We start from the raw sequence: 60,948 nt of genomic DNA, 5'->3' as shown, positions 1-60,948 counted from the left end.
CTGATTCTACGACCCATTTACCACCCATCCCTACACAGGTACAAATTCAATCTTAACTTCTTGAGTATGATTTTTCAAAGCAAGAAATCATCATCCCTCTCAAGTAGCACGTGCCACACAACATACCAAACCCAAAGATTATCCAATCTCTCACGTGTAACCCCCCAAAACCACATCCAAAATCCCTAAAAAATCCACAATACCTCCCCAAAATTCCACCACCCAAACTCTCACTCACTCCCCTTTCACCCTCACTCAATCAATCCCAGAAAACACAACCATCTTCATCTTCATCTTCTTCTTCTCCCTCATCCACAAAACTCACAATAATGCCAATCATTTTTCTCTCTCCTCTAACCCAAATCTACAAAACCCAATAACCCACCTCACATTTTCTCTCTCCTCCTTCATCAATGGCGCTCCCTCAATTCCTCCATTACTCCACCTCCCTTAAACCCTCCTTAAACCCTTCACCTCCAACTCCCATTTCCCTCCCCTCAACCCCGCTCTGTCTCAGCTATCAACGCCGTAAGCTCCAGCGCGATATTCTCCGTTGTTCTGCCTCGTCGTCCTCCTCCCAACCCCAGAACAACCCGCCATCCCCCAACCCAACCCCACAAAACGACGTCGTTGAGCTCCCTATCTTCCCCCTCCCACTCGTGCTCTTCCCGGGCTCAATCCTCCCACTACAAATCTTCGAGTTCCGATACCGAATCATGATGAACACCCTCCTCCAAACCGACCTCCGATTCGGGGTTATCTTCTCCGACACGCTATCCTCCTCCTCCGCCACCTCCGTCGGTTGCGTCGGCGAAGTTGTCAAACACGAGCGTCTCGCCGACGATCGCTTCTTCCTAATCTGTAAAGGTCAAGAGCGATTTCGAATCAACAAGATAGTACGGTCCAAACCCTACCTCGTGGCAGCCGTTGATTGGCTAGAGGATAAGCCCTCTTCCGATGGGTCCCACGAAGATTTGGAGAGCCTTGCCAAGGACGTGGAGAGTTACATGAGGGATGTGATTCGCTTGAGCAATCGATTGAATGGGAAAGAAGAGAAGGAAATTGGGGATTTGAGGAGGAATTTGTTTCCGACACCGTTTTCGTTCTTCGTTGGGAGCACGTTTGAAGGTGCTCCCCGTGAGCAGCAGGCGTTGCTTGAGCTGGAGGATACCGCGGCGAGGTTGAGGCGAGAGAAGGAGACGTTGAGGAATACGTTGAACTATTTGAGTGCTGCTTCTGCTGTTAAGGATGTGTTTCCATCTTCTTGATTATATTGAGGGAGAAGGAGAATGAGAGAAGGTTTGTGAATAGATAGGTAACTTTTTATATATATTTTTTTTTTTTTTGGTTGGAATGAATGAATGAATGTATTGGTATAAAGGTTGTAAATGATTGTTATTTGTGCTTAATGATAATATATTTTTATGGAGTAGTTAGTTGTTGTGTTGTTTTGTGTTCTTGAATGAGTGACAATGAGCTTGCTTTTTGTGTGATAAAACATGTTTAGTATCCCGGAATCACGGAATAAGTAAATTTTGCAAATGAAGGAGAGTACTTTTCTTTGGTTTGTTCTGCTGGAATTGATGGAATTCCTTTACTTGGTTAGCTAATTGTAGAGAAATTGTAAGGAAATCAGCAAATTAATGTTATATTTACCTTCTCTTAGTTTAAATTCTGCTTATTTTGGGAGATAATGAGAGTATTGTTAGTAATCTTTCCTGCCACATTTGATCCTTATTAGTGTCAAGATAGATATCCAGCCAGAGTGTAGGAAGTAAAATTGCCGTACCAAATCATTTACATTTCATTGCTTTATCATGGATAGTTTGCTGTTGTTTCTGCAACCTCTCTGAATAGAGGTTTAATTAGGCAAATGGACATTCTCAAAATTGTTCTAGTGACAGGAAGCTGTCTATGACCCAGACGTCGAGGGTTGGGGGGAGTTTGGTGGGATTGTGTGTGCATGTGAATAGGTCATGGTAGTGTAGGCGGTGTGGCATTCTGGCAATATTTATAGCAGGCTATAAACTCCGCTGCAGGTTGTTTGCAAGGTTGAGCCTGCATTGCTTTGTGGTGTACTGCAGAAGGAATTATTCCTATCTGCTACCTTCTGCTGATATCAATTTTTAAGTATCCTAAGGGAAGGCTTAGATGGTATTTATTAGTTACCTTCTGCTCATTAACTTGTACTTTTTGTGTCCTTGCTGTTTCGGTAATTGTTTTTTAGAAGTCATTTGCAACAATCCCTTAAAGTTGAAGGGAAAATTCTACAGGACTGCCATAAGACCAGTGTTGCTCTATGGTACAGAATGTTGGGCTTCTAAGAAAGAGCATATTAAAAAGATGGAGGTTACGGAAATGCGCATGTTAAGGTGGATGTGTGGAAACACTTTAAGAGATAGAATCAGAAATGAGGTTATTCGCAAGAAAGTAGGTGTGGCGGGCATTGTAGATAAATTAAGGGAAAATCGTCTGCGTTGGGTTGGACATGTAAGACGGAGACCCGAGGGTGCACCGGTGCGAAGAGTGGAAGAGTGGGACCATGGAGGGATTAAACGAGGAAGAGGGAGACCAAAGATGACTTGGTTGGAAGGAGTGAGGAAGGATATGAAGTGCATGGATTTACGTGAGGATGAAGTTTTGGATCGTAAGGGATGGAGGAGAAAGATTTATGTTGATGACTACACGGAATAATCAAATTTGGTTCATGTTAGCCGACCCCACTTTTGGGATTAAGGCTTTGATTGATTGATTGATTGATTGATTTGCAACAATCCATGTGACCGAAGCAATTGTGAAAATTGTACATGCTTATGGCTAATTTTCAAGAATCCTAATGAAGAGATTTGAGGATGGTTTCCTTCTGTATTTTTTAGACTGTTGTGTAACTTGGATGCTGTGTTCTGTCTGTAAAGGTTGCCCATCCTTTTTTTTTTTTTTTTTTTTTTCCCTTCTGAGTCTGGTGTCCTCTCTGTCATTTCCACCTTCTAGCAATGAGCATGCTTTGAGTGGCATAGTTACCTCAATTTCGATGAAAATATCAATGCAGGTGATGGTTAGATTATATTACTGCTGCATTGCTATAACTTGACAATTAGAAACAGCTTGGTTTCCTGCACATAATCTGATTTACCTAGAAGCCACGGCAGTTCCTCCTATTGTCTGATTTACCTAGAAGCGACGGCAGTTCCTCCTATTTGCGGCATGGGCATGCTGCATGTACGCCTCTGCCTTATCATTGCATATACAATTCAAGAATTGAATAGTCTCACTGAGTCACGGTTTTCTACTTCAGAATCAGTTTACAAGAACTACCACATCTGTGTTTGAACTTTGTAACTGCTCAAGTGCTTTAAGATGTATATAGAGATAAGTGAGTATTTATCGGTTTTGTGGAAATCGGAGATTTGTTGAAAAACATTTTCACTGTTTTGCTATGAATTGAAGTTTATTATTTCATATATCAGTGTATGAGCACTGACGTGACGGGGCTATTTGATAATTTGATATGCATTCAGGCACAGAATTGTTCAAAGTTGAGTTGCACCACAAGACCTTGCTTGATACTGGTTCTTGTTTGCATGGTTTGTGGTCTTTGCTGCTGTGCAATTACTTATGTCAGAGGTTACTGAGATGGCCATTTGCTATAAAAGTCACACACTCTTTAGATTTAGGTGTCTCGACTCTTCATCACTCAAGATAATAAATGAATTTACGTCTAAGGATGCTTAATGATAGTTGTGGTCTATTATGTCATCGCTTGATAACTAAATTTTGTCATGTCAAAGAATTGAATCATAAACTTCAATTACTTCAGGAAATGCGGCAAACAGCTTCATTAACACAAATTTGATGAAGCATGCATTGGCCTTGGTCATGGCCTTTAGAGAACCCAAATCTAAAAGCTTTTGAAGACAAATATTGATTCAAGTTTGGGAACCGTTCTGTTTTAAGACGTGTTGATATAAACCTATAATATTTTTGGGGATCGACACTCAATATTTTCTTAACGCAAGAACTAAGAAAATATTAAATTAATCAAAGCGGAAGCTTGACAAAAATCGACAACCCTCATTATGTTACAGATTTATAGCTGCTTTCCTCATCCAGTCATCCATCATTCAGGGGTCCAATTTTATTAATAAAAAACACACTGTCACCAAGAATATTTGAGCCCTGACCCTGTTTACAACCATAGCAAGGCAAATACCAGTATATTACATGAACTCATGAGAATGTAACTGTCGGACCATAATAACACTGCTGTAAGAGTAGAAAAGCTTCTTCAGCAGAAAACTATGATATTAACAAGGCATATACTGCAAAATCATCACCCTCTACTCTCCTTCAGCATAAACGATATCAAACTGTATCTATTTTCCACCATGTACAACAGTACAAAGATGCGCAATGTCGAATATACTGCATGAATTCCTCTATATAGCATGGGGAGTTTCATCTACCTTGCCCCCCTATTGTCGAATTGTGATAAAGAATACGTACAAGCATCCAAGGATAGTTTCAAACACCAAGTTACTGAATACAAGGGGACTTCAAACTGCCAGATTCTTCACAAGCTGCTCTGTCTGCTGTTAAATGGTTTGGCTAAAGTAATATTTCCTGTTCGCTGCAAGATCAACAATTGTGAGTTTGTATTAGTATTACCAATGTAAACACTTCATCAACCACATCACAGAATCATAAAATTCAAATTCCAACCAATTGCAAAAGAAATTGTAATATAATTTGTTAACAAGTCATAGCACACAACCAAGTCAGCATGATAAAATCACAAAACTCAAAAGGAAAGCCTATTGCAAGAGATAACACAGCATGATATTCAAACAGGTGTTAGAAAACATTCTTAGATATGAAAAACTAAACCCACCAGGCAAAAAGTTGTATCAAACGGTCTCCAAATAACTTATTGGGAGATCGGTGCTTGTTTTTTTAAAAAAAAAAAACCTTTTAGGGATGATCTTTAATGTCTTGGTGTTTGAGAGTTAAAGTGAGACCCTCTTAGTTACTCTTAACACAATTTATTTGAATTTCTTGTCTAACTAAAAAGTGAGAGCCATCGTGTCTCAAACACAATTTTACACACAGCAGTCAGAAATTTAAGCGTATGCACAATGGATGATCTTTTCTTTCCTGCTATTTCAATTACCCCCGAGCTGTCAATTAAAAATTTGCTAAACAGAATGAACTAGGTACTAACCTTGAGACAAAGATTTCTATTTGTATCACATACTGGATAATCATGAGGACAACAGTGGATATGATCTTTGCAGCATACTGCAGAATTTAACTCGCAGCATTTCCAAGTTGTGCATATACCAAGAAAGCTCCGTGCACAACAGCAAGTCTGACCTGCTGGACAAGATGTGAACAAACTACATCTAGTAGGTCCGGGAGGTGGTGGTGGTGGTGGATTAGGGGTTGTTTTTGTCGGATATGATGGCATCACATTGATGCCACAAATTCCACTTTTATCTCCACTGTTCCGCTGCATGTGCACAAAGCCATTCATACCCCAAGAAGTTCCCCATGAATTTTTAACTATCCAGTAATCAACTCCATTCTCTGAACCATAACCAACAATCAGAACAGCATGATCTACAGAGGTGGAACATGGGCCCGAAAAGATTCCCTGTAAGGAAAAAAAAAATTAAACAAGTAAAATCTTCACGTCAAAACACAAAAGCTCTTTGTATCAGAAAAGCCAAGAGGTCCAAGAGTGAAGAAATAAACCTTAGAGTATAACTGGAATGCTCTCTCACTGCCACATATGCCAACACTTACTGGTTGAGCGGCTACAGCTTTTAGGAGTTCTTTCTCATTATTAGGAGGGACATCAGCATAACCATCAATAGTCACCACATGTCTCACAAGCTGTAATATTAAAAACAAAGATTTCTTTGAGTTCTATTGCTCAAAAAGTCAGCAACTACGAGAATATAAGACAAGCTGAAACAGGAAGCATTAGATCAATTAAAGGGTTTGTTTGCTTTCTCTTCTTTTCCACAGTGTTTTTGAATTATGAATGCTACTTCAATTATACTATTTATACCCTTTAGTACCAACTGAGGAGAAAATTTATATCGTCAAACTTGTACGTGTCCCAAGTGTTGAACTTCTTTATTTTGCAAAACACTTCTTTCTTTGCAGTCCAAAATGAAGAGTCTGGTGTCCATACAGCCACACTCATGTCTGAATGTTGAAGATCCATATTGGACTTTCAAGTGCATAAGGCAAAATGAAGTGTACAAGATTGGCAAAATGAAGTGCTGACATGAATTCAAGAAGCAAAGTTCTTGAGTATAGATTATAGAATAATAATTACACCTTGTCACCTATGCAAGCCAGGTTTTTGCATCATGTGGTTATGCCATTAAGAAAAAATGTCTCTGATAGTTTAACAGACGGCATATAGTTGTTGTCCCAAACTGTCAAGTGGGCATACAAGTGGAAAATATAGCGGGACACAGAAATGGATCAGGATGAATTTTTCATAATAGCTGTCATTGCATCAATTATGGAGCAAGAAATTAGTCCTCATTGTGCAGAATGCTCACCAGGCTAATATGTCATTAAACTAAATAAGACACCCACAGATGAGAAAGGAGTTTACTCTCTTAGCTTCATCCACTTTAATTAAGAGAGCAGCACAATCCTACATTGGTTAAAACTTTCAATTTCCACCATCAAATATTGGGGTGGAGCTAAGGATCAGTTGTATTTAGAGCTTAGACAAGAAAGTTCCGTCTCTCGTCCCATAAGACTGTCCTAACAATGCAAGTGACTCAATGAAAACAGCTGTTTTCTGTACTGTTCTGTGTATGAGCTAACCTAAATCAGCCATGATATTTATGTTTATAACAAAGGAAGACTTCTAAGATTTTTCAATTGATCAGGAAAAAAAATCTCGTAACACCTAAGCTCTCCAATACTAAATGTTAGCAGAATTTTTTCTCCATACTTGAGGTGTGGTTAGTACGATAGCGTAAACATAATTATAATCAAAAGATATATAAACCCATGGGAAGGTGTCTTACCTTGTTCCTATCGCAAGATTTTTGTTTAGCCTGGTATGGGTAGTCTTTCTCAGTGTCAATACCATGATTATCTATAACAAACTGGTAAGCATAGTCCATGAGCCCTCCATCACAGCCTTCATTGTAACTTCTATCACAGTCAATTAACTCCTGCTCAGAAAGGCTAACAAGAGAGCCTGTGACAATCTTGTTTACACCTTCAATTGCCCCTGTGGCTGAGAAAGCCCAGCAAGCACCTGAAAAACAAACCAGTACTCATTAAAAGAAAAAAAGGGTTTGTTTCATAAGCATACTTCACTACTTCCTCCAAGAACTTAGAAATAATAATCTTATTAAATAAAATAAAATAAAAAATAGAACCTGAGATGTTTCAAAATATTAGCAATCAACAACATCAGTATTATTTACTAAAAAACAAAAAACATAATCAGTATTGTCTCAATGCTTCTAAAAAGGCTTTCAGCTTATCAGGTATCTGCAACCTTACCCTTACACTTACAGTTAAAAGAAGGTCTTTTACAGTAGGCTGTTGATCTGAAAGTAATGGCAGTAGGGGTAGGCTTCTTCACAATTATATATATGTACATCCAGTTCAATTAGCCATTTTAACTGGGGGTTGTTAAATAGCACCCTCAATTCTCCAGTTAACGCCCGCAAAATAAAAGTTATTTTACGAACATACCCTTAATTGACCAACCTCTCTCTAAACTACTATCACCACCACCACCACCTCCTCCCATTTACATACAAATCACCATCACCATTGTCACAGTTTAAAATGCGGGCATTACCCAGTAAAATAAGGGCATCATTTAGCGCTTCACTTTTAATTTGGTACATTATGATCCAACAAATATTAAATATTTCAGCTCCATTGGAAGTGGAAAGTAATAGGCCATCCGCCATTGCACAGTTTATTTCATTTGACACCTACTATTAGTAGTCTTAAAATTGCAAGAAGGATAACCATGAATTACCCAAGTCATATCTCTTTTCAATTCAAAACAAGATTGGATGTCATTGTCCAAAGCATTATTGGTTCATTATTCTGTTACATTATAATTCAGAAAGATGAAATCCTAAACAAAGCTGAAGACCAATTATCTCCCATTTATCAATCAAATCAACCCAAACTTCTCAATCAATAACCAACAAGGCAACAGCCATAAAAACTTTCTTTAAAATGCTAATTTCCAATGTTCAGTCAACATAACCCACAATTTCTTAAAATAAAAATTAAAATAAAGAACCACAATAACATAAACACAGAACAACCCAATAAACTAGAGGGGAAAAAATCACAATTTGAGAAAAACCCTTAATAATAGCCTAAAAATTCAATTTAATTCACAAAAATACTAAAATCCCCAAAAAATTAATAAAAAAATAAAGAAAACATACCACAATTTCCTTGGTCCTTGACATTAGTAACTGCACCTTGATTCCTCCAATCAACAGAATCAGGAATACCCAAATCAGGCAACTGAACAGGATTTTCACTATGCTTCAACCTGATGAAATCATTAGCAGAACTAGAAAGCCCAAGCTTAGAACTCCTAAATTCATGGTGGGTTAAATCAGCATAAGCATTCAGAGCAAGGGTATAAGTGGAATTTCCCAAGCTGTTATGGTGGTTGACAAATTCCAAATTATCTTCAAAAATTTTGAGCCTGTAATGTCTTTCTTGCTCAGATGGGTATGTTTTGCCATGTTTTTTGCACCATGAATCAAAAAGATCGGAGCTTGATTCAGAAAGATGGTGTGAAAAATGGAGGGTGAATAATAGTAGCAATAGTAGAGAAAGTTTGCTCATTTTTGGATTGGGAAATGATCAAATGATTGAAGAGTAATTATAAGAGTAAATGACCAATATATATTAGGGTGAATTAGATTGGTGTGTTAAGTTTTTAGGTGTTACAATTACAGCCAGAAGGTTGGAGTAGTTGCCCAATTATATGCATGAACCTCGTGGCTCTATCTTGTTCTTTTCTCTTCCTTGTCAATTTGTCATTAGCTTATCACTATGTGGATTTGTTGGGCGCAAATTCGTAATAGCATCGGTTGTTAATTTGTTATTAATGATTTTTATCACCTTTTTTTTTTTTTTTTTTTTTTTTTTTTTTTTGGTGCACATGAGAGGCTAAGCCCCGGGAAATAAAAAAACAAACAAAAACTAAGGGGGAATAAAACGTGGTAAAGCCACTCCTACTACATCATTATGTAAAATACGCCCTAAAGATAGGGGGGACTTGAATCAACTCAAATTTGTTGTTTTGAGATACTCCTTGGTTGGCTAGCCAATCCGCTGCTTGATCTGCCTCTCGATAAATATGCTTCACCTCTACCTCCCAATCTTGCTTCTTGATGAGATTCTTGCAGTGAAGGATATCATGAGTACACTCACCATTATAGCTATCCTCATTGTTGAAAATTTGTACCACTGCCTTGTTGTCCAATTGCATTTGTAACTTCTTCACACCCATTCTTCGAGCTAATTCAAGCCCATACTCCGCAGCTAATACCTCGGCTTTAAAAGCACTATAGTTTCCTAACTTCAGAGAGTAAGCATAGGAGAATTTCCCAATGTTGTCTCGTATAATTCCCCCCCACCAGCAGGTCCTGGAGCTCCCTTAGCTGCTCCATCCGAGTTCAAGGCTAGCCATCCATTAGGAGGTGCCACCCACTTGATAAAAGCTTCCCTTCGAGGATTCACACAAGAGTTGTCAGCATTGCTATCACCCATAACCCGCCAGACTTCTTTTATTCTTTATGTTAATGAGTGCTTTTCTAAAATAATGCTATGAAGAGTTGTAAGGCCAAATCTATCTATCTACCTATGTATCTATATATATTATGCTAAAAGACAAGCGCCTCAATGTGAGACTGACAAATGTCTCTTTATGATTCGCTGTCTTTTCTTTTAATTTTTTTTAATTTTTTATTATACATTTTTGTTTCCATATAAAAAAATATTCTAAATATCTTATTCTAAATATGTAACACCCCGTTCTTAAATTTGGGGTGTTACAAAATAACTAATTAAACTATTATAGTAAAGGCTAGCAATATTTTTGCAACATAATGAGCAAAGGGAAGAATTATACAAGTATTTCGAATTACATGATACTTATTGATACGAGCATAATGGTCAGAGCATCTATTATATAGTAAAGTCTAGAAATATTATTTCTCAAATAAAAAATAAAAAATAAAAAAAAAGTCTAGAAATATAATGGTAGCATGATACGGTAAAAATAAAATATTCTAAATATTAAAATCAAATTATAATATTCAAATAATAAAATAAGATACAAAATTTTTTGTATTCATCTATATAAATAATAGTCATGGTCATGGACTTATAGTCATATAAGTCTTTACATTTTTCATTTCAAGGTCATATTACATATCTATATAACTATATTACCTAAAGGTTAATATATTGTTCTTCAATACAACATTCACATATTTGACCTCGCCCCTCTTAAAGAATCATGGTGAATAAATTAAATTAAATTAGATATATACAATCCGAATAAAGATATATACAAATTAAAGTGAAATAAATTAAATTAATTTAGATTAAAAAAATATATATCTAATGTAAATTTTTTCCTAAATTAAACAATATTTTCCTAACAATAATTATGCCAAAAATTTATGCATATATAATAATTAAAGATTCTGTACAATTTTAAAATATTTTTTTATTAACATAGATTTCTAATGAAATTTATATGAAGATCGAATATTCTCACTTCTATAACCATAAATTTTCATATTTTCGTACTAATGTAATGCTAATATTCAAAATTTAAATAATTACAGTAGAAGAATATATGTCTGTAAAAAAATATATTACATACATGATTGAGTAATTGATGAGATTTGTCTTTTATTCTTAAAAATCATAATAAATATCTTTCATTCGTATAAAAAATAACCAATATCCATATCTATATATTTGTGTTGTATATTCTATCAGTTGTTGCTTGGTTGTATGGATATTATGTAATTGTTTTTGACACAATGTTTTGCTTAAAAAAATGTATATAATTGTGAGTCATATATAAGGTTATTATTGTGTCTAAAGATTTGGTGAATACGATGGGTAAAGCAATTATTCAATTGTATAGCTGCTGAAGTGAATGGTATGGTAATAAAAATTTTGTTTTTATATACGGGAGATAGGAAATGATTTTGTCTACTTCTCTTATATAATTATGTGGTGTATAATTCATTTAGTTTTCAATTTAAATTTTAACATTATAAAAAAAATAAAAGGGAATAAAATAAATCAAATACCAAAGACATAATTAATTTGTTAGTGAAACAGAGCCCTTTATTACTAAATTGAAAATTATGTTAGTTTTTTTTTTTTTTTCTTTTTTTTTTCCCTATGGGATTAATAATGTTTTTTTTCAAAAAATTAATAAGTTGATTTATAAACCGTGCATCGTACGGGCACTAAGTTAGTATACACCTACTTTTTCAAAAAAATTCAATATACTGTCCACATCAGCAGGTGGAGAAAAAAAATCGTTTTTTAAAAAACCAGTTCAGTTTCAAATTGCTACTTCCCTTGCTTGAAGTAGCGATTTCAAAAGCTATAAACTGCTACTTCAAGTAATTTGAGAAAAGTGAATCATACTAATATTTATTATTTTTTTAACGTTAAACTACGAGGAGGGGTCCTCACACTATCACAGGAATGGGGGCTATGAGGAATCAAACCCCTATCACTTGAGAGATTCCTCAAGTGAATCATAATATGGGATGCATTAAAGTGATATAGACTTATTTTTTAAATTAAATAATTTCGAAAAATTCAAGGTAATTAATGTGGTGTTTGGGGAGAGGATGATGATTTAAGATCGAAATCATGTGTGAGTAACGTTAATTAGTGGAAAGGAAAATGTATTATAATTATTTGAAAAAGAGAAAAAGTATTAGTAAACAGAAGACTTTTTTAAACCTTCTCCTAATTGGAAAAGGGGAACAAAAAGATTAGAGAGCATTAAGTTGTGTTTGAACATTGAATGTTGCCCAACTTAGTGTTAGTAAAGAAGCCTATTGGTAACAAAAAAGCTTAAGTTGGTTAGAGCTTCCTTCACAGTTTTAGGGATAGGAATCGATTCTCATCATCTGTCCTTGTGACTCTTTAAACAAAACTTGAAATCTAATTTCTATATTTGTTGGTACCAGAAGTTTTTCGGTACTAATTACGCATAGTTGTGTTTTGCTAAGCTCGTTCCATTCTTCTAAAAATGAAGCTCATGCACAACCCAGCCCACGTCCCGTGTTGTGCCATGCCAACATGCCCTAAGTAATTTTTAAAATATTTGGTTAAGCTGGTCAGTTATAACTTTTATAAGTGTGCCAACTCATCGCTCTCGTGCCGTGCTCGCACCAAAATTTAGAAATGAAGCTCATGCACGACCCATGCCCCATCGATGTAACTGCCTCACGTGCCATGGCGAGCTTATAATAGGCTCATGCCGGGTCATGCTATTTTTATGTCATGCTTATTCGGCCCTTGTACCGACCCGACCCGACCCATTTCCATCTATAGTCTCTTGTCTCTATACATTAGTTGGAAATTGGAAACTTTAAGTAGGGTGTTTACTATAAAGATGAAAAACTCTTTCAAAATGAGAAGTACTCGTATATACTTGTATGCCTTGTAACACCAAAAAGTCTTCCAATTAATTGCAATTTCTATATTTAAAATCTATTATACTCAACTCAAAATTCTTGGGCTATCTTTCTTCTCTTTCTATCTCTCTATCTTCTCAATTCCAATCACACGGGCACCTGTAAATTCTTCTCAACGGAGAGATGGAGTTGGATCCGCGGCATTACGAAAACATTGTAAGTTGTATTTTCTCTAAAATTTTCAATCTTTTTAGGGTTTTTTGTAATTTTTTCAATATTTAAAAATTCCCTTCATTGCTTTTTACTAATTTCATCGAGTAATTACTTCAATTTTCACCTTTGCTGCTTATGTTCTACTCTCTGATTGTAATTTTTGTAAAAGGGGATTTTTTTTCGCAGAATAAGCGAAAATTCAAAACCCTAATTTTTTTTGTTAACTGTTACTATGTGGTAGGATTTTGTGATTAGAATTATTTTTGGAAATTGATTTGAACAATGTAGGTGGGTTGTATTTCATTTTGGGTGGTTTAACTGTGTTAGGTTGGAACTGTAATGCTTGGTGCAATGTTATTTGATCAGGTTGATATTGGGGAGAAATTTAACATTTGGGTTGAATAATGATTGGTTAAGTTGCTTGGGTGTTTCCTGATACAAGTGTCTAATCTAATAGTTTTCGAAAAGGTTGCTTCTTGTTAATATTTGATGGATTTGGTATTTGTTGGAAGTTGATTTGTACTAGGGCAGGTGCTTTAACCGGTTTACATTGTGCTAATTGTATTTGGCGATGGCGGTTTTTCAGCATCAAAATTCTACTGAATTGAATGTATTGGTTAGGTATTTAGAGCATGCTTTGAGTACCCTAGTGATCCGGAGGAAGCAATGTTACTTTTAGCGTAGTTTGATAAATGAGCTTTGGTCTTCTTTTTTTGATGTTATTATTATTGCATAATGAGCAATGAGTGTAGCCTACATGTATGGCTGCATTGTTTTGATTGACCCTCTTTCTATTGCCGAATAATATGCCACATTAGACCGCGGTGATATTTTGTTATGAATTGAGTTAAATGCAACATTATTTATTCACTATTCAAAGTTTTACCTTTCTATTGTACCAATTTAGGCTCAAGTAACCTAGCCTTATTTGCATATCTAAAACATACAAACTCTGAATGTATCAATCTGATCTGGATAACCGTATCCAATGCTGCCTTGGCCAGTTTCATGAATGATATTGATGTAGACTAGTTTTTTAGTTTCCAGATTCTGTTTCTGTTATAGTTTTTGCTTGTTGGTTTGTACTTATAGAATATTTAATGGGTTTGATAAGTGTATATATGACCTGGTTTAATTGATGAGCTCTTATTACCAGTTTTCATCCAGTAAAGAATTGAGAAGGATTGTTTGGATCTGCCACCTAGTTAACTGAACCTTAAGCTGTCCAGAGCTTACAATGTACTAATTTAGGATGTGATTGAGAAGTGTTGAGGACTTTATGTCTTATTGGTTTCAAAACCAGTGTAGAATATACTTTCAGACTGAGGGGTTCTATTTGAAATTAGATGAACAATTATATGTCTCTTTTTAAATAGGTTGCTTATGTGTCATATACTCATATACTGTTCTGCGTTTATATTAAAACTAGTGGATTGGGATTGGCTGTTGAATTATCTACAAACGTGTGTTTGAACTTTTGCATTACTATGGGTGGAACGAGGATTCCAATCATTCAGAATAAGGTTCTGACAACTTAATCTTATTAGCAATTCAGTAATATAATATTTGTCATTGTGTTTTATATGTCGATGGATGGTCTCCGTTCTAGCTGGGATTTTCAGTTGCAAATTATTTAAATTCCATGTGATCAAATGATCATTGAGCTCCCTGGATATTGATTACAGTTTTATATTGTCAGTGCTTTCAGTTATCTCATCTTTTTTTTTTTTTTTTTTCTTTTTTCTTCCTGACAGGCTGTAAGTGACAGTGACACCCACAACATCGTGCTATCATATCTTGTACATAATTGTTTTAAAGAGACCGCGGAGTCCTTTGTTGAATGTACTGGGATAAAGCAGCCGACTGATTGTCTTGAAGATATAGATAGAAGAAAAAGTAAACCCCCTCTCCAAGACTCCAACTACCTCCTTATAATTGAATTTTTCTATGATTTGTATATCTGTGACGTAGCTTGATTCAAGCTATATATGGTTCGAAAACAATCATACGTTTTAGAAAATGGTGAAGGTATCCTTAGACCTTAGGTATCAAAATCCTATTGTCTGAATTGCTAGGACCTAAAAAGGGCATATGCAGGAGTGATATAAGGTATTAGTATATTCGCTTTTAATGTCTGATTAAATGGATAATTTTTGAAATACCAGTCACAATTATGATACTTGTAGACAAGGAAAGTTTAAGATATGTCTTTCCCAGTAAAGTAATTATTGAAAGGAAAGGTATAGATGAAAGTAGGTACTCTACAAACTCATGAAGTATGTGGTAGCACGGAAAAAGAAGCATGGAGCACCAATGAATTGAATATATAGTTTTCCTCTGTGAGCATGGATTATGACTTTCATGGAAACTCCAAGATTGAGAAGGGGGCAAACCTAGACTCTCAAATGTCTTAATACGTTGTAAACATTTAGTTCAAAGAACTTGTGCCATCCCTGCCTATGAACTAGGCTAAAGTCAGCCTTTTCTGAAACATGTCATTTGTGTCACTCTTATGCAAAGCCATGTCCAGATGAAAGCTTCACCTAAAAAAGAATCCACATGAAGTTGGCTACTAGAGAATAACTAGTTTATTTATTTATGGAGCAATTATCCTTTGTTATGCAGCCTGCAAGGCAACATCTAGATGTGCTGTTTGTTCTATTCAATTTCTTCATGCATTATTCTTGCTCTGGCTTTACTCCAAGTATGTGTTTTGACTTCCCATTTTTGTTAGGAATCATCAATTTTATCTTAGAAGACAACACCCTCAAAGCTATTGAACTCACAAAAGAAGTAGCACCAGATTTACTAGAGGAAAATAAGGATTTGCACTTTGATCTTTTGAGCCTTCACTTTGTCAAGCTTGTATGCTCAGGACAATGGTAAATATAACACTTAATGCTTCTCGTACTTCACAAGGAATGTCTCTTATTAATAGATCATTCCCTTGACAGCGTCGAAGCTCTTCGATTTGCTCAGGAGAATCTGAGTCCTTATGGCAGTGTGCAAAAGTATGTTGTGAAGCTTGAGGTATCATTTCAACCATGTCTGCTCTGCTTCCTAGTATACGTGTATGATGTTATCTCTGAAAATAAGTTGCATTTGTTGCAGGAGTTTTTGGCTTTGCTTGCTTACGATGAACCAGAAAAATCACCATCGTTTCATCTTATCAGCATTGACTATAGACAAGATATTGCAGATAAGATAAATCGCGCAATTTTAGGTACATGTATGTATATAACATGTTTTCTGGCTCATTTACTATAATGTAAATCTTTTTAAAGTTTAATCTTGTGAACTTTGTATTTGAAAAGTATAATGTCTAGCACGTCTTACAAGTTCTAATATTTTCTCTGGAATTCATTGGTGTAGCACATACTAAGCAACCAAGCTATTCGTCCTTGGAAAGGCTGATCCAGCAGATGACTGTTGTTAAACAACACTTGAGCCAGGAACCTAACAAGGTAATCTTGTATGAATACTCTTTATCTGAATGCATCAAGGCTTCTTTCACCAATATCTTGTGATATACATTTAATGTAGGATAGTAGTTGAGAGAGATCATTCTCCTATTATGATCCAACGCTTGAGTAAGAACTTAGTAGGGTGATCTTAATATGAATGCATAGAGGCTTCTGTTTCTCATCCATCTTTTTTGATTGCTGTATGATATAGGATAGTAGTTGTGAGAAATCATTCTCCTTGTATGTAGTACCAAAGTTTTTAAATTGGATTGGTGCTTTTGAAACTTCATTTGCACCTGAGTGGGGAAGCTTATACTTTTATGGGGCCTAGTTTGATTGGCGGGCTGGTTATTGATAGACAATTTGTTTGGCTCATTAGTATTTTGTCCTCACGTGTAGTACTTTATATCAAAGGCACAAAAAATCTGCCTAAAATGAGATCTGTATTCTAGAAGTTAGACTTATCGGCACACTGGTGTGCAAGTTGCCTGGTTTCCCTTCTATCAGTTCTATGAGACCTTATCTTTTGAGTTATCTTAGTGTTTGGCCGTGTGACAACTGACAAAATTAGGTGGCGAAACCCCTTACAATTTCAGATTCTCTTTCCTAATTTATACTCTAGCACCTGTGCAATTTGCTTTCTTTGTGGTTGTAGAAATTCCTAAGCAATCTTTGAAATTGGCAAAGGGAGAGGATTCTGAATGTATATGCAGTGATGCCCCTCTCTAATACTCTTTTTTTTCCCTTTCTTCATAAAGGAATTTTCTACAACTCTTCTATCAATTTATTCATGACAAAAGCTTTATGGAATGGTTGATCGTTGGACTCAAATGAGTCAAATCTGAATGAACTCTATGCTTTACTTGTGGTGTTTTCAGGATGGTCCTCCATTTTCTTTGAAGGATTTCATTGATTGCTGAAAACAAGATATAATTATTCTAAATCAGGCAAGGCCACAAAGAGCAATCAAGGTGCATGCACATCCAGATCAGAGGCAATGCATATGTTAATTGGTTTTTTCAAAGATATGCACAATAAATCAAGTTTGTTCATAGGAGATGCCCTTTGAATTTTGGTCTTCCTGGCATTCACTTTCCGGTGGCTGAATATAAAACCGTCATTCCATTGTACAGACTGTAAATTCTTCAGTAAACTTGATAGTTGAGTTTAGCTCATTAAAGCTCACTTACAGTATTGATTCGAAAGGGCGTGAATGTTGGGTTGAACCCAGTCCTCCTTATCTTGTTTTCAAGGGTTTTTTTTATTTTTTATTTTTTTATTTTAAAGACTAGTGTTTATTGGATATACCAGTACATCAGAAATCTCTAGTTTGACGGAAGGATTTGTCTAACACTACAACAGCATAAATTCGCTTGTTAAGTGATACCGAAGTTATCATCCTACAACATTGATGATTGATGATGCCTATTAAGAGCCAATGCAGGGGCTTGATCATTTTAGGGCATACTATTATTATGATTGTGTAATTAGACTATTATTATGATTGTGTAATTAGACTGATTAGCTACTTGTCATCAATTTATAGGGATCTTTGATTAACTTACAGTTACAAATATAATCAAAGTTCATATCAATACAATCTATAAATAATAAATATTACTAAAGTAACAACCGCTGACGTCATCACTGCTTACGCGTCACTCTCTTATTTAATTTTTTCCTGCCAAAATGCAAGGATGATGTCATTCATTTTTTTTTTTTTTTCAAATTGAATTTTAAATTTTAGGTTTTCTACGCATATTACGCTATTTTATTATTTATTGGCAAAGCTTCAAAGATTGGGTTGTTCACTTCATTCATTTTACTTTGTTAAAAATAGTTAATAATATAGTTTAATTGATTCTAAAAAAAAAAATATATGAAAAAAATGGATTTTTGAAAATTGTATTTTCATATTTAATTAGAAAGTAGTGTAGAGAAAGTAGTTTTCTCTCAACATATGCTAAAGAGTCTATAATTCATTTCTTATTTTAAAACTGTGCATCGTACGGGGCTAATCTAGTATACTAATATAATCACCAACGTTATCCCAAAAGTACACGTGTCGCGTCCACATTAAAAATTTTCCCGCCAAAAACTTTTGTTATTTATTTATTTATTTCCCTTAAAAAATATTAATAAGATAATTGAAAAAAAGGGAGAGATTTTACATCCTAAATAATAGAACAATAACAATTTTAAATACATAAAATATTAAGTGTATACAAAATTTATAAACAAATACAAACTTATAGTAATATATAAATATAATTTTTTTTTTCCTCTAAATATCTGAGCGTTGCTCGGACATAAAATTAGTTAGTTGGATATAAAAGTGCAAATGGGACCTCAAAAAATTCAAACAATTTTTCTTATTTCATTTGAAGTAGTAATAGTCTTAAGGCCTCTAAGCCATCATTTTACTTTTGAACCTACCCAAATAAGTGCTACTCTCACAATTCACAACTCACAAGTTGTCCTTGCTACAATAATCTCAAAACTTTCCAAAACATGGGGTTAATTACGAATAGTTTAAAGGTGAGATCAATTAATTAAAAGAAATTTTATCACTTAACTAACTTTTGTGTAAGTGGCTTTGGATATTACACCACCGTCTTCAACCCCATCTCCCTTCCACCACTGTCAATAGCGTCAAAGTCATACCAAAATAATTAGAAAAGGTATTGTGTAGAACGGACTCATAGTGAGTCCATCTACACATAAACACCAAATACTATGATTCCTCAAGAAAACCTTCTTCGGCCACAAACCTCTTTGACACCACCTCCATTTCTATCTCTACCGTGGCTACCCACAAAACATCTCTCTCCTTATCATGTTATCTCCTCCCTAACTCGATCCTTTTCTTTTCACATCCAAATCCACATCATAAAGATTATCGCCATAAAAAACTCCATAAAAACTAAGTTTTCGTCTAGAACCCCAACTATACAAAATCAACTAGCTGTGAATTATGATGGGAGAAACCTAAAACGATCTCACACAATATCTTTCGAAATTATTAAACTCCACTTAATGCTGGCAGTGTAATTTACGTATAAGTAGTATGTACTCCCGTATTAATGCAAAACTCGTTTTCTTGTTTAGGCTGGTATCAAAACGACACTGTTTTGTAGATTAATAGCTTCAATTTTTTATTTTATTTTATTTTATTTATTTATTTATTTTTATTTTATTTTATTTTATCCTTTTATTGTTTTAATCATTCATTTCACTCTCTCTCTCTCTCTTCAACTGTGCTCGTTAAGCTACAGTTAAAGTCTCAGTTCACCGGAAAAAATGGCGAATTTCGCTATCGTCTCTTCTCCGATAGCACCATTGTCGACGTTCCGCCGGATTTCTCACTTTCCCGGCGAATCTCCGTCATCATCTTCTTCTTCCTCTTTCTTCTCTGACCTCCACCTTCCTTTTCCCAGGTAACACACATTCTCTCTCTTTCTTTAATTTAGGGTTTGTTTTCTGATTTTGTCGATTGAAATTAAAATTGAAACAAACAAAACATTTCATGTTGTTTCTACTCTTGACCTCTTGTAATTTCATGCAAACTAGTTCTGTTTTAGAAGATTAGATGATGTTAATTTTGAATTTTGTTATATTTATCATCTTTTGCGGTGCTTCGTATTGAATTTGGTTGGTAAATGTTCATGAGTTGGTGACCTAATCTGTTCATTCATCAATGTGAAAGACAATTTTTGATTTTGAATCAAATGTGACGAGAGGATTATTGATGAAGTTATCAGGTATATTGCTACAAATGTAATTGCAGAATGTGTAGCGGTTAGCTGTATAAAGTATACTCCCTTCGTCTCTAAATGTTATTCCTAAGTGGATGTATCACAAAAAGAAAGTCGAAGTAAGAACAACATTTAGGAATTGAGGGAGTATCCAGAACTTGAGCTTCATCTTTACCAAGTTTAAATCTTCATTGTTTTATGCTTCCTTGGTTTTTTAATTCCAAAAAATAAAAACATTTCGAGTATCAAAGAACGTTCGGAAAACTTTATCATGTAGAAAAGCATCACTTTTATATCAACTACATGTAATTTAATAATTTAACACAAAGTTAATTAGCCAAATTAGATACCAATGAGATGTTGGTGTAGTGGTGATTGGGGTTGCACTTGGTAGGGAGGATAGCGTGTTCGATCCCCCATAACAACAATTGGGAGGGGATTGAAATTTAATTAGTAAGCCCTGAATCCGGATTAGCCCAAAGGGTGAATCGGGTGGAACACAAAAAAAAAAAAAAAAAAGATTGATGTTTATTAGGAGAAAGAGTATGTAAATGATATATATTAAAAGTAGAAGAGAGAGTGCAAGAGGATTAAAAGAACTCATTGTGGATGTTGGGAAGGAAGAGGAAGAGGATAGAGCGAATGTAAAGTGAAGTATATGAAAGAGAAAGCGAGGTGTCATAAGGAGGGGAGGAGGGAAAGTAAATTAGAATGTAAGAATGAGGATGTTGTCCATAAGTGATGGGCCAACAATTTATTTTTCTGTATACCAAGTAGGCAAGTATAATTTATTTCATTATAATAATAAAATTGGAAAGTTTGCAGGAGAAATGCATGTGTGCATCTTGGTTGTAAATCAGATTCATTTAACCTAATCATCTATTTTTGGAAAAGGAAGGGTGATAAAGGGTACTTGAAAAGACGTTGAGCAGTTTAAGGAAAGATGATGAGAAGGTTTGTGTGTGTGTGTACACCACCCCCCCTCCTCTCTTGTTTTGAAAGAAAATAAAGGGAAGTGAAGCAGGATTGGGACACATGGCATGCAAACATCTTGTTATAAAATATTAGTGTAGAGACTATAGACATAGATATATTAGTATAGATATATGTATGCGTTTGATTGGATGGATATCTTTGTTGTTTAATCAACTCATTTAATTTATAATATAATTTTTGGTAATGCAAGAGAATTCTCTTAGGATGTAGTTTCGAATATCAATTGTTGTTATTTCTTCAATAGAAAACTATCTGACTTTGATGTTGAATCAAATGGACATTGATAGCTCTTTATCTGCAAACTCTTTTCATTCCACACCACAGGAGTTTTGTGTTTTTGTAAGGCCCTTTTTATAATTTTCAGGCTATGTTAACAGCTTGCTTTCTGATGTTCAGTATGTCTTTTTGGTAGGTTTGATCATCAAAGAAGCAACTGTAAAAAGGTTAGAATTTGCACAGTTTTGTGTGCTGCTGTCAAGGTCAAAGAGTATTCTTCGTTAGCATCAGATGCTTTCATGAAGGAGCCACATAAATATTTTGATCATGTAATCATTAGTGTTCGTGCTGGTGATGGGGGGCATGGGGCAATCTTTAAAATGCCAAACCAAAAGGCTTCTTCCAAAGTTGAGAATAAATATGACAAGGTGGAAAAAAGAAAAAAGATTTCATACAAAAGGGATAGTGATGGATCTCTTATACTTCCCCTTGGTGGACACGGTGGTGATGTTGTGATTTATGCTGATGAGAGTAAAGATACATTGTTAGAATTCCACAAGCAAAACCGTTATAAAGCAAAGCGTGGTGGAAATGTTGATGCTATGGGTGTTTTGAACTCCAAACAACGAGATGGATCTGCTGCTCCGACATTGCGAATACCTGTCCCGTTAGGTTCTTATAAAACCTTTAATGGCTTTTTTTTTTATCCAAATATGTCGTGATACATCTCTGTTTTTGCTTATTCATATTATTATAATCATATTTTATTCTTGTGTTGAGGTTGAAGGCAATATAAACTGCTAAACTCATTTAGTTGAATAATTTAGAGCTCAAAGGTTGTCTACATAGGAGAGAATTAATACTTTAGTATGAAATATACACCTGTAGGATCCAAATTACGTGGAATACTAATGAATTAATGGCGCTCCACCCCCCCCCCCTCTTGTTTATGACAGGTACTGTTGTAAAACGGAAGCGAGGTAAACTTTTAGCAGATCTTGCCAATCATGGTGACGAGGTTCTTGTGGCAAGGGGTGGACAAGGAGGGGTAAGGCATCAAATTTTTGAATTTGTAGATCATTATTTCATTACTTGAATCGGAACTTTGAAGTAGAATTTTGCCGTCCTCTGTTATGTTTTTGAACTTAGGCCACTGTTTTAATCTATAATGAATGAAAATTTTCCCTATAACCATGTAGCCAAAGACTGTAGTCTATAATTTTGAGCTGTTGACAAGAGAGGGGGCGAAGCAATATTAACTCCATGTTGCCTGAATAGTAACTCTACTCCATATAAATAGATCGCACCCTGTTAAGCCTTTCTTTTTTATCTTCTCATGTCAAGTGTCAATCATGGATCCCGTATGCATATTGTGTCATGTTGTGTTGACATTGTTGTGGCAGCCAAAATTCCAAGTTAGACAGAGATAGCTCTAGAGCTTTTAGTCAAGTATTATTGATCTTTCTGTGTTTTGTTTTTTTTTTTATTTTATTTTTTATTTTTTTATTTTTTCTCTTTTAATTCTGTTGTATGTCTTTTCCCCTAGGAAAGATACAGGGTTGGGGGATTTTGATGGTATCTATTGGCATCAGGATTCTAACCATGAATTTGGTACTCTGTCTTTTCCTCTTGGCAGATAAGCCTACTAGAAATGCCAGAGCAAAAGAAAAGTATGATGGCAGCTTTGACAACAAACATATTGAGAGATGACAGTGATAAGGTTAGTCTTCAATATTTTCCAATATAGTATGCTTTGTGTACTCAAGCCTTTTGATCTATGTAATAAGGGGTTACTATAAATTTTCCATTTGCAATACAGACATTTTAAAAGTTTGAAACATGGATAGGTTAGAGCCAAGAGTTTGAAGTTTGTATCAACTGATTTGTATTGGGTCAGCATTCAGGTTATTCTGAAACTGTATATGAAAGATATAAACTAGATTATCATTATGTATACTTGTACTACATATTCTGTTACAATTGCATCAACTTTAGGTTCTGTTGGTATGAATTTGTTGAAGTTTATTCTACTTTTTACCCTCTCAGTCTGGTATGTTTGGGGTGTTAATTAAGATTTTGAGCTATAAAAAGCAGGTAAATTTTTCTTCTGTAGGGAAAAATTTATACTTAATGAGGTGTTGGGAGTTGAAATGTATCCTTAGGTAAGTTTTTAAACTATAATTGCTTATCCATAATCTCATAGAAAATCGAGGATGGAACGATCTCGGTGGATATTTTTTTTTATGGATTTTTCATCAAATGCCTCTGAGTAATTTTTTTATTTACCATATACCCATGAAAATTTTCAAATTCATCATATACCCACGTGTTTTACAAAAATGTCACCAAATGCCCTTAATGACTGACGGTGGTTAGCTCCGTTAGTCATTAGGGCTAACTATGCCACAAATTTTTTTTTAGAAAAATTTCCAAAAAAAAAAAAAAAAAAAAACACACCACCCCTAAACCCGCCAACCAGCCACCTTCCCGTTTTTATTGCCACCCTCGCCAACACTGGCCAACCCCTGGTCGCTGGCGCTAGGCTTTCCTACCAGCCCCTTGCTCCCTCCCCCACCGACGCCGACCACCTCTCACCCCACCTTGCAACAATGGCCGCTGAACCATCAAGCACCCCTCATCGCCTTTCCACCTTAGCCGAACATTAGCGAACCACTCCGCCCGAAAACCTTTGCGGCAACCAGGTACCCTCCTCCACGTAGCCGCCGCCCACCTTAGCCGAAACCACCACCCCGAAACCCTTAAAATCAAAATCTAGGGTTTCGATTTTGGGGGTTTTTAATTTTGGGGTTTTGGCGTGGTGTTTCATGAGGTGGAGATAGTAGGGGAGGGGCGGATTGGGTTTGCCGATGCGGGGATGAAAGTTTGGATGCCGGTGATGGGGTGGGGAGGGGTTTTCCAGTGGGAGGGGCGCCGACTAGTGGGGTGGAGATGGCAGGGGGAGGGGCGCCGGCTGGTGGGGTATGAGTTCGGGGTGGCGCCGACACGGATTTCTCCGTGGACCCCTGCGCCGGCAGGGAGTGGCGGGGATACGATGGTGGCAGGGGCTGGCTGTGGTGGGTTGTTTTTTTTTTATTTTTATTTTTTAATTTTTTTATTATTATTTTTTGATAGTTAAATGTATAATTATTTTAAAATTAAAAAACAAAAACAACAGCTAATAAAATGCTGCCACGTGGCAATTTTTTAGCCTTAATGGCTGACGGAGTTAATGTCCATTAGTCATTTGGGCATTTAGTGACATTTTTATTAAAGTTAAGGGTATACGGTGAATTTGAAAAATTTCATGGGTATTTGTTGAATAAAAAAATAACTCAGGGGTATATGGTGAAAAATCCGTTTTTTTTTTTAATAATTATATTAGATAGAAATCTCTCCCTTTAATAAAGTTGGTAATACTTCGAAAATGCAGATGTTTATTATTTTGTTTATCATATTAATTACTCTTCTGTATAGTTCAGTGCAATGTATGCCATATATTGGGATAAAGTTAGAAAGTTTTACCAGTTGGTTTCTATTGAATTTTAATTTAAGTGGAATTATAAAGCACTTCCCCAGTCTCATGTCCATAGTAGAAACAAATCCACATAGAAGGTTTGATTACATTGGGATCAACACAAATAGAATAATAAAGCCATAATATTTAATCTTACCTCTCTTTCAAAGTGGATGATTTATTAGGGTAAAATTAGGGTTTTTGTTAATTTTATATAGCTGCATACATACTTTTTGTCATTATATGACTCAGTATATCTATATAGATATAACCTCATTCACAAAACCTAGAAACCACCAATACCCAAAACCGATGCTTGTTAGCTTCTAACTTAAAGGCCCTTAGTGGTGCCTATTAGCTTCAGACCAATCTTCAATCCAACTCAATTATAGGTTCGATTGCATTTAGTAGTAACCCAATATCCAATTGATCAACAAATTGTATATGTACTAGATAAATATTACAGTCATCTAAATCAAATTAATTAATTGTCACATGGAGGTGCGGCTTGTCAAACTCCATGCCACATGTCAAAGTAAAGTGGTCAAATTTCTTATCATATTAAAGCATTTGCGTAGTTATAATTAGCCTATTGTTACTACATTTTATTTTATGTCATTTGAGCACGCTAACACCACGCTCAAATACAATATCAGTAAAATTATTGAATAAAAAGGCATCCACATGACAAAACTATTATTTTTTTTCATTTCTTTTTACATAATCATCGATGATGTCAAATGACGTGTTTTTCTTATACCTAAATAATCATCCAACTACATGTCTGTTAGAAAAATAATTGCAGCTACAATCGTTATCATAACATTGTCATAGGCGGTTGATAATTTAAGAAGAGGTGAAATTAGGAGGCAACAGAAAGGACAATAATTTAGAATGTTCGCTTGTAATGTACACTGTTGTCTCAAAGTAAGGGAAGAAAGAGAACCAGACTTCTGACAACCTTCTAATATTTTAACTATGCTGATGTGGCAAGGGTTCTAATTACAAACTTGGTTTAGTGAGCTATGAGTTAACTAACTAGTACGCACTAACAGCCCAACACCCCCTGAACACCCCCTGCAAGCTTGAGGATTTGACAAGTCAAACTTTCGGGCTTGTGAAGAAGATGTCAATGTTGAGCAGAGAGCAAAGTTTGGCAATAATATCAGCAACCTGAGGACTTGTGGGAAAATTACTGAGCTAAAGAAGACCTGTGAGCATCTTATTCGGATATCCCTTGTGTATACACAGTCCAATTGAACTTGATTAGTCTTCTTGGTATGTAGAGATAGAGTAAGAAGGAAGATCTTTGAGGAAGAGAGGGAGTAATTATCATTTCCTGCAAGTTTTAGAAATATGTAGTCAAGTTTTTCTTCATTACATAGCAATCTTATGTTTTCTGGGCCTCCATAAAGCATCTTTTTTCTATCATATTATGCTGTTTTTGATCACAAGGACTTATTCACATTTGTGCATTATATTCTTGCTGGTGAGTTGCAGGTTCTAGTCCTTGGTCAAGCTGGGGAGGAAGTCAGTTTGGAATTGATACTCAGAGTAGTTGCTGATGTTGGTCTTGTGGTATATTCTCTACTGGTTATTTTGAATTTCATCCTTTTGATGTTTATTCTGTGAACAGGCAACCTAGGAGACTGTTTGGGGCTAGGAGAGACAGCATTAGTTTACAGCATTCCCCCCACCCCTGTCAAGGATCTGATAGTTGAATTTGATATTTCCTAGGGACTCCCAAATGCTGGAAAATCTACCCTTTTATCAGCTACTACACTTGCGAAACCGGACATAGCTGATTATCCCTTTACAACTCTGATGCCAAATCTTGGTCGCCTTGATGGTGACCCTTCTTTAGGGGCAGCTATGTATTCCTCTGAAGCAACATTGGCAGATTTGCCAGGTCTTATTGAAGGTGCTCATTTGGGCAAGGTACTTGAACTGATGCATTTTCAATTACCACAATCTGGCACAAGTTACTAATTCTGTAACACACATTCTGCAGGGTTTGGGTCGTAATTTCCTTAGGCATTTGAGAAGGACTCGGTTGCTGGTCCATGTTGTTGATGCTGCTGCAGAGGACCCTGTGAAAGACTACAAAACAGTCAAAGAAGTATGCATTGTTTTCCTCATACAGCAGCTAATTGAACAATGCCATGCATAGCAGTTCCTATGTTCTATAAAACATTTTGATGAAACCTTACTTCTTCCATTATATACTGTCCTCGTGACAAGGTTACTAATGACTGTCATGTGGTCTTTTCCTAGAGGCTAGAACCAGTAGCTAATTGTGTTTGTGACATGTGGTTTGAGACTCTGGGTTCTAGTATGGGGCCACAAATTATCTAAAATATGAGATTGGCTGGTATATTACCTTTTGCTGTATTGCAATTATATGGGTTCTTTGAAACAAACTCTTCTGATACAATTATATCCTTCATATCTTTCTCAAGTACCTGATTGGTGTATAACAACAGATTGCTAAATGATTGCAATTTGTCTGCTTTAGATCCTGAAGATCTACCTAAATTAGTCCAAAACTAATTTACCTATGTGTGTGCAGGAATTGCGGATGTATAATCCTGATTACCTTGAACGACCATTTATTGTGGTATTAAATAAAATCGACCTTCCTCAGGTATTGTCATTTTCTGTGCTGGTGGTCTTGTAGCATCTTCTTACCATATTTATGCATTTTTTTTCTTGCTTACTGATAATCTATTATTGGATGATGTTATGAGTAATTGAGTTTATGATTAAGTACAAACACTAGTATCATAAGACTTCTTTTTGTGAAAAATACCTAGATTTCATAGCTGATTTGCTTCACAAGTTTATATCTCAAAATATTGCTACTATCTAAAAGTGTGATTGCATATGTGGCATAGGTTGATAAGCAAAGCCATGCTCTAATGTCCTGCCAGTATCATCAAGGACATTTGGTGGTGTTAACAATAAATTTGTTACTATATTGGGTTCTGATTATCACGTACAATTTTAAGTGAATTATATAATATTGATATGAACTAAAGAGCATTTGCAAACTGATTATTTTTTATCTAGCGGTATCGGGAACGTATATTGATGGAGCATTTGATATGAAAATTGGCTGCCTTATGACAGAACCTCAGTTTAGGTCTAAAAGTGTACTGCCCTGGAATTTTATTCTTTGTGCTTCTGTTACTTTGTAATGACACCTTGTCGTGTATTTTCTTTTTTTAGTTTTTGAAAGTTAATGTACTTTTATCTGTACAATTTTTTGTGAAATATATCCTTATTTAAAAATGTTCCTTCTTTTCTGGTTGTAGATTTTTATGTTTTGTGTGAACTGACTGAAATCCAATGATGCGCTTTATTTGTGATTTCTCTTTAATTCATCCTCAATGTTGCCTGTTCTCTATATTAATTTATACTTCCTTTGATTTTATATTGCAACAATTACTTTTTAAAGAATGTCACAAATGTTGCATTGTTTACATCTCCTTTCACATTTTAAATATCCAATATGCATGTACTAACTAACATCTCTAAGTCCCTTATTCATTTGGGTTTTGACGTTAAAGGTTTGTGGTCCATTACCTTTTACCCACATTTTCTTAATTTTCAAGCCTCCTCTCCACGTTGCAATATATCTTAATTTTATTTTGGTTGACTGTTATCATCTGCTCCGTCCGTTTCTTTTTGTTTGTCCGATTTGCTTTTTACACAGTTTTCAATGTAATATTGTAATTAAAATATCTCATCCGATGTATAGCAAAAAATATTTATAAAAGTTTTATGTTTGGAAACCACAAATCCTAGATGAATCTAACAAGATTCCATATGACCATGTTTTGAAGTGTATATTTATCCTTAAAATATTAGATTCCATTTGCTTTGGAATCTCCTAAGATTCCAAATAGATGAATCAATATGATTGATTAAGATTTTCTGTGTAATTACTTTTTATAATCTTTATAGACTTGGCCTTCATTGCATTTCTAACCTTGCTTTTCTTGAAATATTCTACCCCCTACTTGGTTAGATTTATGACTGCTTACATGATACATTTAGATCGCCCTTGACTCCCTATACTGCCAATAGAAGGATCCATGCTAGATTGTTGTTATTTTTTTATTCTTGTATAATAATCTTAGTTCTTGACTAAGATTGTTTTTGTTATTTCATGATTATTACTTTAATTGCTAATTCATTTTGTTCTTATTTGTTCCAGGCAAAGGATAGACTCCCAACCCTGACTGAAGAAATTCTTAAAATTGGTCAGGACTGTGGATCCACTCCCCTGGTGTTAGGTGCAAGCTCTGAAGATACAGCTCATACTAAAGCCGACAATACAATTCCATCAGCTTCTGAGATTAACAAGAGAGATAAGGAGATTGAGGACTATCCACGACCCCTTGCTGTTGTAGGAGTCAGTGTTTTGTAAGTAATCATTTAATTTAGCATATGGCTTACGCACTGTGTTATCAGCATTTTTATCGTTATCGAAGCTTTAGATATGTGCATGTAGGACATAGTGGTGATCTCATTAGGCTGTAGATCTCTGTGTTTTTTTATTTTAGTTTCTTACATTTTTATGTAGATACAATGCTTTGCATTTATGGTCCCATGTGTTGTGGTCGAGTTGAGTAGTCAAATTTGGGTTTTAAAGCAATTTCAATCCGCTAAAAATATTGCGTAATAAAAGGAATCTGTTACACTAACTCTGTTGCTAATTGAAGAGATTCAATTCCCTTCTTGCACGCATGCATACTATGCGGCATGGATATCCAAGTGTTGAATTAGTCCGTTGTGTGATGAACTGTTAACAGGCTGGAATGGCAGCTTGAACACCTTGAAGTGTCAAATTGATCCACTTATTCACTGTTATTTTGCAATGAACATTTTAAAACTATATTTGGAACTAAATTGCAAGCTATCAATCTCATGCTGTACTTCCTTTGTTTCATAAGAATTGTAACGCTTTGTGTTTCACATATTTTAGTGCACACCTTTGACCATTAATACCTCTAATAATAATCAATTATATGACTATCAATATAAATGAATGATATTTTATGGTATATTGATATATTTATGAAATGAAGATATTATAATAAAAATGGTCAAAGTTTGTATAAGTAAAAGTGTTGCAACTTCTATGAAATGAAGAGATTATAAAATTTGAGATAGGAGTTCTTGTCAGTTATAGATTCACTTCATGGTAAGAACATTTATCTTGCACCTGGGGCAAGATAGATTTTGTAGTATTGAGAGGCCTTTGTTTACCCATAGTTATTAAGTTGAATTACATTGTTCTAAATACTAATAGCTCAATGCTTTAATATGAAGGGAACTTTGTATAGAAAAGAGTAGGATGGTAAAAGTCTTAATTGGGTAGGTCTTTAATTCAGCTTTGAACTGACCTGTAAAGAAATTATTATGTGCAAACACATACCCAGATTTTGTGTAGAATGGCTGGAATTATACTTATATAGATGCAAAAATTAGCAATAGACAAGAGTCATGCATAACTTTTGATAGTTTATCAGGGTATAAATGTAAAAGCTAGAAAAAGGGAGGTAATCAGATAAAATATCATGAATTACTGCAAAACTATCCCTTGGGAGTGCCAGGTTACCCAATTTACCTACAAATACTATTAATGCATATACTCCACATATGTTCATGCTGACTATCAGTGGCAAGAAATTTTTGCATGTAGAAAGGGTTTTCAAGAATCTTATGTTTCCATTTTCCTTGCGTCAATTGCATCCTTTTACCCAACAAGAATATTTAAGCTTGTTATTATTCCTCTTGATATCTTGAAAACCTTACAACGGAATCCAGGTGTTGGGAACTTGGGACTAATCATATCTTCATCCTTGCCCAACAACAAAGCCTTAGTCCCAAAATGATTTAGGGTTGGCTAAAATGAATTGTCATAAGGAACCGTACAATATAAAGAAAGGGATATAACAAGATAATCATTTGAAAGAGTTTGAAAAGGTGAATAAACTGAGCAAACGAAAAATTAAGGGAGTTTTGAAAGAGAACTAAGAATAAAGTTTAAGAAAGTTTTAAAGGAGTGGTTAAATTGTTGGTGTAAAAAACATCAAGGTTTGAGAAAAGTTTAGCAAAGGACAACAATACATAATCTAACAACAATTCCTGCAGTGGGAAAACTAGCCTGGTTCAACAATTCCTGTTGAGGGCCTAATAGAACAACTATGATGTATTAAGGATTTTCTAGCACATCAATGTGATTTTAGTGAGACTCTAGTAGTTAGCATAGTTACATGAAAACTATGTGAGCTTAATATACAATTGATTCTATTCATAAGTGATCACAGTAGTTATGGTTATCCAGGTAGAATACTCATGTGTATATGTTTGTTTGTGAAGAGCTATTGACATTGTTTATAAGCTGTTAACACCATATTCAAGCACAGTAAACAACATATTTATCCTAATGCATCTAGTTATGGTCCTGTGTGCAATTTTGTTCTGTGTCCAAGCCATTTGTGCAGTGGCTGAAGCTGGATTTGAAAATTTATGTGGACGTTGTCTTATGAAGGATAGATTTTGTTCTTATAACAGCATCAAGTGTTTCTTTCACTAGTGTAAAAATGAAGACTTAGTTGATATTTTAGAATAAGTAAGGATCTTTCTGAAAGATGTTTACATATTATGAAAGAATGTGGTGACGTTTTTTCCTTAAGGTGTCTTGTGCTTTTACTCATTAATAGAGTTAAGACGTCCTGGTCTCATATGTAATTCCCTGCATCTCTTAAGGGTGCTGAGGATGCAAGCAGTTTCCATTGATTTCCATTTCTTCTCTATCCTTCCTTTTGTTCTACACCAGCAGTTTCACTTGTTAGACTTGATCCGGTCTGGATGTGTGTGCTTCATTTATAAGAAAAATAATTATGGAAAAGCTTACCGTTCATCTTGTATCACCAGGAATATAATCTGTGTTTTTAGTATATGACTTGGACACTAATCTTCACTATGCAAAACATTGAGTTAGTAGTGCTGTGGAAAACTTTTCAACTATACTTTCTATCTGCATAATTTGCATTAATCTGTAAATAAAATTTCCTTGTGACCATGGGTCTTTTGCACATTTTTAGGAAGGGCATCAATGTGAAAGTGATGTTAGAAGAAATAAGGAAAGCGTTGCGGAAATGTCGAGATACTCAAGAATTCCCTCTTGAGTTTCAGCGTTAAGGATTTTCCTTGCATATCACAGGTTTTAAAGAGATGACATTACGGCAAAAGGTCAGGTCATTTATGCAGATGACCTACAACATCAAGGTAAATATCATTTTTCTTGTGATTGTCAGGCATTTATCTGAATCTAACATTGGTTCATCAACTTATTATAGAGGTTTATATGGCTGATGTTTCTTTCTACCAGGCTTATAAGTTATGAAGAATCTGAGCATAGAGTTGAAAAATCTTGCTGATTCTTATGGCCTTCGCAACACATAATTGGGTTTCTTAAATGTTCAAACTAATTTTTCGGACCTCTGCGCTACAGCTCTATCGGTATGGAAGACTTCTGCTCCTAAAATCATCCACACGCACGCATCACTAGTGCCTAGATTAGTATGAATAGTTTCTCATTTTTCCTCTTGTGTTTCCCATTAGTATCATAGTATAGTGAACATGGATGAAACATGGTTATTATGTGGGTATAAATATACAGTTTCTTAGTACCTCTTTCTTGAGTTACTCCACTGTCATTTTCACTGTTGGCTGAAACATTATTTAATGGGTACACACTTATACAATGTCAAGCCTAAATGCCTAATTCCACTATCATTTTCACCCTTTAATATTTTATCCACTATGACATCTTAATTTTGTTAAGAATCTCTTGCAACGTACATAACTGTCATTCGCACTGAAAACCATTAGTTTCCCAGAATACGAGAAATATACTGGTGTAACCTTTGGGTTTGGCCGCGCCTACCTTTAACTCCTCGAACAATAAACCCTGTAAACTCGTCCCAAAAAAAAGAACCCCTTATGACGAGGAGTCTTAGGTGCCAGCAGTCGCCCCGTGCCTTCGACAACTGTCGAAGTAAACGGGCCCCACTCTGTCTCAGAAACATCAGAGGTACAGAGCTATGATTATACAGTAAGTTCTATGAATCTTGAACTTAAGAGTTTAATACGTCAGAGATGATGGTTGAGAACTTTTTAACGACAGTCCCACGTAATCTTTCTTGACATGCAGACTCCTGCAAACTGTCAACCCAGTGGAGGGGAGACCTTGCAGACTTGCCTTGAGTTTCCCCGGTGTGTGCTTATCCTCAATCCTCTCCTGCTTGCTAAACACACTTGTTTAAAATATAAATTTTAGGAGAGAGAATTTTTTTGACACTCCACCCAATAGGAAATCGGTCCTATCCAAACCCAAACTTTGATTCACATTACTGATTACCCCTTGACTCTTGCCCCTCTTTTTTCCTCTAAAAGCCAAGTTAAATAAAATCTAGTATTTTTTTTTAATAAGAAAATCATATATCTAGTCTGGATATGTTACTCGGACTATTTATTTTTTCGTAGATACTTATGTTGGATTCTTACTCTTTATTTGAGGCCATAATTATGGAAGATTGTCACTAGATAGTCAAGTCAGACACTTAAAACACGTATTCCTGTTTGCTGCGACTACCTGAGTCTGAGTAACTTATCATTTGGTTTTGGTTTTGGTTTTGTTAATTGAAATAAATAAAAAAAAAAAATGTGTACAAATTCAGTTTGCCAAGTGTGGATGTTGTATGGAGCAGGGAGATATTAAAGAGACACGATGAACAGGTTTATGCTGACAGCTATCAATCCAGATTTCACTGTAGACACGTATTAAGGGGAAAAAAAAAGTTCAATTTTCCCACCCTTATTAATACATATTCCTCTCCTTTATTGCAACATATAAATAACAGAGGAGTTACCCACCTCAATAGTGTCCAGGAGTGCAGCTTAGCTCATCAGTAGCCTTATTATACACACGAACTCACATTTTCCTCACTTTCTTTCTTTCTCTTTCTCTCTTTATTCATTGTTGTAAGTTGATTGCCTGATCTCTGTACTAGTTTCTCCTACAATGTTGAAGTCCAAGTTGGGCTTAGGGGAGAAGAAACAGGGGAAGAAACATCAGGTTTGCCAGGCTAGCTCTAGGAAGGGTTGTATGAGGGGCAAAGGGGGACCTGAGAATGCCCTTTGTACCTACAAGGGTGTCCGACAGCGAACCTGGGGCAAATGGGTGGCCGAAATTCGTGAGCCTAATCGCGGTGCTCGCCTTTGGCTTGGCACCTTTAACACCTCTCATGAAGCTGCCTTAGCTTATGATGCTGCTGCTCGTAAGCTTTATGGCACTGATGCCAAGCTGAATTTGCCTGAGGTCTTCCCACCCCAGCTTCCCAACTTGGCCCAAACCCATGTTCAGGCTCAGGCTCGGGTTCAGGCTCGAGGCCAGGTCCGGATTCCTTGTTATCAGAACGGGTACAACCTGTGTTGCTCATCTGAAAACAGCTCACTTTCTGGTGCAAGTGACCTTAGTTTTCCAATTGAGGAGACTAATTCTACTTCCACAATCACTGATAGCACTACCACAAGTGTTGAGAGCTTTGGTGAAAATGAAGTTGGGATTAACCATGGTCTCTGGGAGAATTCCAACCCAAGTTTACCAGAGCTCGACGATTCCTTGTGGGCTGAGACTGCTATGACCCTCGGATTTCCTCCGCCTGTCATCGATCCACAGCCCGAATTTTCAATTTCCGACGAACCGGGGTTATTGTCCGGCAACTTATATGATGATAGCTTCCAGTTTCTATGGTCTTCTTAAACAAAAAACCAGCCACATATTTGAAGGCATGGGATGGGATAGATTAGCCACCATGAAGTCTAATATGGACTATATAGTATATGTAGAAGTAGATGAATGTGTCAGTGAATAAGGGTTTAAGAGGAAGAAAAACTTGGGATGTGACAGGTAAGGATGGAGTAACAAATATGTATATATAGGACTATTAAAAGTACCTTAGTTTTTATTTATTTTTATTTTTTTTAATCCTTTCTTTTGTTAGTAATATTGAAATATGAAATAGTATTAGACTATTAGTGAGTACTTTCTATATTTAGGAAGTTTTAAGATTGTAAGGGAAAGAAGTAGGAATGGTGGTAATTCTCTCCCCAATCATTTGGGTTTTCTTTAAAAAGACTTACTATATATAGTTGAACATGTGTACAAATTTTATAGGGTAATCATAATATATAGAAAGTGTTGCAGAGTTTTTTCTGTACTGCAAATATTGTGGAAGTCATTCTCATACTCGTTTAAGTCGTCCATTTGCAATCTCCCAAATCCCAAGTGTTTCCTACTAGAGAATCCCCTCCATCATTCTAGATGCTTAGAAAATCACATCTTCAAAACACTAAAAATAAAAAAAAATCTCATAATTAACACGATTATAATAACATTATTAAGGTTTGTTCTGTTCATCTTATTTTTACTTATTTTAAGTCAAGTTCAGATAAGTTAAGTTCAATTTTAAAAAAAATAAATCTAGATAAGTCCAGTTTAGGAAAAATAAGTTCTAATAATATTCAAATAACAACTAAAATAAGTTCTATTAAGTTAAAATAAGTCTAAATAAATTTAGTAAGTTTAAATAAGTGAAAATCAGGTGAATAAAACATACCCCAACCTTTTCAGTTTCCTTAACACTACACATACTTTCTTCATTTTTTTTTATTTGTTCCATGTCGACTTTTTCGTTCGTGTAATGCAAAATTTGATATACTCCATAGTCCATTAACAATGTATTTTCAGACAACTACAATAATATTAAACATTATAACATTTGTTTTATTATTAATAAAAAAATTGCTGTCAAGTTAAAAAAATCTGAGTATTATTGTACTTTCAATGTACTTATGTACTCGTATTGCTTTCAAATGATTGTTATGTTTAACTTTTTGCATATTGTGATGCAACATTTGAGTATAAATGTCTTCAAACACATTTTATACATAGGTAGTTGCACCGTGAGACCAATTATTACTCAGTCAGTATTAGGAGTTACTTTATCAGTATTATAGGGGTTACTCAGTCAGTATTACAGGATTACTCAGTCACTGTTAAAAAAGATACTTTATTTACGCTGTTTGAGGATAGAATCTCTTATGTGTTCCCTTCACTCTTAATAGATAAACTTGTGTGAAATTCTAGTACGATAAGACAATTCTCCGTACCACTCAAAAAAAAATGTGTCCAATAAACTACTTGCACCGTATATTTGAGAATGAGACGGAGAGATTATATTCATATGACCCATGAGATGATGACAGTGTTTGGCAGAAGATTACTTATTATAATCATTTAGCAAATTTAAGTAAAGAATAGCGGTTATAAATATCTACTGGAATCTGTTCATACTTCATTCCGCCGAAAATATTATCTCAATTAGGATTAGGATTTGGATTTAGGACCCACACTTTGTGAATCTAAAGTCTTTAATAATACGAAGTATTTTTTTTTAAGAGGATTGTTAGCTACGTGCCCTTTTAAAGTTTTAAGGTGTATGAACTATGTAGGGCAATGAGGGAGTACGAGCTAGACTGATATTTTAGTTTTCGAACATAAAATAATTACCTTTCCTAATTACTTTGTACGGAGTTTTAAATGCTTATATAATAGCCGTTTCGTTTGATATAGAAAGTACACTGTAATATTCTAAGTCCGTAGTTATTTTTACGTAGTTTCAGTTCCTGTAGACTATAGGGAGTGTTTGGTTCATCAAATTGGAATGGATTGATATACAATCTCATATTTAAGAGGTATGGATTTTAAAACTCATAATAGTCCAAACTTGTTTTGTTTTATTGTTGGAATGTATTCTATCCTTCATTAATAGAATGTATTGTGAATCTTAGGGGGAGGGATGGGTATGGAATTTCATGGATATGGGGGAGAGTTAGAACTCCTTGAGTATAAGATTTCATTACTAAAACCTCAACCAAACAAAAAACTAGATGAAATAGATTCTAACTCTATTCCAACCCATTCCAAATGTTTCGGGGGTTTATCAACCAAACAATTTTACTTCACAAATTTAGTTATTTGAATAAGCACTTACATTAATCCTATCATTGTACAAATTACGTATAGGGGAGCTAGATTCTATCCTAAAATATTACAGTACTATTTTCTTGTACAAGTGACAACATTCTTGACATAAACTTTTTTTATTTAAAGGCCTGGATTAGCAAACATGTTGATATGCACCAATGACCAAACGGAGCTGCAACATATAGAATTACTCTTTTTACATTGAAACAAGCGAAGCTTCTTCTTGTATAGGATGCCAATATCTATTGTGAAGCCATAAAGAATCTGCTTCCACAGCATATCCATCTTGATTACGGTGCCAACCAAAATACGCGTGTGTTCTGTTCTTGATGTCGAAAATGCCATGACCAAAGCTGGCCTCGCGATAAGCAGAGAACTCTGGCTGTGGTTGGGTCATCCTGCATTAGAGTCAAACAGCAATCTTATGAAACTTATTCTTCTACAGTCTCTACAAGGGTAAAAGTGAAAATACATTTAATAGTCATATGTTATCAATTGAAAAATGTGTAGTGGAAACATACTCGTAAACCAATCCTTCAAGATTCCCCCCGTCTCCAATAATTATGTAAACTGGAGCTGACTGATCGCTGACAGGACCACATACACCATTACTGATGTTATATGCTATGTTGGATATACGTTCCTGCATTAATAAACGCAAGCTAAGTGTTAAGGGTGTGTTGGTTGTGTGACAAAGAGAAAGATAGTAGATCATAGATGTATGATACTTACTGATCTCTCATAGGCATGTACATGACCAGCAAAGATGACATCGACCTTGTATTTGACAAAATATGGTTCATACAGGACTCTCATGGTTTCTCCCTCCATGTAGTGATGCACGTAACTACTATACATTGGGCAATGCATTACAACAATGAGCCAAGGGGTTTCAGTCCTATTAACCTTAGGCAGTTCATCCATTAGCCATTTGTATTGAGGTGTGTATTTCCCTGCATATGTACAATGTATATGAAGAAGTTCACAAAGCAAATATCATACTATAATATTTACATGTTCTTTTTGCGAAATACCATATGACTATACCTTGCCAGACTAAACTAAATATAAGGATACTTGGATCTATGATACTACAAAAATAATGAAAAAAACCTACCAAAAGCTGAGTAGGATGCCATGACTATGATATAGGCTGAAGCTCTTTTAATAGAGTACCAATAAGGAGCAGTACTGTGTGATGCTTGATACGGTGTTGGAAACCGATATGTATATGGCTTAAAAGGTATAGTTTCACCCTGCAAGAAGCAACAAAACTCAGCCCTAAAGATAAGTTGCACCATTTTACTGATGAATTGAGCCAGAAGGATCAGACTTAAAGGGTATAATTGATTTTGACTTGCATTATATCCTTGAATGGCAGTAAAGTGTCAACAACCCGAAATTCACGAGTTCAAGATAGAGTAACAAAATGTGGATAGAATAAAACACAGAAAATCAGAAAGTACATGTTCAATTTTGAAGAATATGTAAACCTTTTGTTTGCTTAGCTATTATTAAACTAACGCAAATAACACACACAGGAAGCTGTTAATAGCAGTATAAGATGTCCATTGACCCATGGCTCTTAGAAAGGCAAGCAAAGATTGATATCTGTTTGAAGTAGCAGCAAAACATCGAGGAAACATACCACTTTTGGTAGAAAATCTATTTCATGGTTTCCGGCGGACCAGATCCATGGTTGATAAGCAGCATTTCTTTCAATAAATCTTCCCCATGTATCCCACCTTGCATTATCATTGTTTGGGTAGTTGTCTGCATATGATAGGTCTCCAACAAACAGGAGTGTCTTGCCTTTTGTTGGGTTTAACTCGTAATGTGTAACTGTCCTGTTTGAATCATGTGTCTGACCAAGGTCCCCTGCTTGTTGTGAAGTCACCACAAACAAAGAATGTATACAGTTATCATACTCTAGCCTTCTTAACATTCAATGCTAAGCCAAAAAAAAAAGACAACAATTAAAATATTTGCATTCACTGATTATTACTCTGTACTTAGCATGTAATCTGAAAGCAGGAGTTGTGACTCTTGTGAGTAGCATAATTGGAAACCTCGTAAATGAAGCCATACCTATAAGACCAAAAGTATAAGGGACATCAGGACCAGGTTCTGGTGGCGTAAGGAACCAAAATTGCCTCGATGAATTGCCAGATCCAACCTCATAGTAATATTTTGTATCAAACTGCAGCCAGCAGCATGCTAAGTTGAGCTAATATTTTAGCATTTAAAGGGAAGACATAATCTCATCGTAAGAAAAATTCCATGCCCAAATGCACTTAGGAAATGCTTGATAAAGTTAACTTGATAACTGAACTAAGAAAATCATGCTCGGGTGTATACCTCTAATCCCGGTATAGTGCAATGGTGAATGTAGCCTGAAGTGTAATTGACAAACTTGTAAGTAAGAACAATGCCTTCTGCAAGTTTCTCTTCTGTGCTGTTTTCAGCCCAGTAAGTTACCGTGTTTGATCCAGGCTCGTCTGGAGTTGTCCAAGAGACGATCACAGCTCTACCAATGTGGTCTCCTTGTGTTATATGAACCTTCAATGAACCATACTCACAATATAAGAAAAAACAAGCATGATCTGACCTCACTTCAGATCATCAACATAATAGGAGGTCTAAAGATTCAACCAATAGTATTTTCAATTTCTCTATGTATGTCGATAAATGTTACTCCTTTAGTCCTCTAGTCCTATAATACCCCTTCGTTCCCATTTACTATTCATGTGATTGAATTTTGAAAAATTTGTCCGTCTCTAGTATATAGAAAGTGGCCTATTATTTTGGGACGGCCTAATAATTAAGAAATGCAGCCTAAGAGTATTTCTGAAGGACAGGAATTAGATTTATTACAAAGATGCCAATGAATGATTTATATTTTCAGAATCATACACAGAATAACATGTTACTTATTCATTTGCAATGACTTGAAACAATGATATTAACTAAAACATACAATTTCCAGCATATGATGAATAAATCCACATAATACACAAATAAATTATCATGCATAATTATTACACACACTAGTAGAGCTGAGCACTATCTGTTTGACTCTAACAACTTTGTATACTATTAATCACTAATCAGACATCATTTATGCTAAATTAGAATATTACATACTATAAAACCCAGAATTAATTGTAAACTATTATGCAATAAGATTAGGAAATTAATAATATATATAAAAAATTAATGATAAGAAATTACCTGTTGTGGAGCATTATAACCAGGAGGAACTTGGAAAACATCGCTATCTAATGGCATATCAAGTGAAAGATCATTACTTTTTCTTGAGAAGCTACTTGTTATACCCCCTTCACAAATTTCTGAAACATTTAAGATAATTACACCCACAATTAGTAGCAAAATAACAAGATTAGCATAAACCCACTTCATAAACATCTCTATCTTCTCTAAGCTAATCCTTAAAAGCTAGAATCTTTCAAATTAATACAAGATTATCTATGTTTTTGAAGTGAATTTTTTTCTTTTGCATGCATAATCTATTTGAAATTGAGCTGTAGGAAGCACAAGAACAAGGTGCCACAAAACTAGTTAAGTAGAGAAAGAATCAATTTTTTGTGAGGAATTTTAATGTATGAAGTGGCAGTATTATGTCCTTATTTGGAAGGAATATTCATTCCAATTATTCGAATTTTTGGTTATCTGATGATTAATGATTTAATGTTCCAAACTAATACAAGTAGGATTTTGATTGATTAAGGGATTAACACTAATCAAATTGTTGGTCTTTGAGTAGGTAGGCCTTTTTGGTCACATTGAAGAGGCTGAAAATAGTTCCATTTGGGCCTATAACAATCTCTCATATAGTCATATTGTGTTTATTATGGCATTTTAACCAAAGTATACAAGTACAACTTACAAGTACATTTCAATTTTCTCAAGAATGAATTTTACTACGTATATCGTGGATGGTCACAACTCCATAAGGCTAGATATGGAATATTCAATTTGTATCCAATTATTCAATTTGAATCACTTGATTTAAAATCTAAAATATCGGTTGAAATTACCTTACCTAAATTGAATGAAAATGATACAAATGAGCGTTTTTTAAAATTAACATATTGGCATTGTAAATTATAAACTAATATGACCTCTTTTTTTTTTAAAAAAAAAAAATACTTTTTCCTCAAACGATTTTTCACTGAATCATAACAAAAATCTAATTAATCTAATCCGAATAACCCGATTGTCACATCTACATAATAGGAACAAGAATACATTTCTTTGATATCAGTTAAATTAGTAAAGCACAAATATCTAAGGCCCCAAAAGTGCAACATATATTCAACCAAATATTGGGTATGACTCAACCAAACCACAAATAACCACTTGCATGTAATCTGAAAAAGTTAGCCATTCTTATCTAGCCTTGTGCTTACACAAAATTTACATGGAAAACCATGAAATGACTTAAAATTTTTGCGAGCAATATGAAATCGACAAAACACGAAAATATACCAACCCGACTCAAATAGACAAATAGTACTTTGTCATATTAATCAATTAACCTACCGTTCACATAATGAGTTTTCTACACAACAAACTCTAGTTTTCTTTCACACAAATATAAGGGGTATCTCATTAATGTTGTAAATTAAGGCTACATATTATGATTTTGTAACTATGCATATTTACCTGTTATTAGTAGTAGTAAAAAGTAGATTGTATTTTAGATAAATGATTACCAAGTAGTATATGGTATAGTTGGTAGAGCCTAATTATCAGTTGCGGTTTTTGGGGCCGAGGATTTCGTTATTCTCCTTACACTATTTACCAAGAGTCAAACTTGAATAAGTAGGTTGATTATTCATTTTTCCTAGACATCATAGTGATTTATATAGATTACCCGCGAGATAACACCATCTTTTATATACACCTAGCCGACCTAGGTACATGTAGAGATAGGTGCACCTAATGAGCCAAAAGTAAGAAATTGTTTATGTTACACTTGGTATGAAAGATTTAGGATTTCAAGTTTTCAACCGAAGGTTTCACCACTTAACTACATACCCATCTCCCAATCTTCATGTTTATGAAGGATTTCAACCCAAAATACCTCTGAAGTACAACACGAATTTCCATTGATCTGGCAAATCCCAGTAATGCTAGGCTCGAGCCTTCGTCCGAGAATTTTCACCGGAAAATGAAAATCTTTCCGTAATTGGTAATTGGTATGTCTTTATATGCAATTTTCCTTCTTAATGCCCCTTCAATTCACTATTTTAAGTGGTAATTAATATGAAAATTCCATGATGTACATGAATATTTATGGACTTTTTTGGCTGATTAGTTATTGTTAAGAGTTTTGATTTTCATTTCACAAATTTCCCATTTTTATTCTACTTTAACATGTCTTATCTTTGATTCCAATTTGTTTTTGGGAAATTGCAGAAATGGAGAGTGGAACTGTTAAATTTCAATCAATCACGTTTGTGGTAACACTTTGATGCACTCAATTTTGTTAATTTATTGTTCAAATTCAAATTCCATTTTTTTTTCTTGGTTAAAATCTTGCTATATTGTGATATGGTGTTTTATAAACAGCTATTAGTGACATTATTGCAAGATTAGTGATAACAGTGATTCCAACTTCCAAGGGTGTCTATCTTCTTTTTTCTAGCATTCTGTCAAATTTCAATCAATGGTATTCCTTTGTTGGAGAATACCATAGCTCTAAATTGAGGTGTACATAAGTCATTTCAGTATATTACCAGTGATATATGCTTAGGAAGAAGCTGAAAAGTTTAGTAATTCTGGAGTTTTTGATATAATGCTGTGAAATTACTTTGAGATTTCATTAGTTGATGACATTCAGACCTCGTTTGGTTTGATGTAAAATGTATTCATGGAATGAAGGGGTGGAAAACAATTTTCCCAAAGGTAGAAAATTTCATCCTTAATGATGGAATATATTTTCCTTACTAAACATAGGAAGTCACATTTTCCTCCCTCCGCCTTACCTCCTTTTTTTACTTCCCTCTCTCCATCCTCACATCCCCACTCCTATTTTTGATTTTTTAAAAATTTTGCTTGTATGAAACCAAACAAAAGGAAAACTAATTTGCAATTGTGCTTTTTCTTGAAATTATGTATTCCATGAAAACTAATTTTTCATTAAAATTGTTTTACATTTAACCAAACGGATCCTCAGTGTAAAGAGATACAAGGGTTTTTAACTTTTTTTTTTTTTTTTTTTTTTTATGTATATATATATAAGGAATATATATATATGATTCATGAATTGATGTCAATTGGGGCACTTTCGTCCACTTTTTGTTAAGATCCCAATACCGGCCGGCTTTGTGACCGAAAAAACCTGTTAACTTCAAAACGAGTTGTGTAAAATTTCTAGCGGTGATGCATGCATACCCTGACGTCCTGAGCTCCTGACAACTATCTGTGTATATTTTCTTGAGAATGTGGAAAAAAAAGGGTTATATGGACTTATATCGTCTTCTCTTTCTTTGTCAAGATTTGGTTCCCATTGCTTAGCATATGGATTCAAACACCTTTCAATTGCAGATCTTCTATCTAATCTATGTTGAGGCAAATAACATACAGTTACTCCGTATTACGAGTTTGTAATTGCCAGATTATGACTTGAAAGTTGCAAGCTTTGATCCCTCTAGATTCTCTAATTTGACCAAATCCTTTACTTCCCAGCTTTGCTCTCGTACTATTTTATGCCATTTTTCTGAATTTTGCTATTGCTCAAATAATCAAATCTATATTTTAATGCTGATATTGTGATTTCACAAATTTACATATGTAGAAATTGTACACAGAGAATTGATTGGGGACAATGGCATTATGAAAAACAGTTTTAAAGCTGATTGGATAACAGAAACTGCTGGACGAATTCAACAATACTATCATGGTAAGCTAAAATTTGCTCTTTATATCTTCCTTTTTGATGATAATGCAGTTCATATTGTTTTATTACTTATTTGCTTGATCTATTTGGCTTAAAGGGGTTAGAACTTAGAATGCTCAGTTTAGAGTAAGGTCACAACAGTGGTTTACTGTTTTCTTTAATATGGAATTTCAAATTTTCCTTTTTCAAATGTTGGCTAATTGTGGCAGTGATACGGCCAAATTTATAATAAGCATCCAGGAGTTCTTACTTGTATACTTGAACCAAAGTATATACATTAAAATATCTTATTAATGACTCAATCTTGCAATGTAAGTTTTGCTGGGCCTGCTTGCTTCCTAATGCTTGAATTTCTTACAAAATAATGTCCTGTTATCTATTACAAAACGCTTTTCTTCTTGACCCCCTAAAATCATTGCCGGTACAGTGCACTTAGTGAAAACCACCTGTCCAAACAAAGGGGGTTGCGCAGGGTTGGGGTTGTGCACATAGATCTGCTCAATGCAGTCACCATAATTTCTGGTTACATGGTAAATATAAAATTGAAAGTTAGTTACAAAATCATAGTAACATTTGTTAAAATAAGTAGTTTTGCACAGGATTGATTGAACATCTTAACCATTCTTAACTCATAAGTAGTTGCAATTCTGTGTAACTAGATGTCTAGGGAAAATATAAAAAGTGTTCAGCTAGCCAGATCATCAAGCGGTGCAGGCTGGTCATATATGCGTAATGTTTACCCAAAATTATTTAGACCAATTTAGTGTCAAGCAAATGAAGGCATGTATATATATACATACCTTGCAAAGAAATTGGTGACCTGATGGGTTGACAGGGGACGTTTTCTTGCAAAGGTGAAAAAAATGGATCTATCCTCTATCTTGGTTTTCTCAAGCTTTGGCTCCCATGGCTGAGCATTGGGATTCAATGCATTAAATTTCTCCATGTCTTAAAAAATTTGTGAGATTTTGATGAAAATGTGTAGTAAACAGGAAAAGTAAGAGATGAGAGACCTGTATTTGTAACTTTTTGGTCTTCTGTTCCACTGAGTTTACGATGGAAAATGCAGAGAGCAGCTGTGGATTTATAATGTTTTTTTGGTTTCAAAAGGCGATGATGTAGACAGGATTTACTTCCCGGTCTTGGATTTCACCCCCTTGACTAAGTTAGTCGCCATTCAATTGTGAATATAGAGAAATAATTTAAGGAAATTATCTATTTAGATGCTGATCTATATTGATTTTACTTATCACTATGGATTTTAATTCATTTTCCCACTACCTTATTTTTCCTTGATTTCTCAATTTTCTGTTTTATAATATGAGGTTTTTAAAGAAGAAAAGATGTGAAATTGAGCCTGATTTCTTTCCTAATAGGTTAAATGGCTTAAATCAATTGTGATTCATAATCATATATGAGTTGCTACTCATTCGAGCCTATGGTTTTTTTCCCTAGCCAATTGCATTGATATAATAGTCTGTATATTTTAAAATCTTAAATCAGAAAAGATATGTACTTAAAATTAGCGGGAGATTATCTGAAATCAAAACCTTTATATTTTATTTGGATTGCTATTTGGAGAATAGGCCATGTCTCTTCTCCTTAATGTAATAATATTCAGTAAAAATAATTTCTTTTCAGTAAAAGTTATATGGACTTATATCGTCTTGTCTTTCTTTTTAGTGAAGCTCACTTACATGAAAGACTTTAGGCTTATAGGATTATGCAACTCCATATATAAACTCATTACTAAATGTATCGCTGGAAGTTAAAACCCTTAATGGAGAATTGATAAGCCCTGTTCAATCTAGTTTTATTCTTAATCGCTCAATTGAAGAAAATGTCATTATTATAAATAAAGTTGCTCACCATATTTATTAAGCATCTAAAAAAGCTTACTTAATGGCTTTATAGCTAGATATATCTTAAGCTTTTGGTAGCATAGATGCCATAGAATGGGACTTTATTAGAGACACCCTTCATAGTATTAACCCTTCTAATTCGAATAACTTAATTTTAAGTTGCATATGCACCCCTAATATCAGTTTTATGGAATGGCCAAATTACTCCTAGCTTTACTTCTTCTCGTGGAATAGGGTAAGGAGACCTCTCTCGCCATATATTGTTGTGCTATGCCTAAGAGATTTTCTTGTATGATACAAAAAAAAAGGTAAGTAACAAAAGTTGGAAACGATAAAGATTGCTATTAACAATCATCTTTTCCACTTATTTTATGCCGATGATGTCTTCTTTTTTGGAAAAGCTACTATTGATAACATTCATGAGATGATGCAAGAGCTAGAGAATTTTAAGCAAATTTCGGGTTTAGCTATAAATATTTATAAATAAATAAATAAATAAAAACAAAAACTACTGTTATTTTTCCAAAAAAAAAATAAATAAATAAGGATTGTAATGTGAGAAAGTCTATATGTGAAGTGTGTAACATCTCCAAAGCTGTCAATTTCGTAAAATACCTAGGAATTACAATTAATTATAATAAGCTAAAGATTGCTGAATGTTCTGATTTGTTAGATAAAACTTCTTCTAGGAACAAAAGTTGGCAAGCCAAATTACTAACATGGCCTGAAAATGCATCCTTATCAAATCAGTCTTGAATTCCTGCCCCATTGCCCCCATGTATGCTATGCAAACTAATATCCTCCCTCTTGGGGTTATCAAAGATTTAGAAAAAAAATGTAAAAATTTCCTTGGAATAGGGTTGATAGATCTAAATGCATACCTCGTATTAATTGGAAAGTTGTGTGTGATCCTACTTATAAAGGGGGCTAGGAATTCAAAACATTTATGGTCAAATTAGGATGGAAGATTTAAACCCAACTGAATAAAATTTGGGTGCAAATTCTAAAGGCTAAATATATAAAATACTCGAATTTCTTGGACTGCCTATCAAAATCGCCACACCTCTATGGAGAGAGATTCATGGAAGAAGAGAAATCCTTAGAAAGGGTCTAGTTACATTGGAGATGGTAATGAGACTTACATGTGGTATCACCATTGAATAGGAGACCAATCCCTTTATCTTAATGATTTTATTAATATCCTGAATTTAAATGGTCATTGGAAACTGATGTTGCAATATTATTCCTTCTCATCTTCAACTTAAAATACAATCTACGCCCCCTCCCTCTTTTTCATAATTCTCAGGATACTCTCCATTGGAAGTTTGAAACTGGATCATTAACTATTAAATCAGCATATCATGCCTCTAGGGAAAGCTTAGATTGTAATACTACTTTCCTAAATAATATCTCTTGGAAGAGAATGTGGAAATTTAAAGTCCCTTTCAAACATAAGATATTGTGGAAATTTCTTCCTGCTGCTAGTGTTTTAGCTCAAAAAACCCAGATTTTGATCCTGCTTGAATTCGTTGTAATGCTCCAGTTGGAGATTACCTTCACCTTTCTAGGGATTGTCCAACAAGCCCTGCCTTTTGGTCCATAGTGTTTGAAAAAAATTACAAAAAAAATATTGATCTGCATTTGTTTTACAACACCAACTTTACAGATTGGTTAAACTTCAACTTGAATATTGCTGGAGAATGGAAGATACTTTTTTGTATATCAAACTGGCATTTGTGGGTTGGTGGAGCATGGCTGTTTTTGAAATCAAATTTCTATCGGTCTACTCTTATTTTTATAAATTTTGGGTTGATTATCATATTACTATTAACATGAAACAGGTGGTCTGAACCAGCCTTCATCATCTGACGTTGGAATATTTAACAGAATTTGGGCGCCACCACAAAAAGGTATTACAAATGAAACATGGATGGATCCTGGATTGCTATGGATAATGCAGGTGGTGGAGGGGTGATTAGATGTGACAAAGGTCTTTGGGAAATAGCCCACTCGCTCAAATTCAAGATAATAGGTGATGCTTCTGCCAAGCTACTAGCCATTAGAGAAAGCTTGAAACTGATGCTTAGGCCTTGAAATACATGCTCAAAAATCCAGCAGCCTACATGGAACACGATTTGGGAGCATTGATTAAGGACATGTTGACTTTGCTTTGAAGAGAATGGCAGGTTACCCTTCTCCATGCCAAGCTATTAGCTTGTGCTCTTGCTCATGGCCTAGCAAATATGGGTAGGACACAAGCGGAGTAGAGGCTCTGAACTATCACTTTGCTCCACCAAGTGATCTGGTCTCTGTCTATACTCGGAACCTTATCAGGGCTGGATGATTTGCCGCTATCCAGGCTGCTTCCCTAATCTCAGAACTTAATGCTCTTTGTAACTATAGCAGGGGAGGGTGTATTACTCTTGCATTTTGGTTTGTTATGCTGTAGGCTGTGTAGTAGAAAGACTAGAAACAACCAATTTTCACTTTACTTTTAACTAATGTAATGCTGTACTCAGAACAAGGGGTTTATAATCTTTTTTTTTTTTTTTTTTTTTTTTTTAGTGTTGGAATTACCACATTATTGTTTGGATGAAAAGAAGAATCAAATTTCTAGCTGTTAGCTGCAAAGACCTGAAACACTACTTTATATGATCATAATGTAATACATCTTTTTTCAAAGAGAAATTACAAGATTATCATCTTTGTTTATCAAATGAGAAAATTGTAAATAAATCATCAACTTTTTATCAAATATGGGCCTTGTACTTGTCGATATTCCTATACCATTCGATCTGTTATGAAGGGAATGATTCATCCAATAACACTCTAACTACTTTTTGAAGCTAGCTAGATTGACCTAATCCCCTACCAAAGATCTATTTTTATTGGTAAGACAACCACCTAAGCATGTCAATAACATTATGAGCACAAACAAGCAAAGAAAGTCCCCTAGACTAGGAATTCTCTATTTTCATAGTCTTTCTAGCCTAATGATTAATTTGAGGCAACCCCTTAAATTCATCTTTCGATCTTTCACTTAGGGTACCCATATGATGTTTAATGATTGCTAATCACACGTAGAAAATACCAAATCAATCAACCAAAATCATCCCAAGTTAGTGAAAACCCCATACTTGAATTAAAGTTTCATGAATTCAACCATCGCAAAAATGAAAATTTAAAATGATCAAAATAAGGTGAAACGGTGATTTTATTAATTCAAAATACCAATATCAAATGCATAAAACGTGATAGATTCATCCATATCGGATATTACCAATTTACCATACACTTTTCCTATCTTTTACACCTCAAAATTCTCTTTTCCAAAAAAGATTTTGAAGCTTTGACGACAAGGATACGTAAACCGTGATAAATTGATCAATATCGGACATTACCATTTACTCCCCCTAACTTTCACCCCTTGAAACTTCTCTTTCCCGAAAAAGATTTTGAAGCTTTGGCGCCAAAGAACATGGCTTCAGCCAAAGCAACCAGCAGTAACAGGTCCCCTCTCAGATCTCGATTATACTTATTTTAGGGTTTTCGATGTATTGCTCTTTCGTACTTTTTCAATTTCATACTACTTTGCATCATCTGATTTCACCTTCAATCTCTTGTGCAATTTCAATTTCCATAAACCTAGGGTCAAATTTTGCTGCTAATTGTTTCAGTCCGAAAGAATTACTACGTATAATGGCAGAATTTCGATTAGGAAGAGAGAGATTACATTCATTACAACATTCTGAGAAATTAATCAATTTTGTTGATTAAGTTAGGGTAAGAGAAAGATATCATATGTCCAAAACTTGGAAATGTATGAACCCAATTACAGAATTCGGTGAAATTTAGTTAAAATTGTTGTTTTAGTACCGTCGATTGGCAATTTGGCATGTTGCGTTGAAATTGCTATGATTTATCCGTTTCATATTATTTGCAATGATTTGACATAAAGGAGAGTGGAAAAATGTCTAATTGTTGCAAATAATATGAAACGGGGGTAGTATGATAATGATGTTTTAAAATTGACATATAATGTTGTATTGGAGTTATAGAAAGTAATTTGGTTTAGGCAGACAGAGAATTTAGGTAAGCAATTCATACTGACAATACTGAAACGAACTCGAAATTTCTAGCTTAATTGTTTAACAAGGATAAAATGAAAGTATCGATGTCATTTAGGATAATAATGATGATTTGAGCTGTAATTATCAACTTTGAAATTGCTTGCTTTGCTTTGGACATGATGTTGCTGATAGCTTGATGGTACTAGCTTGAAATATTCTTTGGTGTGAGTTGTGTCTTTAATTTAGTAAATGACTATGATAGTTGATAGCGTTGACAACTATCAATATAATGTAGTAAATATACTATCTCCTGACAAGAAAGTCCTCACCAATAATTACTCTAGTTATGAATGACAATAACCAATGTCCACGAGTACTTTAGACCTCATGTTGGTATGAATGTTGTATTAACATAAGTTCTAAAAGTACCAATCTTGTTTGTATGTTTAGACTCCAAAAGAAGTACAGACTAGTAAATGATCCGTCCTTAAAGTGAAATCTTCTCTTGATCCATGCAATTTTGGCAAGTTTATTTATTTGTGCCATTAGCTACTTGCTTGAAATTGTTTCCTTAAAAAATTCAAAATATTTCATATATTAGCATATCCTGGTTGCATTCATGCCTAATGCTTTCCTGCTGTTAGTGTTAGTGTAATTAAATGGTTTTTGTGGTAATCGTTTCACTTTCCACATGATGGAATATAGCTGTTGATTTTATGTTCATGCTTCTTGTTTTTAATGGTGAGTAGGGCCATTTTATTATGTTTCATCATCTTTGGGAGAGTTTTCGGATCAAAGGCTCATGCTCCTATATTAAATTTGTCATTTGCTATGCTTTCATAAAAATTCAAGTTTCTGTAATACAATGAATCCATGGAATTTGATCATGATGTGAAATTTATTAAGAAGACTTTATGTAACTGTACGTTTCTTTTCTCCATGAGAGGTGAACTTAATGGCTGCAATCCACATCTCTGTCACTAAGTTACTGTGACTGGTAGAAGTTTAGTGACTCTAAGTTTCCTTAAGATATAGTCTAGGTTCAGAAAACCAATTCTATCTCTGAAGGTTCATCACCCGGATTGCTCATCTTTTCGAGTGTTGGACAGATACTCTAGGACTGGTTCTGTAGGGAAGATAGGAAGATCTAGTTGGACTGTCGGAGATTAATGGAATACGAAGTACACTGTTAGTGTTGCCTCCATCATATGATGAAGTGTAAAAGGATCTTGGTACTAATTTAAGAACTGATGACCAAGAGGAAACTGTGAAAAGAAGAGGCGTGGTAGCATGGTGGGGCAGATTGAATAGATTAATACTATATAGGCTGAAAGAAATTGATATAATTCACCTAATGAAAAGAAAAGGCACCTCCTCGAAACAAATGCTTTCTGGAAAAGCTCTAATTGTTGTAATAATACTTATAGTCCGTAAGGAGACATGCATTTGCACTATGCTCTCTTGGGATCTGTTAAAATTTGGCTTGTCTTGCCTAAAGTTTTCAAGTAGCTGGAATTGCAATGAAGTTTTGGGGTTGATGGTGAATGCATATTAAATCAGCTTTGATCTATATTTATTAATATATATATCTTATTTTTTCTTATAAACAACTTATAATCGTGGATTACTTGTATTTTATTTTTCTTAAATTTCATAGATTACTTGATGCTTCTCCAAAACTTGTTCATGTACCTCTATTTTAGTCTTCATGTTAATCTTATTTACATTTCGGGAGAACCTCTCTATTTACCCCTGTAATTTGGGATGTGAAATGGATTTGAACTTTAAACCCCTGAGATTTGTTCTGTTCCTTGTTCAAATTATCAACTTCTAAGTACTAGCTGCATGTCGCAATCTGTGTTCACTAATTTTGAAACATTTGAGCCTACTTACGATTGAGTTTAATATTTATATATTGTGCCCACTTAGTGTTGTATACTTTGTATATGCCTTTGACATTTCTGCATACCTGTATGTAAACAAGGACAGTATAGATGGTTAAGGCTCAAATTCTATAGTTAAGGAATTCTGTACAAATCTTATAAAATGTAACTGTCTTTAAAAAATGGTTAAAATTTATTAATTCTGCTGTCTAAGTAATGTGACAATGTAATCTAATGTAAGCTTCATCTAGATCCGATTGTCAATGAACAACTTATTGCAGAAGGATTTTTTGATAATGCTGATTCTAATAATCCATATTCAAAAGCCACTTATTAACAAAATATAGTATTGTTTATTAGTGATTAATGTAATTTCATCTGCATGTGCTTTCTGTTGTTCTGTTTGTTTTACAGGAGCTGAATTTTCAGCACATTGGCAAACGACTATAGTTCAGATATATATAATTCTTTCCCCTGCAAAGTCTACTGCTGCTTCTCTATAATTGCTCATGGAATCCTGCAAATGTTGTCTCCCTCATCCAGGTATCTAACAAACCTTGGAAAAATATATTCCATTTTAAAAAGTTGCTATTGAACTTAGATATTCTGGCGTGTGTTGTGGTTATTGCATTTACATGTGTTAAAATTATTTACCTATGTAAATATGGAATCATAATTGATCATGATTTACATAATACCATAAAGTCGTCAGAGTTGGTTGGTTAGTTTGTAATGAAATCATTACATATAAGTCATTACCATAAAAGCGCAAAAAAAGATGAATATGCATTTCCATTTCTGAATAGTGTTTAAGACAGAAAATGGACATGGGTCCATACATCTGGCACGCCACAAAATTTTTCTTGAAAGTGCATTTTCTTTCTTTGTAAATCAAACCATTAATTACGATGTAAAGCATCGAGTTGGTGGGGGTGTGGGGGTTTAAGCTCCCCTTAATACACACCTTTAGAGATAGTAAAAATCATCACATTCTTCCCTAATACCTATTCCTTTTTACTCCCTTTAGTCTTTAGCCCATCTCCTAGTGAGAGGACACTAATTGAATTAAAACTTGATACACACACCAAAAAAAACAAACTCTTTTGACGCAGTAGTAGTTGTTTGCTTGTTTTCCAACCCGAGCCACCAATTCAAGGTTCATTTTGTTGCGGTCACTAGACGTTGTCTGATGGGGGGAGAAGGGGTTGAGTAAGGGACTTTGCTTGGCTTGAAGTCCTGTTGTTTCCATGCTCTGCTGGAGACTGGATTGCAGCCTTGGCAAACTTTGCCTCCTCACTCTTACCCCACAAAACTTGGTAGAGTCCCGCTATGATCAATATTGCCCCTAGGATCCTGTCAACATATTTTTCGATCATTGTTAGTTAGATTACTCATCCAATTTAAAATTATAACTCTATCCAATATTGTCTAACCAAAATGACTAAATGATATGCTACAAACCTTATGGAATACTACCTAACTTAGCTAAAAAATGGGTCATGCAAGTAGGTCATACTTAATTGCATGATTGATGAGTGCTCTGTTTTTTTTTTTTTTTCCTTTCTATTTTCATCCCTTTTCCTTTCCTTAATTTAATCTCTCCTTTTTTGTGGGGTGAAGTGTTAATATTGATTAGAGTTGCCTAGGATAGTGAAAGTTGAGATAGAAAGTTTGTGGGTGGGGGAGAAAGATATAGTAATACAAGAAGAAAATTTAGTACTGACCCTCCCAAGTAGAATTGCTCTCCCAAAGCAATGGAAGCCATAATAGCGACAACCAAAGTTTGAACAGGTTGATAAACTGCTACAAACACTGGGCCTCCCCTATCAATACACCATATTTGTACAGCGAAAGCGATCCCTGATGCTACCACTCCCTGCAAATGTATTGAATTAATTAGCAAATTTTTCAAGTGAACATAACATTTCACAATAATATCTCATTTCAATTATTATTATTTGCACCCTTGTAAAGTCATTAACTGGCATTTCATAATTAACTTAAAGTTCAGTTTACTGTAGGTGAAAAGAAGTAAAGTAGCCAGAGCACCTAACCTATCAAACTTTAGGGAAAGTTGCCAATTTCTATATTTTACCTGTTAACTATGGTCTCTTTTATATGGGTTTGGACTGTTGAACCTAATGGACATTCTTCCTTGTTATGGACTCAAACTTGTAATCTCTCCTAATTTCTTCGAAAAACCAAAATGGCTGATCTAAATAGCCAAGCAGGAGTTTTGAGATCTCCTTAATAAAAATAGATAAGATTTTTTTTTTTGGTGATGTAGATGTGTGGTATTGTACATCCTTTGTTCACTTTTAGTTACAACATTTAAATTTACACTTTTCACATTGTAACATTTGACCACTTTTGTTAATTTATATGTTGGGCAACATATAATCATTTGAGTTCTTGTTAGATTCATCTCAATTTATATTTTTACAATATCAATTATTTTTTTTTTTATTCATGTATAAGGATATAAAGAGTTGATTATACATTGACAAGTGTGAAAGTCAAAAAGTTGTAACTAAATATGAATGGAGAAAGTATATTTTAATTAGCAAGTTCAAAATTTTTAGTATAAAATAAATGTGAAGACACCTCTTAAATAATTACATTGATCTTACTTCAAAACCTCCCGGTGTCATCACTTGTTAATCTTCTAGTTGCTTTTGAGGTTCCAAAGAGTTGCAAATTACATACTTAACTTTCTAAGAGAAGTACATTGTACATTCATATATGCTTGTATGGCTGTATTTTGTACTTGTACTATATAAATTTAGTGAGCTATTAGTCCTACGAGTTGTGGATTCCACATGGGTTGGGGTACCTATGATTATTGAGTGGGGAAATAGTTAAAATGTTACTTTACTGACCAACCTTATTCTGTCTTTTTTTCAACTAATTGACTAGACTTAATCTTACAAATCTCCCCCATTATTCAGCTCATTACTTCATATGAGGTGCTACATCAACTGAAAACTATTATACATGGGAGGCTATATTGAATTGTATGTGCCCCCTCCCCACCAACCCCCCTTTATGTATCTAGAACCATTTCATAAGTTCTCCAATAGTTTAAGTAATCTAGTGAGTTACTGAGTTAAAATATCTTGATGATTGGTGCATCTTTTAAAGGTTGTTTGCCCATTGTGCACCATAGCGAAGATGATGGTATAATGATCACAGCCGTAGATTCATATCAACATACTGCCTTGGACCCTTGGATGTTATTAATTTTTTTACTAATCACATGGTCATTGAACGAGCCTATCTATACCAAAAAAACAAATAAAGATACAAAAGGTTATGTTAAGGGTGTTTTGATGGTGCCTAATTGCTACAATATTTGTTGCCTAGCTAATGTAAGATTGTGAGAGGGAAATTTTCTGTAACAACTATGTGTCACATGAAGTTGATATTATTGTATAGTACTGTATAATATGCATAATTGCATAATAATTAATGTGTGTATTGGACTGAGAGAAAGGTAGTATGTTTATACGTAAGATTTTGAGTTGCTTACCGCATACATGATAGTGAAGAGTTCACTACCCGAATGAAATTTCCAAGCTTCAAAGTCCCTCTCAAAGATAGCAGCAATAACCATAAACTGTATCAACCCAAAGAAGCAAGTGTATGAGGTGACAGAGAGCCGTGCTGGGTACTTCTTCAAAACGGGTGCCTGCAAGACTAGCCAACCAGACCATGACAGGCAATGTCCAATTAGGAAGATGCATCCCAAGGTCCAACTCTTGCCATTGGCATCTCCTAATGAGAGAAGCACCGGCGTTGTATCGTGGAGTTCTTTGTTGGGGGAGTATATCACTGGACCTTGGTATAATGTAATAATTGTGGCCCCTGCTACACAGCATGCTGTTCCTAGCACCTTCGCTATACCATCCTTTCTGTCTAGTCTCACCTTCTCTATCCTGCAGAATTTACAATCAAGCTTTTCAATACCACTGCCCTGCTGTGATTGTCTATTTTTTAAAAATAAAATATATAAAACCATTGTTTAAAATAATACATTTATATTAGTATTATTACACGTCCAGTTCATGTCCTTATTATCTATTATTAGTTACTACTATTTGTTAGAATATTTTTATTTTATTTGGGATATAAATGCCCAATCGTGTGTAAACTGCACTGATTACTTAGATGTGACAGTTCTCTTCGGAACAAGCCTAGAAAGAACTTATAACACACCTAATGAGATAGAGGGGAGTAATTGTTTTTAGGTGCCTGTGTGTACCTTTTCTTTTATCAAAAATATTGGAAGTATGTTGTATAAATTTTGACATTTTTCTTGTGAGATTTACGTTGATAGTGTATGCTCTTTATCAATAATCTGATGTACAGTTTGATTGTGAATAGTGCTTTAAGAGGTCTTTAAGAGGTGGACATGCTGACCTGAGAAGTGCAGCCATGAGGAAGGTGAGAGCAGGGACAGAATTCTGAACAGCCGAGGCGAAAGTGGGCGATGTATTGTCCAAACCCAGCAAGTAGAATCCTTGGTTTGCTGTTATTCTGTGAAAAGGTACGTACATAAGATAATTCATTAATTATTTTACACGTCACTGCGTTAAGTCTTAAATTTTTATAATTGGAAGCGTGTGATCATCTCGTATATGAATCATACCCAACTAGTGCCAGAAGGAAGAACTGAACTAAGAATGAAAAGGTAATGGCAGGCCTCTCCTTCCTGATAGTAAAACAAGACAGTTAGTAGCCTTCATGTAGTTTAAGGCCAAATATAGACCCAAAAACACACATGTAAAATGTAAGAACTGAGTAATCATTGTTCAAGGACATACTTTTCGAGAAAATAGGCGAAAGGAAGGAGGAGAAGCAAAGCGATGACATTCCTATAAACAGGGAAGACAAGCTTGCTGACTCCCATGTTAAGGGCAGCCCTAGAGACCACATGAAAACCGGCATACCCAAACTGCAACGCCAGCATAGCGGCATGCAGCTGGAACTTTTCGGGGATCGAACACCACATCCTCTTAGAGTGAGCGGCACCACTATCCGCCATTTTTACTAAAACTATTAAGCACTAGTTTCAGAATTTGATGAGAGTAAAAAGAGAGGGAAGGATATAGATGTTGAGATTTTTGGACCAAAGTTGTGGAGTATAAATATAAGAATACAAGGGAGTGATTGGGTCCCTATATGGTATAACTTCCTGGCCCACGATGTAGGGCCATAAAAGATGTTATATTAGTAATTTTAAAAAATGAGGCTTCCAAATGAATTTGGTTGTTTTCCATATATATCCTTGTTGCTAGACTTCTTCTAATTTTCTCTCTCTTGATGTATTGCTAAGCTGAAAAGACAGTCTCTAATTGCTATAAGGAACAAGGTTCTGTTTGGAGGCATGCGAATAATCATGGGTAATGGAGGAGTAGGGAAAAAGGGAGAAAGCCAGAAAAGAGAAAGAAAGAGGTGATTGTCTATGAATTGAAGCCGCCATTGATAGATAGAATAAGATAGCATGCACGCACGAGGGGTGGTGGGTTACTCCCATGCGTGCCTTCTTCCTTAGTACCCCACCATCACCCTCCACAGCCCCACCCTCCTCTCGCATACTGTCATACACTTGTATTGACTTAATAAATATTACTTTATTAACTTTAATAAATACATGAATTAATACAAACAATATTGACTATTATAAACAAACTATACTTTTCTTTTCTCCTTTAATTTCTCCCATCACGAATGCATTATCATCAATACAACTATACAAGTAAATTATAATATGGCTTGGTCATAGGTTTTGTAGATGTGATGAACAACACTGTTTTCTAGTGTCTAGAAATATTAACATTTTTTAAGTTGTAAAATTATTCTTCACAATATACATTGCAGTCTTCTCTGTGATTTGGAAGATTGAAGAGAATGTTGTATTTTATAGGAAAATTTTCTTCAATTTCAGATAGTATCCGTGAGCTTTATTCATAATATTATAAGAATATGTTATAGTGGTCCAATGGTTTATTAAATCCTCAGTATCAATAATATTTTTTTTAATTACATTTTATAAGACTCGCTGCGAGTATTTCATAATATTATGCATCTTATGATAATATAAGATATAGAGGAAAAACTTTTTGAGTTTTGACGGTATAAGTATATTCTTATACCTTTACAATAAACTTCTATACATCATATGATAGTATAACAAAAAAATTAAAGGAGTAAAGTATTCTTTATTTTAAGAAGGTAGCAAATTTTTTAAATATTCCATAATTATTTGACTTTTAATGTAGATTATTTGGGAACTTTGGACTTATATAGTCTTTTCTACCCGCTTATATATTTAGGTATGCGACTGTTTTAAGGTGGATATTGGATTTGCTTCACTGTAAAACAGATGAACGTGAATACTCTATGATATGACCTCTATTACTTGACCATAAGATTGATGTTCGGGATCATTATGTCTAAGATGAGTATTTGAAGCTTAATATAATTGTGATTAAGGAATGTCAAGTTTTAAATTTTGTTTCATGTCAGGGATCACTGAGTAATCTGTAGTTGATCTCTAGAGGCCGCTTAGAACAATGTGAAAAGGGTGTTCTTGACGGTTTGAGTGGTGGTGATGAAGCATAGGTAATTAAAAGTGTTCAATGGTGGCAGTAGTGGTGGCGAGCATAAGGTGGTACTATATCGAAAATTGTGGTGTCACATAGCAGAATGCTTAAAATTGATGTAGCAGTATTAGAAGATATTGCAATAGGATATGTGGTCACTGTGGTGTTGGGAGAGTGGAAGGGAATGCTTAGGGTTTTTGTTCTTGATTTCTATAATTATAGTTGATCTATTTACACTCACGCACATTTATCAATGCCTAGTCAAACAAGCCAAGTAAATTAGTCTAACCAGGCCAATTTCTTTCGAAAACATATGTACGAGAATTCTGGATTATTGCAATAATATCATATGGATATACAGAGTTATTCATCACAGATATGAGTTTCTCGAATTGAAGTGTCCACTTTAGTGGTATTTAGATTTGGTAATGGCTTGCATTGATAAAACTGATGAGAGATTAGACCTCTAGAGAAAATTCTTATGTAAAGGTCTTCAAGCTCAGCATAATTAAAAGAAATACTTGAGTGTTTGGAAGGTTAGGTTTGGAATAATTGGATGTATTAGAAAATAAGAGGTAGAATGAAGAAGTCGTGGATTGAGCTTATAGGATTATATTTGACAATGATGGACATGACCGTTTACTGGAATTAGTTAAGGGTTTGAATTCAGACAGTTGATATAATGTATGTGCTTTGATTTTTATTATGTGTGCGGGGATTTTTTTTTTCTTATGGTTGTACTATTTTTTATCGAAAGTTTCTTTTAAATTTAAGTAATTTTATCTAAATGTATTTACCCTTATCTAAATCTAAAACTATTTTTTAGTCTTGAAAGATCTTCTTTGAATTTATTTTGACTTTTTTTAGCAGGAGTATAAACAACAAAGCCATGTGTATGCTTCTTTGTAGACCTACTGTATTAGGTGTGCTTATCATTATAGGTGGGAGTTTGATGTATTATTATTAGTATTGTTGTGTTTTTGTTTGCTTTTCTGGTTATGGAAAAACTAGTACTCATAATTATATCTCCTCTTGACAACCTATTATGGAATTATTTTCAGACTATGCGTGTGTAATATGTGGGGTTTTCATGAATAAACAATCTCTAATTGTTGTTTCTTGTGTCAATTGTATGGTATGGTTGTGTACTCTTGGACCACCTCAAACCAACCCTAGGAGCTTCCTCATCGACTCAAACCACATCTTAGCAAGATTTACAATGAAATGTTGAAATTATGTCTATGTGTTATAGAAAATTTACACAAATAACCAACTTGAACCCTTAGGCTTTGTTTGATTGATGGGATTTAGCTAGAAAAGAAAAGAAAGGAAGTTTTATTATTTTCCCATGTTTGGTATTATAAATGATATAGAAATTGGTAGGAAAGGAAAGGGAGTGAAAGGAAAGAGTCTTTACAAAAATTTCACTTTCCTTTCCTACCAAAAATTGGAGGAATTTGAGAAGAAAGAGAGAAACAAAAGATGTTTCCTTTCTTTTTCCTTCATTTCCTTACATTTACCAAACATCGGAAAATAAAATTATTTTTCCTTCCATTTTCTTTTCTCTTCCTTTCCTTTACTAAGAAATGCTTGAATCACTTCACCAAAAAAAAAAAAAAAAAAAAAATGCTTGAATCAATGGAAACTAGAACCCAAGGTACCAAAAATAAAAAAGAATATAAATATTAAGTGCCAAACTAGAATCTCAGCAAACTTATTCAATTTGGAAAATTTTATAATTTAATAACATACCATCCATCATTAAAGCAAACTCCTTTCGGCCGTACATGTACTGCTTTGCTTATATAGTTATATACAATTCTATGCCATTATAAACTCTTAATTGTCGGTTGCATCCCTCATTATTAGGTCAAATGACATAATCAGTTTCAGTCTAATTAAAATGTTATGAATATTCATATCTGCTGACTAGCAATAGTGAAATGAAAAAATGCAGCTAAGAACATGTGTGTAACAATGTACCAATGGTGCTCTTTTTCCTGTCTTTTTAATTTTTTATTTTTATTTTTAACAATTAATTGAGATTTGATAATCTTTTTCTTATTTGTGCTTATACAAAAGATTTTGGAGTTATATTATGGAAAGAGTAAAGAAAATAGTTTATTTATATAAGGAAAAATTCTCATTCCTTTAACCTTTTCTTAAATTCTCACTTTATGTGAATCCCAATACAAACCTAGTGTCTACTGAAGAATGAAGATGCCATTGAGTGAGCCTCATCATGACACTCTGCACAGTTAAACAGTTAGTAACAGTTTTTTAAAACTGTGTAAAATAAATCATATGCTAAAGATTGTTCAATCAAGCACAAATTTTTTAGTTAAATACTACTCCTTCTGTTTTCTTTTATTAGCATTAGTTTGACCGGTGTATTTGCCGAGATGCAACTTTGACCATTAATATCTTTTATTGTCTATTAGTAAAAATTGTAACAAAATTATATTATGAAACTAGGCAATATGACTAATCTAATGATATATTATACAATAACATTTAATTATTTTATAGAGGTGAAAAAAATTAAATTAACCATGGTATGTGAATAGTGTAAAAATCAAAGTGATTCATTTAAAAAAAAAAAAACGAA

General features: G+C 34.5%; 7 protein-coding genes and 1 long non-coding RNA gene across 10 annotated transcripts; 5 read left to right on the top strand and 3 right to left on the bottom strand.

Annotated features, from left to right (window-relative positions):
* The first annotated feature begins 223 nt into the window (after window positions 1–223).
* LOC145586609 (uncharacterized) lies at window positions 224–3,387 on the top strand. Its single transcript, XM_081643490.1, has 2 exons — window positions 224–1,299; window positions 3,050–3,387. The coding sequence occupies exon 1, from the start codon at window positions 414–416 to the stop codon at window positions 1,266–1,268; it is 855 nt and encodes a 284-aa protein (XP_081499616.1). The 5' UTR covers window positions 224–413; the 3' UTR covers window positions 1,269–1,299; window positions 3,050–3,387.
* A 769-nt stretch (window positions 3,388–4,156) lies between these two features.
* On the bottom strand, window positions 4,157–8,945 carry LOC145585475 (low-temperature-induced cysteine proteinase-like). The gene is made up of 5 exons (XM_081642177.1): window positions 8,457–8,945; window positions 7,056–7,291; window positions 5,752–5,892; window positions 5,219–5,650; window positions 4,157–4,627 (listed from the first exon to the last, which is right to left on the bottom strand). The coding sequence occupies exons 1-5, from the start codon at window positions 8,866–8,868 to the stop codon at window positions 4,571–4,573; spliced, it is 1,278 nt and encodes a 425-aa protein (XP_081498303.1). The 5' UTR covers window positions 8,869–8,945; the 3' UTR covers window positions 4,157–4,570.
* Window positions 8,946–12,730: 3,785 nt separating this feature from the next.
* LOC145585474 (uncharacterized) lies at window positions 12,731–17,911 on the top strand. 2 transcript variants are annotated; one of them, XM_081642175.1, is made up of 7 exons: window positions 12,731–12,926; window positions 14,678–14,819; window positions 15,658–15,805; window positions 15,878–15,953; window positions 16,035–16,152; window positions 16,296–16,387; window positions 17,266–17,911. In XM_081642175.1, exons 1-7 carry the CDS (start codon window positions 12,894–12,896, stop codon window positions 17,305–17,307), a joined length of 651 nt encoding a protein of 216 aa, XP_081498301.1. In that variant the 5' UTR covers window positions 12,731–12,893; the 3' UTR covers window positions 17,308–17,911. The 2 variants fall into 2 exon arrangements, with proteins under 2 accessions (XP_081498301.1, XP_081498302.1); XM_081642176.1 differs by having other exon boundaries at window positions 12,732–12,926; window positions 16,035–16,146.
* Window positions 17,912–19,607: 1,696 nt separating this feature from the next.
* Window positions 19,608–32,649, top strand: LOC145586607 (putative GTP-binding protein OBGC2). Its single transcript, XM_081643489.1, has 11 exons — window positions 19,608–19,824; window positions 21,551–22,026; window positions 22,311–22,402; window positions 22,991–23,074; window positions 26,369–26,446; window positions 26,606–26,806; window positions 26,880–26,987; window positions 27,438–27,512; window positions 29,088–29,296; window positions 31,987–32,170; window positions 32,274–32,649. The coding sequence occupies exons 1-10, from the start codon at window positions 19,688–19,690 to the stop codon at window positions 32,081–32,083; spliced, it is 1,557 nt and encodes a 518-aa protein (XP_081499615.1). The 5' UTR covers window positions 19,608–19,687; the 3' UTR covers window positions 32,084–32,170; window positions 32,274–32,649.
* A 1,209-nt stretch (window positions 32,650–33,858) lies between these two features.
* On the top strand, window positions 33,859–35,183 carry LOC145585473 (dehydration-responsive element-binding protein 2D-like). Its single transcript, XM_081642174.1, has one exon. It carries the CDS (start codon window positions 33,969–33,971, stop codon window positions 34,707–34,709), a length of 741 nt encoding a protein of 246 aa, XP_081498300.1. The 5' UTR covers window positions 33,859–33,968; the 3' UTR covers window positions 34,710–35,183.
* Window positions 35,184–37,139: 1,956 nt separating this feature from the next.
* LOC145585472 (purple acid phosphatase-like) lies at window positions 37,140–40,554 on the bottom strand. Its single transcript, XM_081642173.1, has 8 exons — window positions 40,227–40,554; window positions 39,354–39,554; window positions 39,084–39,195; window positions 38,644–38,873; window positions 38,113–38,251; window positions 37,728–37,948; window positions 37,517–37,638; window positions 37,140–37,393 (listed from the first exon to the last, which is right to left on the bottom strand). The coding sequence occupies exons 1-8, from the start codon at window positions 40,419–40,421 to the stop codon at window positions 37,192–37,194; spliced, it is 1,422 nt and encodes a 473-aa protein (XP_081498299.1). The 5' UTR covers window positions 40,422–40,554; the 3' UTR covers window positions 37,140–37,191.
* Window positions 40,555–42,026: 1,472 nt separating this feature from the next.
* Window positions 42,027–48,457, top strand: LOC145585471 (uncharacterized). 2 transcript variants are annotated; one of them, XR_014100667.1, is made up of 4 exons: window positions 42,027–42,217; window positions 42,438–42,481; window positions 43,819–43,923; window positions 47,670–48,457. It is a non-coding gene; the product is annotated as an uncharacterized LOC145585471 (long non-coding RNA). The 2 variants fall into 2 exon arrangements; XR_014100666.1 differs by having other exon boundaries at window positions 47,624–48,457.
* Window positions 48,458–52,510: 4,053 nt separating this feature from the next.
* On the bottom strand, window positions 52,511–56,920 carry LOC145585470 (protein WALLS ARE THIN 1-like). The gene is made up of 6 exons (XM_081642171.1): window positions 56,559–56,920; window positions 56,384–56,446; window positions 56,155–56,271; window positions 55,265–55,670; window positions 53,460–53,611; window positions 52,511–53,088 (listed from the first exon to the last, which is right to left on the bottom strand). The coding sequence occupies exons 1-6, from the start codon at window positions 56,777–56,779 to the stop codon at window positions 52,911–52,913; spliced, it is 1,137 nt and encodes a 378-aa protein (XP_081498297.1). The 5' UTR covers window positions 56,780–56,920; the 3' UTR covers window positions 52,511–52,910.
* Between the last annotated feature and the right edge of the window lie 4,028 nt (window positions 56,921–60,948).

Source organism: Chenopodium album, chromosome 16 (genome assembly GCF_948465745.1).
Source record: "Chenopodium album chromosome 16, dcCheAlbu1.1, whole genome shotgun sequence".
Lineage (NCBI taxonomy): Eukaryota > Viridiplantae > Streptophyta > Magnoliopsida > Caryophyllales > Amaranthaceae > Chenopodium > Chenopodium album.
The sequence above is the reverse complement of the archived record's forward strand: the minus strand, read 5'-3'. Positions and strand labels throughout refer to the sequence as shown.

Bases quoted from the DNA above. Each gene is read 5' to 3' on its own strand.
- LOC145586607 (XM_081643489.1), top strand. From the start codon at position 19,688: ATGGCGAATTTCGCTATCGTCTCTTCTCCGATAGCACCATTGTCGACG. The intron at 26,988-27,437 runs GTATGCATTGTT...ATGTGTGTGCAG, and splicing joins ACTACAAAACAGTCAAAGAA to GAATTGCGGATGTATAATCC. The intron at 27,513-29,087 runs GTATTGTCATTT...TATTTGTTCCAG, and splicing joins ATAAAATCGACCTTCCTCAG to GCAAAGGATAGACTCCCAAC.
- LOC145586609 (XM_081643490.1), top strand. From the start codon at position 414: ATGGCGCTCCCTCAATTCCTCCATTACTCCACCTCCCTTAAACCCTCC.
- LOC145585475 (XM_081642177.1), bottom strand. From the start codon at position 8,868: ATGAGCAAACTTTCTCTACTATTGCTACTATTATTCACCCTCCATTTT. The intron at 5,893-7,055 runs GTAAGACACCTT...TTAATATTACAG, and splicing joins AATCTTGCGATAGGAACAAG to CTTGTGAGACATGTGGTGAC. The intron at 4,628-5,218 runs GTTAGTACCTAG...TTGATCTTGCAG, and splicing joins ATAGAAATCTTTGTCTCAAG to CGAACAGGAAATATTACTTT.
- LOC145585473 (XM_081642174.1), top strand. From the start codon at position 33,969: ATGTTGAAGTCCAAGTTGGGCTTAGGGGAGAAGAAACAGGGGAAGAAA.
- LOC145585470 (XM_081642171.1), bottom strand. From the start codon at position 56,779: ATGGCGGATAGTGGTGCCGCTCACTCTAAGAGGATGTGGTGTTCGATC. The intron at 55,671-56,154 runs GTCAGCATGTCC...TAAATTCTGCAG, and splicing joins CTCATGGCTGCACTTCTCAG to GATAGAGAAGGTGAGACTAG. The intron at 53,089-53,459 runs GTCAGTACTAAA...ATATGTTGACAG, and splicing joins GAGCAATTCTACTTGGGAGG to GATCCTAGGGGCAATATTGA.
- LOC145585472 (XM_081642173.1), bottom strand. From the start codon at position 40,421: ATGTTTATGAAGTGGGTTTATGCTAATCTTGTTATTTTGCTACTAATT. The intron at 39,555-40,226 runs GTAATTTCTTAT...GGTTCATTGAAG, and splicing joins GTTATAATGCTCCACAACAG to GTTCATATAACACAAGGAGA. The intron at 37,639-37,727 runs GTAAGTATCATA...TTATTAATGCAG, and splicing joins TACATGCCTATGAGAGATCA to GAACGTATATCCAACATAGC.
- LOC145585474 (XM_081642175.1), top strand. From the start codon at position 12,894: ATGGAGTTGGATCCGCGGCATTACGAAAACATT. The intron at 16,153-16,295 runs GTATGTATATAA...TCATTGGTGTAG, and splicing joins TCGCGCAATTTTAGGTACAT to CACATACTAAGCAACCAAGC. The intron at 16,388-17,265 runs GTAATCTTGTAT...TGGTGTTTTCAG, and splicing joins TGAGCCAGGAACCTAACAAG to GATGGTCCTCCATTTTCTTT.